The sequence below is a fragment of the Cavia porcellus genome, unplaced genomic scaffold (assembly GCF_034190915.1).
Source record: "Cavia porcellus strain 051 isolate PalLab524CR breed Dunkin Hartley unplaced genomic scaffold, mCavPor4.1 scaffold_22, whole genome shotgun sequence".
Classification (NCBI taxonomy): Eukaryota; Metazoa; Chordata; class Mammalia; order Rodentia; family Caviidae; genus Cavia; species Cavia porcellus.
In genome coordinates this window covers 38,211,812-38,283,900 of record NW_026947505.1, presented here as the reverse complement: position 1 = coordinate 38,283,900, position 72,089 = coordinate 38,211,812, and the positions used below count along the sequence as shown (strand labels likewise).

The 72,089-nt window shown below is 33.4% G+C and overlaps 1 non-coding gene and 1 pseudogene across 1 annotated transcript; one reads left to right on the top strand and one right to left on the bottom strand.

Annotated features, from left to right (window-relative positions):
- The first annotated feature begins 15,540 nt into the window (after positions 1–15,540).
- LOC111755804 (small nucleolar RNA U13) lies at positions 15,541–15,640 on the top strand. Its single transcript, XR_002790357.1, has one exon. It is a non-coding gene; the product is annotated as a small nucleolar RNA U13 (small nucleolar RNA).
- Positions 15,641–57,893: 42,253 nt separating this feature from the next.
- LOC100723159 (large ribosomal subunit protein uL30-like) lies at positions 57,894–58,615 on the bottom strand (annotated as a pseudogene).
- Positions 58,616–72,089: the final 13,474 nt, after the last annotated feature.

Sequence of the window (72,089 nt, the reverse complement as noted above, 5' to 3'; positions counted from 1 at the left end):
GCAAACTCATGGGGCCTGGGGACACAGACATAAACCATGACACAGTGGTAGCTATTCTGTTTGCAGACAATGTGAACTTCAAACCCAGAGTCATCAGAAGAGATAAAGAAGGTCATTGCATACTGGTTAGGGGGAAACTTCATGAGGAAGAGATAACAATTTTAAATATATATGCACCCAATTCCAGAGCACTCAGTTATACAAAGCAAGTATTAACAGAAATGAAAAATCAAATTAGCAATAACACAGTTAAAACAGAAGACCTTAACACTTCATTGACACCAAGGGACAGATCAATGAGAAAGAAAATCAGCAAAGAAATAAAAGAACTGAATCACACTTTTGAACAACTGGAGTTGATAGACATATACAGAGTGTTTCATCCAACAACATCAGAATACACATTTCTCAGCAGTACATGGAAAATTCTCTAAAATAGACCATATACTAGCTTACAGAACATATTTAAATAAATGCAAAAGAGGTGAAATTATCCCATGCATGTTATCGGATCATAGTGCCATGAAACTAGATATTAATAATACAAGAAACTGCAAAAATGCCACAAACACATGGAAATTGAATAACATACTCTTGAGCAATCAGTGGATCACAGGGAAAATTAATGAAGAAATTAAACAATATCTATAAGCAAACAAAAATATAAATTCAACTTATGGAAATCTGTGGGATGCAATGAAAGTCTTCAGAGAAAAAATTATTGCACTGCATTCACACATCAGGAAAACAGAACAAATACAAATAAATAACCTGGTACTTCACTTCAAATATCTAGAAAAAGAAGAGCAAGTCAAGCTCAAAGTCAAAAGAAGTGAGGAAATTATAAAAATCAGAGCAGAAATCAATGTAATAGAGACTAAAAAAAATCCAAAGAATCAATGAATCAAAGAGTTGATTCTTTGAAAGAATAAATAAAATTAATAAGGTCCTAGCCAATCTTATTTTTAAAAGGGAATAAAAAGCTCAAATTCATGCAATAAGTATTGAAAAGTTGAAATAACTACAGACTGTAGAAATACAGAAGATCATCAACACCTATTTAGAAAACCTTTACTTTCCTAGGTTTGATAACACAGAAGAAATAGACAGATTCCTAGAAAAATACAAAGCATAAAGCTAGGTCAAGAAGATGTAAAACTATTGAATAACCCAATTTCTATTGATGAAATTGAACATTTACTTCAGTCCTTACCTACAAAGAAGAGCCCAGGCACAGACAGATTCACTATGGAATTCTACAAGAAATACAAAGAAGACTTTATCCATACACTACTCAAACTTTTCAATGAAATTGAAAGGGAAGCAATCCCTTCTAAGTCATTTTAGAAGCAAGTATTAATCTAGTACCAAAACCTGAGAAAGACCCAACTAAAAACAGAACTACAGGCCAATCTCCCTAATGAACACAGATGCAAAAATCATCGATAAAATATTGGCCAATAGGATGCAGGAAATCATCAAGAATATTATACACCGTGAGCAAGTAAGATTCATCACAGGCGTGCAGAGATAGTTCAACATACATCATTCAATAATTGTAATCAACCATATTAATAAAGTCAAAAATAAGAACCACATGATCTTTTCTATAGATGCAGAAAAAGCCTTTGATAAACTCCAACATTCATTCATGATAAGAACCTTACACAAAATTGGAATAAATGGTCTTTACCTCAATATGATAAAGGCTATCTATGAGAAATCAACAACTAGCATCATATAAATGGCCAAAAACTGAAGGCCTTTACCTTAATATAATGTACAAGACAAGGATGTCCCTTATTACTGCTCCTATTCAATATAGTACTGGAAATACTAGCCATAGCAATTAGACTAGAGAGAGAAATAAAAGAAATAAAGATAGGAAAAGAGAAGTTAAATGATCATTATTGCAGATGACATTATACTCTACATAGAAGATCTCCAAAACTTCATTGTAAGACTCCCAGATACAATAAATAAACTCAGCAATGTAGCTGGATACAAAATCAATACTCAAAAATCAATAGCATTCCTATGCACTAACAACAAAATCACAGAATGAGAAATAAGAGAGCCACACCCTTCACACTAATAACCCCCCAAAAAATGAAATATTTAGGAATTATTCTGACGAAAGAAGTGAAAGATCTATATAGAGAAAATTATAGCACACTGAAAAACGTAATTGAAAAGGATCTCAAAGAATGGAAAGACATCCCTTGGTCATGGATAGGAAGAATAAATATTATGAACGTGGTCATTCTCCGAAAACTGTTATACAGATTCAATGCCATCCCGATAAAAATGCCATCAACATATCTCACAGATCTAGAGAAATCACTCCTAAATTCATCTGGAACCAAAAGAGACCTAGACTAGCAAAGACAGTTCTAAGCAGCTAAAGGCAAGGCAGAAGGCATCACAATCACTAACTTGAAGTTATAGTACAAAGCAACTATACTAAAATCAACATGGTACTGGAATAAAAACAGAGCCAAAGGTCAATGGAATATATTAGAAGATAAAACCATAACTACAAACACACTCAACCTCCTTATCTTTGATAAAGAGGCCAAACATGTGCACTGGAAGAACGACAGTCTCTTTAATAAATGGTGTTGGAAAAACTGGCTCTCCACATGATGAAAACTTAAACCAGACCCATGCCCATCACCGTGTACTAAATTAAAATCTAACGGATCAAAGATTTGAATCTTAAAAAAAAAACAATTTATTGAAAGACAAATTGGATAAAAATCTTGAAGGCATAAGTGTAGGTAGAGAATTCATGAACAGGAATCAAACAGCATGGGAAATACTTCCCAGAATCAATAACTGGGACCACACCTTATTAAAAAGTTTATGAGCACCAAAAGAAATCTGCAACATAGTGAAAAGAAAACCCACAAACTAGGAAAAAAATCTTAGTAATTTTTGGGTCATTGAGAAGTCCTCAGACAAAGGACTTCTGTCTAAAACATATAAAGAATTAAAAAAAAAAAAACCCAGACCCTGAAAATTCAAAGATCCAATCCAAAATTTGGCATCTGAGATGAATACGCGGTTATCAGATGAAGAAATACAAATGGCAATAAATACATGAAAAAATCTTCATCATCATTACTTGTTAGAGAAATGCAAATTAAAACCACACTGGGATTCCATCTCACTCCTGGAAGAATGGCCAGGATCTAGAAAACCATCAACAACAAATGCTAGAGAGGCTGTGGGGAAAAAGGAACTCTCCTGCACTGTTGGTGGGAGTGTAGACTAGTGCAGCCATTGTGGAGGTCAGTCTGGAGATTTCTCAAAAAGCTGGAATTAGAAGTCCCAATGTTCCAGCTATTCCACTTCTAGGCATATTCCCAGAAAAACTGAAAACATCATACCACAGGGATATATGCACAAGCATGTTTGTAGCAGCACAATTTGTAATAGCTAGATCTTGGAAACAATCTAAGTGTCCATCAACTGAGGAATGGATAAAATATTGTGGTATTTTTATATAATGGGGTACTACTCAGCTATAAAGAATGATCACATTGAGATATATAAATGAATAGATGCAGCTTGAGACCATACTCAGAAGTGAAATAAATCAAACCCGTATGCATAAATACTGAATAGTTTCCCTAGTGTAACAAATGGTAAGACTACATAAAAGTATGTGGTGACCATAATACCCATTATATGGCTTTGAAGCCTTATAATGTTTTCATTCATTAGTTGTAATGGTTTTATTCTGGGTGGTTTGATTTTATTGTCTTTGATGGTATGAACATCTATGTTGAAGAAAACAAGACATTATAGTAGCTATTGGTGATTTAACACCATCATGTTTTGAAGTCCTTATCAAGCTTTTGTTCTTCTGTATCCATCGGTTTTACCATGTTGTGTCTTATTGGATTTTATTATATGTGATAGTATAAACAAAATTTTTAAGGACAAGGTGATAGTATAGTAACCGTTGTTCATTTTCTGTTAGATGGTTTTTGATACCCTGCAATACTTTCATTCTCTTGAATGTTTTTATACTATCTTGTTATGTTTGATACTATAGTGTATGAAGGTATACTGAAATATTTAAAGGAAAGGGACACTATGGTCGCTACTGCTATGTCAGGTTGTCTTGTGGTGAAACACTATGTTGATTACATTGTTCTGTTCTGATCTGTTTGTTTTGTCTTCTTTTATCTTAATGTTTTTAAAATTGAAAAAGATCAGTAGAATGGGGATTATGAAAAAGAAGAACATTAATTAAAGTTTTCCCTAGAATATTCTAGTGTACTTTAATGTTATAATAGCTTTGTTTATTAACAGTGTCCTAGACTATCTGTTTGTGGATATATGAAACTATAAATTTTATTTTTTAAAGTCTTCTGCATTATATCCTAATGCTCTTCTTTTTTTTACTGGTTAGTTTTTGGGATTTTCTATTTTCAGGGAGGAATTTCTTTTCATCAAGTGTTTATTGATTTATTGTTGATGTTGTTCCCCACCTGTCTTTGAGGCCAGGATTCTCTTCACTTCAGGGTGAACACAGACTTTAACTATAGATATATCAGCAAATTGCATCATATCTATCATATCAGCAAATAAGATCAGATAGGATAGGCTTTGTTGATTTTTTGTCAGTCTATGCACTTGAACTCTTGTATTATAGGAATGTTTCAGTGATTCCCCATTGAACTACCTTCCTAGGGATGCAGGAGGAAATACATTAATTCAGTGACTTAAAGCAAGATATATAGTTGCTCAAAGTTCTGGAGACCAACAGGGTCATGTTTCCTCTATCTGGAAGCTGCCTCTTCCAGGTTTTGTTGGCTACTGGCTTTCCTTGCCTTGTGGGAGCATCATCCCATCTCTGCCTCCATCTTTGAATATCCTTTGCTTTTGGTTAACTGCCTAAACTATCTGCACCTGGACCTTAGAAGGATCTTTGTGATTATTTTTTGAGGCCCACCTGGGTTTTTCAGGATAATGTCCTTGTCTTAAATCCCTCAATTTAAGCACATTTGTAAAATCTCAACCATGTAATACAGTATTCACAAATTATAAAGATTAGGACTGTTATGATTTATATCTAGATGCTCCCTCAATACTTTATGCACTCACCAGTGTCATTTTGGGGGAGTGGATCATGGGGTGTAATACTTAACAGTGGATTAGTCTTTCTGCTTTCTGCTGCTATGCTATGTGCTCTTACTCTTCTGCCCTGCACCCTGCCCTGCACTCAATCACCATGTACTAAAACCTCTATAAACTGTGACCCAAAATGAACTTCTCATTCAATTTCTAGGCATTGAGTACAGTGTCTCAGCAACAAGGAAAGTAACTAAGACAAGGACAATATCTTCGGGAGGCATTATTATTTTTTCATTTTCTGATGGGTTAGGATATTCCCCTTTCCTCCTTGTTTTGTATATTATAAAGATTAAAGAAAGAAAACATACATATTATATATTTATATATTAAATACATTTGATTAAATATCATAAAATTGCACACATATGCCCACTATGTAGGAACATTCAACAGAGAAATGTATACAAACTTTAGAAAAAGAAAAACTTATAAAAGTATTTAATGATAAATTTACTGAGACATTATGAAATTAATGCAAGTTACTATTGGTCTCTGCAATTACAAGATGTGCCCAAAGTGGTGGCAGTTAGCTTCCAGGCATTTATTAGTGTGGCAAAGTGCTGCTTGGATAACCCTGAGATCGTTACATATGCATTTTCAATGTCTTCTCAAAGGGCAGCAGGGCTCTAGGGTCTCCCATACAAGGTTAATACCACCCACTGAAAAAGAAACTGTCATCCTGTTTTTCAATTCCTGGAGTTTGTGTACATTTATTTAGTAGACTTTGTATATTCTAACTACTACCTCTCACAATCATGTTACATAAAATACCATAATTAAACTAGTATTACTGATACTGGCCAGATAGATTCATTTGTCTGAGCAGCAAAACAGAAACACACTCAAGTGTACATAAAGGAATCATGATGTATGAAATGGAAAAAAAATTCAAGTGAGGCTAAAGTTTGTAAATAGTATGTGATTAGCAATGTTGTAGAAATTGGCAAGCCATTTGGAGGCAACATAAAGATAAAACTAACTAAACTTTTTCTTTCTTCTTTTTATCTGCTATGCCTTTCTTTTACCAAACTAAATTTATGATAAATTAAAGATGTAAATGTAAAAATGAAGGATCATAAAGAAATACATGAGTGAATGAAAGCAATATTTTGAGGGCACGTTGAAATTAAAATATTTAAATATCATTTAAATAAATTTGAATATATTTTAACATTTGATTAATTGAATGCAGTAAAACCTTGATATGCTAGCATTATTTCTCCTGAAAACACACTGTAGTCCAAAGCACTTGTATATCAAAGTGAATTTTCCTATTAAAAATGGAGAATAATGATTCATCCATAACCCCAAAATATTCATATAAAAATGATTGTAGTATAGTAATGTAATATATAATAATGAACAAAATACCATGAAAAATAAACTAAAAGTAAATTAACCTGCATTAACTTCTGAAAATCTTCATGGCTGTAATTGAGAGAGACAATAGAGATAAGGGTTATTTCATAGGTCGAGCACCACTAAGGGAATCACTGCTATCTATTTGAACAATGCAATCTTTTTCCTTTCCAGCAAATTTAAGAAGAAGCCTATACAATAGCAATTGCTTTTGGATTCTGTTGAGGATTTTTTTGGAAATGTGATATTGCATTGTTGTTAAACAGATTCATCACTCACACTGCTACAGCCTTTTTCAGATGGTGCTTTTCTGCAAAATTTTGCACTGTTTCCCATATTTTACACAACTCCCTAATCATATATGATGAGTGGAATTCCTCGACCAATTTTTCTTCTTTTACTGCAAAGGATATCTACTCCATAACCTTGTTTTCTTTTGGTATGGTGATTGAACTCATGATCTTGTGTATGCCAGGCAGGCATTTATGCCACTGAGCTATCTCCAGTCCCATAACCTCTTAATGTTGGGAGATGATCACCCACAAGTCTCCACCTACACAGAGACAGACAGACAGACAGACAGACAGACAGACAGACAGAACCACTGTGTCACTTGTGATTTGTGACATTTGGTATCACATGTAATTCATACTGCAAGACTCTATTTATCAAGATAAAATTTATTAGCAATTTTTGCTCCACTTGTGGAATACTCACAGAACAAGTTATAATCCAAGACTTCACTATAATTATCTTTTGGTGATGTCTGACTTTATGAGCTCACATCTAAAGGCTGACATGTACATGTCTTATAAAAGAATATTCTCAACTAATATACATATTCAAAAACAGTTCAAATGATAAAACATTATTTCAAACAATATTAAGCTCTGTAATCAACCATTTAAAGTTGTCTCAAAGCCTCAGTAATGGATTTAAGGACTCAGACTTTTGTGTATCGCTGTGCTAAGATGTTCTTAGAGTAGTAGACTCATTATCCTTCTTGTTCTTTGAGTTTCAGACATGCATGTGAACAAAATTGCCATCCAAGGACATTTATGTCTGATTACCATGTAAATAAGTTCCATCCCTGTGAGTAAATCCAGTAAGGATGGAAAATGCTGGGGAAAATATGGTATCCATATCACACACATGCTGAAGTTCTTTCCTCTTCTTTATTCCCCACCCAATGCTGTTTACATCACATTTACATTGAATTAGAGATCTTAAATTATCTAAAGGTGTTTTAAAGCATACAAAAAGATATATACAAGTTTTGACCAAAACATTATGCCATTGTGTATTAGGGATGTTGTTATGGGTTAGAAACTGGTAGTCAACTTAACACCAGCTGAATTAGGTCACCATGGTGCTGAGTGTAGATGGTCCACCTGAGGAAAGTTACCAGCATAAACAGAGAAGTGGAAAAGAAGAGTGAGGTGTTGTGGGTTTCTCTAAGTGTTGCTGTTTTGAGTGGTTGGTTCTCCTGGATGCATTCATCATGACTAGCTTCCCCAATATGAGTTCGACCATTGTCATCAGTGGAGGTTGGGATGATGTTTGTGAGAGTGGATGTGGTTCACATTGGGGGAGCTTTGGTCGTTACATCCACCATCGCTTCCTGGCTCTGGAGGGGAAGATGTGTGCTGTTTAATCCCCATGAAAAGCTTGTCATGCTGGCTTTGTGGCATGTACTCAACCATTCTTATCATTGGAGGAGCTTGGGACCACTGAAGATGGCTGTGGTGTTTTTGTGGACAGACCTGGTCTTTAAGTGTGACTTCTCTGCTCCAATGTAAAACACTCAAGCCACCAGCACAGCTCCTTCACTCCACTGGCATAGACTCTACAGCTTCCACCACTGACCTTTGGGCCTTCCCAGTGCAGATGCGTAAAAGAGACTGGCATGAGTCCTTCTCATGGGTTCTAGACCTCCAATTGGACTCGTGGGAGGCATTGTCATGGGCCCTGGGTCTTCATCTGGACTAATGCAGGATGTTGCTGTGGGAGTGTGGGAATATTCAGGCCCTTGGCTGAATAATCTGGGTCTTAGTGTTGTAGACAGATTTGTAGACATATTTTCTACAGTTTCTTGTGTTTAACTCTGAGTGACCATCATAAAATAATATTATAGATTCTGTGTCCTACACCCAGTCCCAGGTGGATAACGAGGGACAACTATACTTTTGTTACAAAATGGTTTTTCCAAGAGGGCCCCTCAAGTCCACCTCTGCATGGTCAAAATGGTAAGAATTGTCATATTTCAATGTATTGGCTTTAGAACAGTCTGGAGAACTGGCTTCATGAGTATTCAGCCACTGTACCAGGAGTCAGACTCTCAAAAAGACTAGCAGTGCAACCATCCATCCTAACCAGCTTCCCTCCAACTTGTGTGGACCACAGGAACACCAATAATAATCTTTTGCTATCAATACTTAGGCATAATTTGTTTCTGAGGAACAATTTCCAGGATTTGGAGGTCTAAAATGGGAAATTTTGATGGGAAATAATGTCTAAGTATATATGGTCTAGTAAATATATGAAACATGACATATTGGAAAATTACATTTTTGAAAAAACATGTTTCAAAACATTTTTCTATAATAATACATTATTCAGTTGAAAAATTGGTTAACTTATGCAATAGTTACTATAAATACATGTATAGATCTAAAAATGAGAAAAAACAGTAAAGATTACATAATGGTATAAATACAGTGAAAATATTTATTTAACTTTTCTATCCTCATGTTTAATATATTCTATAAGCCCAAATTTAGGAATTTATGTTTTTTCCCAATCTAAGCACGTACAATTTATGTATTTACTTAAACCAGAAAAAAGTATTATGCAATAATAAATACATATTTATGTACAAGTAAATCTTTATTGACCCAAAGGTAATGATGTGGCAAAAACTAGTTTCCAGCTAGACTTCCCTCAGTAGCATCTGCAGACAAATACTAAGACTTGTGAAAAGACCTCTTGGTATCATCTGCTTGATATGGTGTCATTAGCTTGGTGTCATCAACTATGATAATACTTGTGATCAATTTTGTTTCATACAATACTTTTGGAACATCTTCCCATCAACAGTAATTGATCTTTGTTCAGTATAATTTATAATATTTTCCTAACAAGAAACAACCTCATGGTGAGTCAGTTTCCACCCAGCCATTAGCTCCTCTGTGTTGACTAACTATCCAATCAGAGCAGATCTAGCCTGTAAAATTGCATTGCTTCCACACATTAACTGCTAAAAAATAAATAAATATAAAATTGCCTTCATATTCAAATCAGGGATTTGAAGACATTAATTTTTAACCAGTGATAAATGTAATCATTGTGCACAAACATGTGCTACTGAAAAATAAAAATTCCTTGTATATAAGACATTTTAATGTTGATGATTAAACATAAATGACCTTCTACTGTGCTGACTTTTAAAGAGAATAGTTAATAATGTATCAAAATATAAAATGAATTTATTCTCTGGTCCAGAATTTCAAGTAAAGTATTTATTCTAAAGAGATATTTAACCTAGTGCATAACAGAGAAATCAATGTTTTAACTCACTTAAATGGACTATGCTGTGGTAACAGGCAGAAAAACAACTTAGAATCTTAAAAATCACAAAGCTTTATCCTTGCTTATGCTGCATGAGCATGGTGGGAACCTGACTTCATACTTTTCATTCCAAGACCCGATTCTTAAATGCTTTTGTCTCTGCAGAGGAAGAAAAGGCAACTCTTGAGGCGGGTAAACTGGCAATTAGTGCTGTAGCCTTGAAGCAATAGTTGACATTTTTACCAACATCTCACCCATCCACCTGACCCAAGGGAACAGGCAATTAAATTGTATCCTGGACTTGGAATGTGAGAAATAAAATTTCTGGTAAATAATCCCACTGACTTCTATAATTGCATTCCTGAGTGTTCTCATTTTATATAAAGAATTGACAGTTATCAATGAGGGATAATTAAATAAGTTATTATAATCATACATTGGAGCCCTATGCTGATCATATATATGTATACACACACACACACACACACACACACACACACAGACACATAGGTGGCTTTGGTCAAAATGTATAAAAGATGTCTCATGAAGGAAACAATTTGTTTATGATATCTGGAATCATTTACTTATGTTCACTAGAGGGAATACACACAGGTAGGGGAACAGCCATAGAAAGAAGTTCTGGTTGGTAGCTGTTTCTTGTTAGGGTGTGCTTGGATGAGAATATTGATGTTTTCTTAACATTTTCTAAAATATAACCTTATTGTTCTCTAAAAAGTGTATATTAGTTGGTAAACAAATACTGTGCAGTGACCTATATCTAGGTTTAAATTTAGATTTCTGGTTGTAGTTTTAAATAGTTTTTCAATAACATTGTTATATTTCTACATGTCATTTGCCTAAATATGAGAAATCTATTAATGTTATATAACAATGTTAACATTCAAAATTCATGATATTCATATTAAATACTTTAATAGTCACTCCTTTGACTTTGCCTTGCCATTTTATTGGGATAATTTGAATCTAAAGAATATGTTAAATAATATTAGAGAAGGATCAGACACTGGTACTTGACTGGCATCACCAAAAGTAACAAAATAGCTCCACAAAATAGTTGAATCAATGATTGCCACAGATGGACATAAGTAGTGCAAGTCAAAGATCTCTGAAAACACAAAGAGGCTCCTCGTAGTGAGACAATTGTCCTTGTGCTCCAGCGAGGACCTTTTCCAAACAGAGTGTCAGGAACAGGAGTCTAGGCCACACCCAGTGTTCTGCAGGGTGAAAAAGTTCTGGTTCTGTGTAGGGGTGAAATAGAGAGGAGACGTTACCTCCCCAAAATCTCTTACGTGGGATCTGAGTAGTATATGTATGAAGCAAAATACTAGAGTCTGATCAGAGTTGGCTGCCAGGGTTTGAGAATGTAACATCAAATGCTAGTGTTTGAATAGTACCTTTCCAGCTTCCATAGGGATCACTACCTTCTCATTAAGACCTGCTCCATCCAGCTGAGACTCCAGAGAGAAGTCATTTGATAGCAATGACTACATTCAGGAATAAGGGCTACTGTGAACCCATCCTCAGAAAGCTTACTGACCTCCACAGAGAGGAGAGAGCCAAGAGCTGCAGAGCTGTTCATCTAAAGGGTTTTGGGAACACTGGTACTTCACAGGTCCTTGATAATGTGCAAAATGATCAGGTATTCAACTGTCCACCTAATGACAAAATTAAAAATAAAATACCATGCTCTTTAGGGGAGTATAGAAAATTCCTACGTCTCTGTAACATCATCTGTAATGTACAACAAGCAATAAATACTGCTAGATATTTTACGTACGCATACATATTCTAAATGAAAAATAAAAATAGAGAACAAAATCAGAACAAGTCATGAGATTACCTGAATGTTAGCATTATTAGGCAAAGACTAAAAAACAACTATTAAACCTATGATATAATTAAAGAAAGGTGTGATTAAAGGAAAAAAAATGGACTTATTGAAGAAATGGAAATTTTGAAAAGAATAAAATGCCAAACTGAGAACCTACGAGTTCAATAACTATAATGACAATCACTGGATGAGTTTAACTGGGTGAGGTGACTGAAAAAGTATTTATTGATTTTTAAAAAGATCAATAGGCATTTTTAAAACTAGAGAGCAAAAATTTTGAAGAAAAGTGACTAGAGCCTCAGAGATCTGTGGAACAGTAACGGATAGTACAACTCTTGTGTAACTTAAGTTCAAAAGCAGATGAGAATTGGACAGAATTTGTTTAAAATATAAGTGATGAATATTTCCAAAAATGGAATAAAAGCTTCCAATCTAGAGTTGGAAAAATTCAGTGACCTACATCAGGACAGAAATAAGGCAAATAATCTATGTAGCTCATTACAAATTGAACCAGCAAGAGACAAAAGGGCATAGCATCTAACAAAACAGTGATAGAGTAATATGGTTTGTGTCTAGATGTTCCTACAAAGACTCATACAATACGCGGGAGCAGGCTCTTAAGAGATGACTGAATCTAGAATTTGTGATTGATTCATGGTCCAGTGCTAGAACTAAAGGTGTGAGTGTTACGTCTGTTCTAGGATGGGTATATTATACTATGGCATATAATATAAGGAATAAAAACAGACTAGCCCCTCCTTTCTCTTCCTTGTTATTTTTCTACAGTCTGCCTGGCAGTTCTTTGTGATGGCTCTCTGCCAAGTCATCTTGCCTTGGAGCCAGCCGATTGTGGGTTGAAACCTTTACAAACTGTGAGCTGAATAAACATTCTCTCATTTAGTTTTGGGTGTCAGCTACTTTGCCTCACCAACAAGAAAAGTACTAAGATATAGAGGAAGGCTAGTATTTTTTTTTTTTAGTACATTATTGCGGTACATAACGATTATAATTGTGGTGTGTTGGTACATACACATAACGTGTCTTAAGTATTTTCTTTTTATTTTCCTCTTTTCCCTTCCTCTCCCTCCAGACATGCTGTCTTTGTTTCCATTCAGTTTCCCTAATAATCTCTTTCCCTCCTTCATCCGGCTCTTGTTCCCTTATCCATCTGATAGAGATCTCCCTATTTCCTATTCATCTGTCCTCTCATTTGTTCTCTATTTATATAGTCATCTGAAAAAGTAATCACAATCCCACCAGAATCCTCTGTCAGCATTGATATTCATTGAAAACAAGCATAAAGACAAGCCACTTTCAGATAAACAGGAACCCATAAGTTTCCTTTCTAACAGAAGTGAATGGAAAGACCCTCACAAGGCTGTGCTTCCTTCTGGATTGCACTGACAGCAATGTAGGAGGAACAGAATGCTGCCCCGCTGGGTCCCGGGGCCAGAATGAAGCCTGGATTTGACTCCTACTGGTGTGCTTTCCTTCTAAAGTATTTTGTGCTCTTTACATTTCTCATATCCATAAACAAGTGTTCCCACAAATTGTGAGCTCCTGACATCTTTGAGTCATAGTTACAGCCTTTCAACATTTACTCTTTCAAAATAAGAACAAAACAGCTTAAACAGATTTTCTACCATATCCAGCCACAATTTCTTTACTATAGTTTCTCATAAATTCTTCAATTAGCTACCACTAGGAATCTGAATATTTTTGAAAACAAATGGAGGATTAGGCAGGATTACCTAGCAATCCAGAATCCATGACCTTCAAATGTGGAGAATACTTTAAAACACACTAGTTAGGGAAATTGTGCTTGTATTTAAGTAAGTAAAGGAATATAGCAAAACCAATAATGGTAATAATGATAAATAACTTACCTTGCTTCTTTAGTGGCAAAACTACCATTAGGTATGGTGAGGGCTGCTGATTTCAGGTAGATATCTTTAGTAAGTTTGGAATATGTGATATTTTCTGCACATTATCAAGCACTTTACAGAGGCTTCTACCATTATGGTGACCTAGAATAATGTCCCACCTACAAACTATGCCAGTGTAAACTCATAAAATTGCAGAAGATAGTGTATAAATAATACATAAATATTTTATGTGTAATAAATAACCATACTGAGTAGCACATATGTGTAACATACATATGTGTGTACATAGATTTTTTATATCTGGAATATACAAAGTTTGTTCTTGTGCCTAAGGAGAAAAAAGGAGAAGTTACATAATAATTAATACTGAAATCATGGTTTTCTAGGTTGAGGATAAAACATTTAAATTAGATTCCTACCATATAATGTACAAAATATTTCTAAATATACTAAAATTTAATGTAGAAAGTAAACAATTTTGTTAAAAATAATAATAATCTCATTTACATATATATATATAGATCTTTTGAATAATATACAGTGAAGAAATCAAAGTAAAAGATAACATAACTCTTAAAATTAAGAACTTCTCTCTGTTAAAAGACACTAAATGGGAAAAAATAAACTATATGAAATTAACAAACAATGGTGCCTGAAATGTATAAATAATTCCACATATTTTAAAGTTAATAAAAAATATGTAAAACAGTGAAAAGTCATTTCACAAGACTGTGTCACAAGTCATGTCACAAGACATGAATTCATGTGTGAAAATACACTCAAATTTATTAGTTATCAAATTACTCAAATTGTAGTATAAAGACACAATATTTTCTACCCATGTGATATTTGAATTTTTAAAGCTTGGCCCTCACAAATTTTAGTGAGATTGCAGACCTAGAAGCACACTTACAAACTGCTCCTGGAAGTTAGCATGGCAGCACACATCTGTGATCCCACAGGCAGAAGAATAGCAAATTTGAAGGCAGCCTGGGAACTGTAGCAAAAATTTATCTCAAAATTAAATAATGTTCACAGAAGTTGGAGAATGTTGCCTAGTGATAGAGTACTTGCCCAGCATACAGAGACTGGCTTCAATCCTCAGTAGTATTACACACCCATGCGTGCACGCACACACACACAAACACACACACACACACACACACACACACACACGTATACACACTCTTGGAGTGATAAAAACTCTTTGGAAAATAATTTGGCATTACACAGATATGTTAAAAACTCACAAGCTCTATTATAATTTTTAAGAAATATTTTTACTTGTAAGTTTGTTAGTAAGATATGTACATAAATATGACCCAAAATTGAATGGTTTAAAACCCAGAAAGTGATTGAAGCAAAAAGAATCCATACAGCAGTGTTAGAATCGCAAAAATATTTAGGCCAAAAACAATGTCAGTTTTAATCTTCACTTAATGAAAGGAACAACTCTCAAGGAAGTTATTAGAATTCTATCTCAGTCAAAAAGGACAAATCTTAAAACTAAAAATTGTAATTGAAATTTACAAACTCAATTACCATATTGGAGACATTGATATTAAAATGATAAATCAACTTTGCAAATATATAGCAATAAGTTTAAAGCATTCAACAAAACAAAAATAAGTGTGGTATAATGGTTATCTTCTAACCCTCAATTAGAGTATGTACATTTTTTCCTAATAATAGACTGTTGATAGGTTATGAATAAAGAATGGACTTCAGTTCCTCAGGTTCATAAGCGTGTTGATTGGGTGTTCATCTTCATGAATGACATTGCCTCCTTTGAACCTTGTTACGGCATTGGAACATTACCCATCTGATGTGGAAAAAAAAAAAAAAGAATGGACTTCAAATGAGTTGATGATACAGAATCACTACTCTAATCATAAAGTGTAAGATAGAATTCAATACCAAAATAATAACTGTGGAATTCTATGTATTTGGGAAATGAGACTTGTACTGGAACATATTTTGAGTGTTCAATTTGACATTTATGAAGTAATCTTAATTTTGGTAGTAATATAATTGGTTCTAGCACATTTTGGCATCACTAAATTCAGAAGACAAACTGCTTCATCGCAATGTATTTGTCTTTGACTTTAGAGATTCATTTTGCTGCTATCTTTATGCAGAATTCATTTCTATCATCTTGACATACGTTTTAAAAAACAACAAAAAATATTTTTGGGTATTTTAGTATTATCGTTAAGTAAATTCCAAGTGACAAGTTTAAGTTCTGTGCCTTAAAACCTTTTGCATAGTGTGCATGCACATCACTTTTCTGTTTTTAAAACATTTTTATTGGTACATATTTGTAATATGTGATAAATAAATTCTGGGAAATTTGCAAATACATTTGCATATATAATCTTGATTCTTTTCCCTTTCCTTGTTTCTTGGGCTCCTGACAAGCTGGCATTTTGGTCCTCTCACCATGTCTACCCACTGCCCACTGATCCCTCACTCTCCTAGTTCTCTATTTCACACCTTGTCCTTCTCCCCACTCCCTCAGCACTGCCCTCATTTTCCTCTTGGCTTTTACTCCTTTGCTAATTCATGGAGAAATTAGGACTGATCAGAGGAAACTTTTCATGATTCTCAGGACTCTGTCTTCAAACTTCCGGAATCACTGGTTCTTTGTTTTCTTTTTTCCCACTTATACAGAATCCTCAGCTATGACCTTGCTTCCTGCTCTTTCATATGCAATCTTTCAGCATCAGTTTCCAGGAAATAAAAACCAGTTATTTTCTAGGCCCCTTTTTCTTTCCACCAATTGCTTCATGTTTACTTTTTCCCCCAGAAGTATTACCTTCCCTCTTTCTCATTCTTAATTAGACTTTTCCCTATCATTCTACTGACCTAGGTCTTGTGGGACAACCTGGGGTCTCCACAAGGCTAAAGTGGAGTAAGACTGTCCCTAATGACTCCTCGATTCCCCTTTGCACCCTCACACCCCGCTCCCATTTTGTGGTTACCAAGAGCATCTCACAGCCCCCAAATTCATACCTTCTTTCTCACTGTCTCCCTGGAACTTCAGATCTGTATCGCCATCATCGATCTACCATTGCCACTTGGATATACCAAGTGTGATCATAAAGTACGGAGCATGTTAAAAATTTTATTTCCATAAAAAACACATCACCATTAGTCCCCTTCAAAATACTTTCGTTTAATTCAAACATTTATTCTATCATCCTTGTCACTTTCTGAAACAGTTCATGACTATCATTGCAGGCCTAATTAAACACAAAGTGACTGCTGCTGCTGAGTGCCATTCAACAGAAAGGAAGACTTATAAAAATATTAGAATATGTCTCATCCACTTTATTCACTGAACCTGAAGCCATGAAACATCTAGACCTTCCCTAAAGAACCACGAGAAGCGAATGTTTTTAACTGATTTAGAACATTGAAGCAGACACCACAGCACAACTAAAAACATTTTAAAAAGAAGACTTCAAAACTGCTTAAAGTAGCAAAAATAATGACACAAGTGTGTTTCTGAAAGTGTTTGGTAGTGTCTTTTACTGTAAGAAAAATCATAACATGTTCCATATTATATGATCACACCATTTTGTTTTTCAGGTGACACTAACTTATAATGACAGGATCTGATTTTCCTGAATTTCTTTTCCTTAAACGAATCTTCATATCATTAATTGGAATTTTCATTCTTCCCAATGTTTAGGTCTCAGACCTCGAGTTTTCCTTGACTCTTTCTTCCATTTCATCAAACATATCAATGAATTTTCTCATAGGCTCACGCTGACCAACCTGTGCCAATCTACCTTATCCTTACTCTTCTGTATTACAGTAGCTTTTGTGATATTTCAGCTTCCTTCTCTTCACATGCTGTTTATTTTGCACACAACAAAGCCTCATTGGTCCAGAGAGTATGTTTTACATTGTTTCTCCTTGTTTTACTCATCCCTGATTTTCAGACCCTTAAGACTAACAGTGAGACCACAATCTCCATTCTCTGTCCCATCTTCCCTAACCTGCATGCTCAGGCCCCACTAGATATCTGACCTACTTCTCTCTCTTTATTTTAAAGATATTAAGACAAAAGAGGACAGAACAAAGCAGATCAGAACAGAACAATGTAAGCAACACAGTACTTCACCACAAGACAACTGAATATTAACAGTAGCTCCCATAATGTCTCTTTCTTTGAAACAATTGAGCATACCTTCACATACAATAGTATCAAGCATAACAAAATAGTATAAAAACATTCAAGAGAATGAAAGTATTATGGGGCATTCAGAACCAAATAGCAGAAAATGAACAGTAGCTACTATATTATCTTATTTTCCATGAAAAATTATACAATCAAGCATATTAAAAGCCAATAAGATACAACATGATAGAACCAGTGGAAACAGAAAAACAAAAGCATGGTAGGACTTCAAAGCAAGATGATATTAAATCAGTCATGGCTGCCATACTGATTTGTTTTCTTTAAAATATCCGTTCATACCTAATTCTCACTATAATCTTCTTCCTAACTCCAAATACTCACCTTGAGGCTTCACAGTTCTGGGTATGCCCAGTCCATCTTATTTCTACTGGCAGATTTCCATTCTGGCAAAACACACATTCAACTTTCCATGCTGTGGGTAAGTACCTGACAAAGCATCTGTCCTACTTCAGTATATTTTAAAGAAATGGACTTTCCATGATTCTTTTTCCAACTTTGTCACAAGTGAGGGAGCGTAAGAAGCTATCATGCTGCGGTTATCTCGTCACCTTTGCAGTGATGACCCTGAATCACACTATCTTCGCATCCCTTCTGAGAAAATAGAGATGACTGCCTCATATTTGAGCCGAATCAAGGGCTGGCAGTTATTTTTCACTTTTACAGGTTGTTTAGGGAGACAACCTGTTTGTCTGTTTAATAGACTTATCTCTAGGGAATGCAATTTCCAAATTTGAAAAACAGAGAAAGCTGAGGGTTACAAAAGAATGTAAAAAGCTGTCTGCCTTAATTGTGACAGGGATTTGGTGGCAAGTACTGAAAAGAGAGATGTCAAGGAATCTAATGGAGCCTAGGAAGTATGTCAGCACAAAAAGGACTAAAAGAGTTTCAGAGACCAAGGTATTTCCCATTGTGAGTTGACTGAACTGTTATCTAAAATCTCTGCTCTCCTCTTTCATAAATATTTGGAAGCCTCTGCCCTCTTCATTTAGATAAGATTTTCTGTTTGTTTTTGTGTATTTTTATGAGCCTGAAGGAAAGTAAGAATCCAAGATGGCTGCACATAGCAGCAGAATTAAAGCCCAAAGGACTTGAAAAAACCAGGCCCTTCAGTTTAAACACTCAGGCTGGACCAGGTGACAGGGAGAGGCCAAACAGCTGGAGATGCCCACAGTGATGGGGAAGCAGTGACTTGTACAGGGTATGGGAGTAGAGCAGAAGTGTGTTCCATTTCTAACTAGGGCCAGGATTTGCCTTTAAATTGTAATGTAAATAGGCAAAGTAGACACGTTTTAATTAAAGAGAAAAACATATGGCAGAGATCAAGTCTTTGACTTCAATTTCATAAAAATATGAAATGCATTATATCTTAATTGTATAATGTAGGAAACATCCACAAGCTCTCTTACTACAAGCACTGCGAATGTAAAATACACACATAGATATTCACTACAAAAACCATCTGTCTAATGGTGAGTAAAAGTAGCTCACTTTGATATCTTAAATTATATACAAAAATCATATTTGGGGATTTTGGACAGTTTCTGTCATGACTTTTTTTTCCTAAACGGTGAAGATAAAATTACTTGAATTGTAAATGAAATCCACAGCCACTTTTTCTAATTATTTGAATGTTAATGTTATTACTGTTATAACTATTTTAAAGAACATAAAAATTCAAATATATGAAAACCAAAGTGATACAGCACATTTTCATTATTCATAAACTTCATTTATTTATATTGCTAGGCTTTGCATATTTCCTTCTACAAATCTGTTATTTTAAATGTCTTTTTGTTATATCAATATTTTCAGTTAAAATTAAGAAACATATTTTTTCAAAAAATGTGAGATGGTCTTGTCCAAAAATATTACCCACATCTGCCTCTCTCAATCACTTCATGTATTTTAATCTCTTATCTGTTGTAAAGGAAGGAAGACAAGCCAACAGAATATGCATTCTGACTTCTCTGTGGAGATATCTCTCCTTTTTATGTAAACAGTGGAGATGAGGGAAGGATGTGGCTATTCTTACTTATCCTTCACCTCTAGATTTGTTGTAAGACACTTGACACCATCTACTGAAATCCATTTTTTTGTTTCCTTTTATACTAACACATGCTGATATATAAGAATGTTTTGAGCTCAATGGGGGAGGGAGGATTTAGGGATATAACATTGTAGTTGTTCATTTTAAGAATAAAATGGCCTTCCAAAACTTGTGTTTAATAATAGAAAAAGTAATAATTACTTCTTAGTTTTGAAAACCTTTGTAAACTATTTTTATATATTATTGTCTCAACTTTAAAATAAGATTGACTGAAGTAGATTCATGAAAGAAATAAAGACACAGAAATTTTAAGGTCATAATATTTGAAGAGTTAGAATTGTAAAGGAAAATTGACTAAGGGATGATGTTGAGGGTGATGATCATGCCGATAGTAATAATGACAACGTTAATGACAGGCACCATATGGCAGTGATATCTGGCATTGTCTTAGGAGGTAAAATGTTAGTTTCCTATTGTAGGATGGAGGCAACTGCATATCCAGAGCTTAGACTATTTGTCAACTATAGAAGTTATAGATGAAATCTGAGACTTTCATGAATGTTATTAAACATGAGAGAAACGTGGAGTAGGTGAAGGTGCAAAATGTGGATGCAGATGACTGTCCTAGTAGAAACTGGTGACAAAGCGAGAAAGAATTCCACAAACACAGAGGTTTCTAATGATGGCCACAGAATACATACATTTATGATTCGTGCTGAATCCCTCTTGTCCAGGAAAGACAAGAACAGTCAAGGAAGTAGATGATAGAAAAAGAAGCAGGGATTTCTTGAGTTTATGGTTGAATAAATGGTTAGAAAATCTTACTTTACTGCCATGTATTTGTAAACTTTTAAAAATGCTGTAGTATTAAATTTCTATCATTTCCTGAATCTCTCTCTTAAGTGTTCTGTAACGAAGAGCAAAATGGATTATTCAAATCTATTCCTCTACAACACTGGAGAATATCATAAAGCAGGATGATAACAATGGATAATTAGGAGAGACTTTTTTTTTCTCATTTCTGTGCCAAATCAAGAATGAACTCTAGCAGTATGCTGGAGGAAGCCAAACTCCTTCCAAACCAATCTGGGAAACAACATTGTAGGTAAAGTTCTCATTTATTACCCAGTATTTTAGCTAATTAGACTCTGAGATTTATTTTGGAGCCTGGACTGTGTCCATCACTATGATATCATCTTCCTTGGAGGGGGAGGAGAAACACTAATCACTAGTATATTTTGCATTCTGGGAGAAGTTCCTATAAGTAAGCAAGTGGTGAGAAGGCTATTCTGGGCTGAAGTAATATCCTACTTAATCCTTGCTAGCTCTGAGCTCATTTTGAGTGTAGAATCACATGCCAGAAGAGGGTAGAGGATGCTGGGACTGAAGTCCCCCCAGCCTCATGTGTGTGCACCTGTAGCTATTCTAGTTATTGTTAACCACATAGCAGCAGAAACAGAAGACATCTAAACCTACTATTCACTGCATGATGGAAAAAATGCAGGACCGAGGCCTTTTCCAATGGAGGGAACAGCAGCAGAGTCCAAAGGTTTTGGTTTGTGCTTCTCTAATGCCACCTGCAGAAGATTCTTTTTGGACTAACTGGAGTAGCTTTCAAATAGGAGGAAAGAGATTAGAAGCTTGGGCTCTCTGCAGAAGTTACTGACTGCAGTCCGGAGCTTATTTCCTGAATTCCACACAAAAGTGGATTTGCAGAGAGGGCAAAAGCTTGAGGTTGACTTGCAGGCAGCAGGTTTCTCTAAAGAGATCATTGCTCTGCTTCCTGACATTGCAATGCTCACACTCTTGGTAATGACTCCAACCTTCCTTTCCCTGAGGACCTCAAATACAATGCCACATTTTGGGAGTACAGAGAAGTTTTCTTCTCATCCAGACTTCTAGAATTTTCAAATCATAGAGTCTGAGATGCAGTTTCTGTTATGGAAATGTAATATACAACATTGATCATATTAATCAAATGTATCTCAGTATCCTATTATTATGAGTAAAGGGACTCCTTGCAGTATTTCTATGCCTTCAAAAAAAAAGGAGAATTCTGATTTAAGCCATTCACATGTTGGGTATCTTAAGAATGTCTCTACTATCTTTTACAAAAAGAAATTTCATGATTAATCCCATTTGGCTCTCTATATAGCTTCTAGGATAAAGAAGTTTATGATGGTTATTTGAATTTTATCTCTTGATCAGTAAATCAACCTGCTCATTAAACCAAGCAGAAAGCTGCCATTTACTGTCTCTATAATTGAGATCATCTTCATTGTCACTCAGCATTTTATCCCTTGGTATTTCTTTTCAGTATCTGTTATTCCCAGTCCACCCTCTGTCAACCAGTCTCAAAGACTCTGCAGCTATTTTGACTCTCCATGTCCCTGAGGGTGGAGATTCAGATGCTGCACGTTGTCTCCTCTGTCTGAGCCAGTCCCTCATTTTCCCTCCGAAGACTATCTCCTGTCATTTCTTACCCTAGTTGTCAACCTGTTTTACAAGGTATCAGCCTTCACACTGTAACTTTTCTGAAGATAACACTGATCAGTAAGTTTTCTAAAGTACAACTTTATGGATCTTTAATAAATCTTCCCTTGACTCTGATGATAATGCAGTGAGACACCTTATTCATAGAGAATGGTCTCCTAGATCTCAAAAAAGAGCTTGAAACCACAGATAGTGACTCCATTAAGCAGCACCATGGCACTGAAAGTTCATCTGATAACTCAGCTACTAAGTGACTAGGAAAAGAGTAACCTATACAGCATGGACACAGTGCACAAAATAATGACTTACATCTCAGGTAAGATGAAAGAAAGACAACTCGAGATTTTATCACACTATTCAGAAAGGGATGCAACCTAAAACTTATGATTCATGTATTTCTATAACTTTCCCTGTGATAGTTTGGCACCACAGTTGATGGTAACTGGAAACACAGAAAGTAAAGGAGCACTAATGTGTATGTTCTCACATAACATGTAAGCCTTTCAATGAGATGATCAAATCTTACACTCCTAAACTTCTATTATCCAACTTCAAATTATCCAACTCTAGTGATCTTACTCAATATTAGGTAACATTTTATAGCACTTACTATGTTTTCAGCCTTAAAGATATTTATTTTAAGAATCAGAATAATATTTTCTGTCAGGCTATAAAAACAAAGAACCATAGATTGGGGAACTTAAATAACAGAATTTATTTTCACATTTCTTCAGCTAAAAGTATAAGATCAAGGAACAGGTCATATTGATGTCTCCTGAGTCCTTTCCCCTGTGGTCCATGTAACTGTAATTAACTTTAGAAAGTCTTTCCCATAAATATTGTTACATTAGGTTTCAGAACTTCCATTTGTGAATGGGTGGGTGTGCACAGTTCAGTCCTTAACAGAGTGATTGCTTCAGCCATTTTAATTAATAAAATAAAAGACTTAGAAAGTCAAATGAGTATTTGGAGATTAGTCAGAGTCCCCTTATAGAACCATAATTTTAACACAGATCTTCTTGATCTCACCTAATATATACTCCATATGTATTAAATTTCAAATATTTGATTTTTCATTCTGCACACATTTTTTAATAAGTCTCTGATGATGCTGATCTCTTGACTTCATAACTCAACTCTTGTCTTTCATCACTATTGGTCCACATTTGTAACATCTTTAAGCCTATTGCACAGGCCTGTAGACAGTCTGACTTTTCTCTGTAGGCCTGGGAGCACCAGGTCTTTGAACTCTGAGACACGTACAATTTATCTAGGAAAACATAGGAGACTCACTCCTTGAAACCTCAGTTTTGTTGAGGTAAATTTTGTATATAAGTTTGTACTTTGTAGTATTTGAAAAAATATACACTTGCAAAACCATTATTACAATCAGAATGCAGAATTTTTCCATCCCTAAAAAGTTCTATCATGCCCCTGGGAATCAACACCTCTTCCATCCAACTCCCTTACAACCATTAATTTTTTTCTGAGATGTCAGTTTGGGTAGTGCTGCCTTCTCCAAATTTTCACATAATTAGAATCATATAATTAGAAACATTTTGAGCCCCACTTCACACAGCATTACACATCTGACATTCAGCATATTGTACATATCGAAGGTTTGCTTTTTATTAGTATTCAGTTGTGTTTTATAATCTGGGTGATTATTCATTGATTAAAAGACATTTGTGTTCTAATTTTTCTGATTAAGAGAGCCACTACGTGTAAGCATTCATATAAATGTTTTTGTGTGAATACTCATTTTTCCTGTGTAACTACTTAGGTTTGCGATTGCTCAGTGGAAGTTAATCTGTATGAGAAACCACCATTCTCTTGTCAACAGTAGCTATGACACTTTATAGCAACAATGTATGAAAATAGCTCCATATCATTGCCAATACTTGGCATTACCTTTGTTTTTGTTCTTTGTACTAATTTGTACAGTACTATCTTATGTTTTCATATTAAAGAATACCTTCTTAATTTCACTTTATTTGCATGTCAATATTCTACCAAATTCTATTCTACATAATATCTAATTTATTTTTATTGGAAATTTTTAAATATGACATCTTGAATATTTGACTGTACAAACACTGAAAAAATAATATATCCTTCTAGTTTCCTTTATTAATTACATCTAACATAATCAGAAAATAATTATCATAACCAGAAAATTAGCATTCATACCATACTTTAATGAAAGACTTTAATTTCACCAATTTCTCTATCAATACACTTTTCATTTTCTATGATCCTGTCTGGGATTCCAGAATACATTTATTACCTGAATCTCCTCCAGACATTTATGATAGTGACTCAAATTTCTTTGTTCTTCATGACATTGACGTTTTGAAGAGTATTGATCAGTTACTGTACTTTTCTCTAAGATCCTTCATTTGGGATGCGTCTGCTTTTTTCTTTGTTATTGGTTATAAATTATGCATTTCTGTCAGCAGAAAGAATCTTTTCTTCACATTATACCCTATTACCTGGCTCATGATTTTGACAGTGCTAAAAATAGTGACCCTGATAATTGTCCTTCTTTTTATAGTCTAATGATAATCTTGGGGCTCATTGAGGTTTTTAATCTGTTTTACCTGCTCACATATTGATGATATTTTTGGTTTTATTTCTAAAAATTTCTTTGAGTCAAAGCATTAAAACAGCTTTTTTATATTTTTTCTAGAAGTTTTATGATTTTAGATGTTTACATTCACATCTATGAAAAATTTCAAGTTAATTTTTGTACACAGTACAAGTTATAAGCAGAGGATAATTTTGTTTTTGGATATTCAATTGTCTGATCACCATGTGTAGAAAGACGGTAGTTCCTCCACTGAATTTATATTTTATCTTCATTGAAATCAGTTAGTCATATTATTGTAGGTCTAGATTTATTCTCTTTATTATATTTCATTGATAGGTTTGCTTATTTTCCCCTATACTTTTTTATTCAAAATTAATCATAATTTTTTTGCTTTGTTCTTCTGAAAAATTATTGTGTCCTTTTATTTCTTTACTCATTTCCGCATTCATATTAGAAATGTCTCATTCATTTATAAAAATGTTACAATTTTGACTTGAATTTTTTAGGTAAACTTCAAGGATTCTATATATTAGCTTAACAATGTTAATTGTGGCAATCCATGAATGTATATCTGTACTAATTTAAATCTTTACTTAAGCAATTTCCAATTGCTTATTGTTAACATATAGGAAGACAATTGATTCTGCACGTTGACCTTGTATTCCATGATCACACTAAGGTAAGTTATAAGTTCTAGTATCTTTTTTCATTATTCTTTGTGACTTATTTCACACAGACATTCTCATTTTCTGCAAAGTAAGACAATCTAACTTTTTATATCTGAACTGTATTCGTGCCCCCCCATCACCGCCACTGCTCTGTGATATTGGCTACAATCTCTAATAAAATGCCAAATAGAACTTCTGTGAAAAAAGTCTCAACTTATTCCTGATATTATGTATAAAAACCGGTATTTCCCCATGAAAAATATAATACTATTTGTAGATTTTAATTGATTGATTAAATCAATTGATTGATTTAATTGATACATATCCTTTGTCAAATTGAGAAATTAACTTTGAATTTCTAGTTAGAGTTTGATCATGTATTGAAGTTGACTTTTATCAGTCACTTTCTTTGAAGGATCATCATGTGATCTTTTGTTGTATAAGATACTGACATAATTACATTGATTGCTTGGCAAATGTGAAACATATTCACTGGCAGCATCTACTTGATCATGATTTATGTATTACGTTTTTAGTGTATCACTGGACTTTATGACTATTGTTGAATTTTTTTGTCTATGTTTATGAGAGATGCTTGAGTGCAGGGCTTTTCTGTTTCTTGCAATCCTTTCTTGCAAGTCTGCATATGGCACTAGAATAATTCAGGGTTCATAGGTTGGAAAATATTTACTTCTATTTTGTGTAAGACCTTTTCTTTAAAAGGAACTATCTCTTTCTTAAATATTAGACAGACTAATCAGTGAAGTGGTCTTGCTGAGAAATGTTTGTTTGCCCTTTTACTTCAGTGTTTGCTTTTCATTATACATTTATGCAGCTCAGTAGTGCTAGGTACTTCTTTGCCACTAGCACTGAGCTTCTTTTGCCTGTTAGTACTTGTTAGGGAAGAGAGCAAGGGGATTTTCTGCTTTTCCTGTTCCTCCTCAATACTAGGTAGAGCCACTCTACCTGGTTTTAGAGAATACACTATGTTTCCTCCTCATGCCAACAGCTCTGCTGAAACAGGAATAAGGGGTTATAAGGTTTGCTGTCCTGCATTCAGCAGTTCATGATTTTTTCCCCCCTCAGGACAGAGGTGCTCCATTTGGTCTCTGTGCTCCAAGTTTGCCAATGACCACCAGTTAGAGATTGATGACCTAAAGGTGGATCACCCTCTATCTGTAACTGTTAGATTTTTCATATCCTCATGTTGGTTTACTTTTGGCATTTAGCAACTTTAAAAATATCAGCTGAATTCTTTTGTTACTAACTTCTATGCCCCTGATATCAAGTTCTGCCATGGGTAAATAGAGGCCTTCACCCTATCACCTACAGTGACCACTCTTGTCTTGCATTTCCTGGATATTCCAGCAAGTACAGCTTCCATTACTACTGAAGAAAACTTACAATTTTGTAATGTTTTTTGTAGTCCTTTTTGTTGTTGTTAGGTAACACCCACTCCTTCCCACTCAGTCAATTTCTTTAAGGGTACCTAGGATAAAAAAAGAAACTATGCTAACTTTTATTTATGTATTAATTATATTTAAATTTCTATATCTATATTTGAGAAATATTTTTAACTTTTAGAGTCTACCAATATCCTAATATATTTTTTACATTACCTAGCAACATGCATATAAGACTAGTGAGAAATAAAAAAAAATAAATTTTTGATACTAACAGAACTCAAATTTTCAAATTTGAGATTGCTATAATTTTAATTGTATAAAATATAAATATCTCCTTTCCATGCTTCATGGCTACAAAAACAAAACAGTCAGAAATATATGTTTGCATTAAATAAGCGCTCCTGAGATTGTTCAGAAAATGATGTGTCAGCAATGAGGTTACAGCAACTCCAATTCTGTCCCACATGTCTAACATTTTTAGCCTGTTTTGATAGTTTCTTTCATTTTAATTCATCTTTTATCTCTGATAAACTCTTTCCCATGTCTAACTTAATTTCAGAAATCTGTGTTTCTCCTTAATAGTGATTTTGTTGTTATTTAAATTAGAAAGACCGGGCAGTAATTCTTCTTTGGTCAGCATTTTCCTTGCCACAATAAAGAGGTGGGGAGGATGGGGAGAGGAGGGAGCTTGGTTATAAAAGAGTATTCATCCACTCCATTGTTGGAGTCTAAAATTTTCTTGCACTTGAAACACCCCATTGACACTCACACTCTGGAAATAGACATAGGCAGTGCCCAGCAACAGAGGGATTAATTCTAATTGCTAACTTCTATTGAGCACATTTAACCAAGTAGCAGAAGCACATTGCCTCCTTCCATGAATGCAGGCACTGTTATGTTACTCCTGGGTGGGATGAATTCATGTGGGAGCTGCAAGAACAGCTCATGGAGAAAAATTACCATTTTATATTTATTACTTTGGCTAGCTTAAGTGCCATAGGAATAGACTCTCTAATGCATTAAGGAGTGATTCCCTAACAATTTGACTTTGTTGCTTGGTAAACTATTTTTAGGGACCAGCTCTGTCAGCTTTTAAAGACACATGCCATTCCATTTTTGAAGATTATTTTAATGCTTTGTCAAAATGATATAAATAATATACTCCTTCTTCAGATGAGAGAAACATGAGACATTCTGTACTAAAATTTGTATTCTTGAAAGAAACAGCCAGGTTTTCCTCTTGCTTGATATTTTTTATTGCTAAGCTCTGTAACAAGTCTATTTCATATCTTTGCTATGATGCTAATCTTGTCACTTAGCTTTGCTTAGTTGCATAATCAGATAATAGGATTTTCTTAAAGCCACAACCTAGAAGATAGCATGCACTTATCTTTGCAGAGTTCTAGTTATCAGCCCAATTTTGTCCCAGAGATGTGCTGCCAGGTCAGCTCACTGAATAACAGCACAGCTGCTATTAAATGTGAAATGCTCCCAGGAATTTCATCTTCATATACTTCAGGATTTACTTAATATGAATGAGATGTATAACCTACATTTGGATATTTACTTATTCAACTGACCGAAATATTGATAAGGAGACATTTTAGGGTGCTTTCATCCCAATGACACATCCATAAAGAAATTAACTGACATTCTCAAGCAGTCTACATTTTGTGTCCTCAAAAGTCATTTCAAGGTTGCACAGCTTCCTTCACTGGCTGCCTGAGAGCTTGCTGTACCCAAGAACACTCACCATGGCAGTGATTATTGCTATCAATTGAACTCTGCTTCCCTCCAATGAGCTAATTATGTTAAGTTCAACATGAATGGAGAAATCAAGCAAAGCAGGGAGTTTTCTTACAATTTTTTTCTTACCCTTGGAAGATGTGTGGCCTTTTAAGAATATATTCAAATAAATATATTCACTGGAGCACAGAATTAATGTGCTTTGGGAGAATTGCCTCAGAGATTAATTCTTAGCTCTTTCTTAGAATAAATGGTTTGAATTTTTAATATTGTTCATTAATCTGTAACTATTATATAATGCTACTGTAGTGTTGTATATTATTATCTTTGGTTTACTATGACTAAAATGTGATTTCTATACAATGTAGTAGATAAAGAGAGCCAGCTATTAATTCAAGTAACAGGCAAGTAGCACTTGTATTGCATTTGCTGGGCTGTAGGTCTTCATGTGATTAAGTTTATAGTAAGCATGGCTTTGTTTGTTAATTAGAAAATGAAATATATTAAACTATTAGAGTTGTAAATATCTTGAAAGCAGAATTTTCATTTATCTTTGAATTTTAAATGCTTAACATCACACCTATTTCCTAAGCAGTGTTTGAAAATGTTTACTAAATTAATGGATGAATGATGAATGCTTGAGGCAAAGATCTTTAATTTGATTACATGAGGGTCTGATGAGGTCTAAATGGGAATGTTTTCTTTAATTATCAAAATCACTGTGGTCATTAGCTAGAACTACAAATATTTTCTAAGAAAACATTTCATTAACTTTTCCTGAATAGGCTTGGACAATTCTTTAAAAGTTTGTATTGCTCTGTAGTGCTCTACTTTGTTAAAAATATGCATTAAATATATATGAAATTAAGTTTCTTTATCACAAGATCTTAATTTACATAATTTCAAAACCAGCACTGGGTTTTTAGTAACTGCAATATTTTACCTGGGGTGATGTCCAGCTCTCCGTATGCTATCTGAACATATGGGGCATCATTAGACACAATGCACATGCTGTGTAGATTATCAATTTTACTCTGAATGTCAGAAAGCGAAACTCACATTATTTTCTGAATTAATTATAAAAACCGCTGCCTAAAGTAGTAACGTGTATGTGTAAAACATTGTTTCATTTAAAGATAAGATTTGTGGAAAATACTGGAATCAGGGAAACCAATTTTGGCCAGAACTGGGAGGCATCTGGGCATACTTCCACCTACTACTCTGCATCTGGTACTTTGCCATGTCACAAAAACACTGACATGGAGCAACCACAGAAGTTAAAAGATGGGTTCAAGTTCAACTTCTTCCTCTTGAGACATCTGAACATAGTCATGTCTTCAGTATGGCTACGGCAAACCTGGCTCGCATATAAAATTGAAACAAGAATATCTGAGCCAAATGTTACTTGTTGGTATGGAAAACCAGTGAAATTTACATACACTGCATTTGGTAAAAGTAGATGAATGTAAAGTGTATTTTCAAGTTACTTTCCCCTTATTATCCTGGTGCTAAAATTAGAAAGTGACAATCATATTATACTTTTGTTGGACAGACTATTATGAAGAGTCTGTCTACTTGTTTTTGTCCTGTGGTACATACAACCAAAGTCCTTACATTTTCCTAATGAACATCATTTATATAAATACAGTATTATGTCAGTTAGCATAGGTTCACTTTATTTGGACATACTGTAATGTGTTTTGAGCTGTGAAAGAACTGTTGAAGTCTTGGATAAGAATCAGTGATATTTAATGAGGCCTAACATTTAATCTCAGATGTTCACAAACATGCACCAAAAGCATGTTAAATTGTGCATTTCCAATGCAATTGATGAATTTTTAAACTCTAGTTTTATGATAATAAAAGAAATTTAATCTAAGTTGACTTGAAATTCAATTGAGAATCCAATCAGCTATCCTCATGGTCTCAAACAGCACATCTGCTTTCAAAAGGCAACAGTGACCTTTGCCTTCCCAATTCCTACGTTCAACTTAAGAGTTAAACCCTTTAGCTCACTGGAAGATAAAATAGTTAATCTGCCATTTTTTGCATTTATTTTCATGACAACTGCCTTTCAGATATTATGAGTAACAGAACACATTTAGACAAATCTTTTGAATAAAATATTATTCATTGAGCCTTCAATTAGGCTGTATACAAAGCAATACAAACTCAAAGCAGCAAGTTTTCTTGATCCACTGTCATACTCTTTTTTTTGGGTTTGATTGCTTTTTTCCTCCCTTTGTTCTATTTTATGCTCAGAAGAACCATTTGGTTTCAGAATATATCCCTCTTCTTTTGAACCACCCATGAAGCTGATACTGGCATGGAATTTCTACATCCCTACCATGAACAAGAGATACAGGCTTTCATCCAGCCCAACTCTCCCGTCTATCCGAGCTCCCAGTTTTCTTTACTCCGCTTACTTACACAGCTTTGTCTTACTACATCACACTGTATACAGGCCTATAGCATTCCTGCAAAGTCTATGATCATTCATATCATCAAGTAGACTACATAGACAGAAAGAAACAGAACACACTTCATTTGATCAGTCCCTCCTCTTACACATCATTATTCAACTGTTCTTCACACAACCATTTCATTTCCAATTGTGTGTAAGAAACTGCCTACTCTGACATCTATTAGGATTTTATGATTTTACAGAGATACACAATGGGAGAGCAGAATTTATCCACATCTAAGCGCATGAAATACTTCCTTCTCTGCCTCTAGCATTTCTTATCTCTCTCCAGATGCTGGACTCTTCCCCTTAGATAACTAAACCTCAGACACTTACTCCTAGCTCCTTCTCAGAACATTCACTTTAGGAATTTGCCACTACTAATTCTTTCTTAATCCCTTTGAGATGTAAATCAACCAGCATCTGGCTAGCAGGTGTCCCTCTGTGCCTGCAGTCATCCATTTGGACTGTAAATAAAGGTGTGATCAACAATAAGGTAGTTATTTCATTTTTTAAAATTATTACATTAAAAATTTTGCCACTATTACCTCTAAAAATACTGCCCACCCTTGTCTGGAACACACTTCTATCATTCTTGCCAATTTGTGAAGCATTTCTGATGTCCTTTTGAGTCTTTAGTCTAATTGCTGTGGCTGATTCCATGTTCTGAGTGAATAAAAACCACTTACCTTCTGTTATAATTTATATCTAAAAAGACCTTCAAAATTCCATTTGCTTGGAAGATGATTAGATTATGAGGATACTACAGCTGACTTCCTGCTAGATGGAGTCTGATCTGAAGAGGAAGGTTCACTGAGGGCATGGTCTGGAAAGGCAAACCTCTCTCCCCAGCTTTTCTCTTTACTCTCTCTTCTTACCAGGCACTATCACATGAACAGCTTTGCCTCTGCCATGCCTTTCTTGCCCTATGCCTTGCTTTAGAGCCAGAAAAGTGAGCCAAAATAAACCTCTCCTCCATTAAGAGCCAGAAGTTGCACGGCACCAGATTCAGTAAATAAGGTAGATGAGAACCCATCTAATGTTTTTAGAAGATTGTCTTTCCATTGAATAGAATAAGGCAGTAGCATCCAGTGATGTTTGTCATATTCTTTAAAGGCAGAAAAGAGGACTTCCAGAATTGCTTCAAAGTGGCAGGGATGATAGGGTCAGTGCATTGGAAGATGGGGAATATTTTGAAGGGGATTATGATGATGTGTTGTTTACTGTAACACAATTTGAAAAATTGAACATTCACTGTATAGTTTCATTACCTTGCATGTGTTTATGTAGAAGGAAGAGATTAGGTTGTGCTAAAGTGACTGGGCAAGTGGGCATGACTTGCCAATTATAGAAATCCAAGGCACATGCGCAGAACAGCTGCCAAGACCTGAACCTGGTAACAATCAGAGAATGCTGTCATCAGTTCTTCTGGCACAGGATCAAGCAGGTCTTTGGTAGGATAGCCTAGATCTGATGAAAAAATGGAAGATACAAAAGATGGAGGTCATTAACCTCCTGGTCACTTCTTTCTTCCTTTCTTGGTGGTCCATTACACTCTCTGCAAAGGTAATTTTTTCCTATTTTAAGTAGTCCACACTCATTCTGCATACTGCTTTTTCTACTTTTAATATCTTTAGTAAATGTAAAATCTTATTAGATTGTTTCCTGTCCAATATTTTGTTCAGGACAATAAAAGCCAGGAAAGGATACCCGAGGAGACCACAGCACCCCAAAATTCTGGCAACACTATTATTTTATAAAGTTTTACATACCAAAATAAAAATGAAAATATATAAGAGCAAAATTTCATCAAAGTTGGTTGAACTATCTAGATATAGTGCTGGCAAAATATAACTTGTGAATTTTCCTTCATAAATTTCTTTTTGAAGAAAACTGTTGCCCTCATATAGCCTACCCAGCAATCATCTCCAGTGCCTGTGCCTTTTTGAAAATGCAATCATCCACACAGCTCAGGGCACCAGCAACATAAAGACATTGCCACAACTTTTAATTAACACCCAGGATTTTTCTTTTAGAGAGTGCATTTTTCGAGGAGTAGCAATTATGAGATATTTTAGCACCCTCATTTGCTCCTTGTTTCTGGTTGTCTCTTGAATTTGGGAGCAAAAAACACACATGGAAAAGGGTAATAACATGGCTCTTGCCTGACATAGCTAACCCAGCCAGCCCCTGCTTGAGTCACCCAGTTCTGAGAAACCAAGGGACGGGCCTTGAGATCAAGATTTCTACTGTGCTGTTGCTACTGCAATTTCAAGACATTTATCTTTGACCCATTCTTGCCCCTTTCTAAGTCCAAAATATCATCTAAAAAGCACAGCTATGCTTTCTTCTCTTTTGCTGAGGTTGTGATAAAAAGAATCTGAAAACTCTTTAGAGAAGGTGACAGCACAGTGGCCCTTTCTGTTGAGTGTTAAGATGAAACCCTACAAGATTCTGGGCAAGCTTTTCTGATGTTTTCTCAGAAATTTTATTTTCTTACCTGGTTTCTTCTTACCCAGTTAAACTGCTATCTTCACTTATGTATCGTGTCTTCACAATATTTCTCTCTGTTTAGCCAAGTTATTAATATTCAGAAATCTCAGTCTACTTTCTGAAATGTATTTAAGGTGGTTTCTCTATTGTTCTTTCCATGGTCTTATAGAAATATTTTTGATAGCTGTGGATTTAGCTCAGTGCATAGGCACCTGCCTGGCAAGCACAAGGTTGTGAGTTCAAACCCTGGTACCAAAAAAAAAAAAAAAATAAATAAATAAATAAATAAATAAATAAAAAGAAATATTTGTGATCATTATTCTTGTCTTCATTGTAAATAATCATTAGAAGGTTTTATATCTTTGTTCACTAATTTTAAGAAAAAATATGTTCAAAAGCATATCTTAAAAGCACAATAATGTGATGTGGAAATTACTAACAAAACACTTAATTTTATGGATGTTGGAAAATACCATGATTTAAAACTTCATAGCATTAAACTGGTTTTTAAATACCATGTTTGTTCATATATAGTTTCAATCTATCTTTTAACACTCAAGTTTGGCTGCATGTATGTAATCTTTTTTTCACTAATTTCACCCTTCTAGCATCATCTTAAGGATTTTTTTTAAATATGAGCATGTAGGTAAAATTTAAACAGTTTACAAGTATTCTGCAATACATAACTCTTGAACGTATATTGTTGACATTTATTTTGCAATGAGTATTATGACCTGTTGCTATTTTTGTATGTGGAAACCTTTATTTGTATTGTAGGTAACTTTTTCACTAATTAACAAAATACTACATACTGAAAATCAAATGCTTTGCTAAAATCTAAAGTGAAAACACCTGTGGTATTATTTTTCTTACTACATTTATTGTATCATAATTTATAAAACCATGTAAAGTACCTATTTGATGTGTACAAATCAAATCTTTAGCATATTCACATTTATACAGCTATCATATTTACAAACTATAGTTTCATCATCCAGAGAAAGAAACATCTAATTATTCCTAGTGTCATTTCTTCCTCACCCTGCCAGCCCTTGTGGTCACTGATGTCCTCTGTAGTTTTGGTTATTCTGAAACCTCATGTTGTATAGGTTAGGAGATGGAGTGTAGCAAAGCTGGCTGAAAAAAAAAATGAGCAGGACCTGTCAACTGCAAGCTACCAGGACAAAGCAGGCACCCTATATGTGGGACCTCGAGGGCTCCCACAAGGAGTGGATAGCGTAGGAGACTAGTCACCATGGAAAGCCATACCCTGAGTTCCCATGGTAGGCCACATCACATTTCTCAGACCCAGTGTAAATTGTACTTCTGTTCTTGCTCTCTTTTTCTCTTTTTACACTTTGCAGAGCTGCTTTCTTCCATACCCAGTCACCTACAATTGTCAAATAAACTTTGACACCATTTTTAGCTTGGTTAGTCCAATGTTTGTTTGAAGAAAGGTGTTTGTAGAATACTTTCAATTGATGAGCCATTCCTGAGGAAAGCACCCTACAACAGGATACTGTGCAGAACTTTATTCCTGACTTCTTTCACTTGGCATTACGATTTCAAAGATTATTCATGTAATATTATATACCAGTAAAATATTCCTTATTTCCCAATAGTATTCTACTATATAGAAAACTGAATTTTATTTATCAGATTATCAGTTGATGAACATTTGGGCTGATTATACTTTTCAGCCATTATGAGTACTGCTTCTGTAGATGTGAACATTTGAGCATCTCTATATGTCCTTCATGTCATCTACTTAGATATCCATGACACACTGCACAGCATCAGGTCAGTAGGGTTGTTTTGCACAAGGACAGCATTATTTAACACCCCACCCCTATGTACAGAGATTCCAGTTTCCCTGCATTCTCGCCTACATAGCTCATGAAAATTGTTTTTGAATGTACCTTAGTGGAATTTTGTTTTAATTTTTATTTGTATTCCTCTGATGGTGAATGACGTTGAACAGCTTGTACTTATTGTTTATTTTTACATCTTTGATGCATGCTTTTAAACAACGGATTTTGTAATTCTTTCAATTACTAGTTTTGAATTTTTTTTTCTAATTTGTAATCCCAGATAACTTATGATTTTTTGTTAGATTTCTATTAAAATATTGTTCACTGCATTTCCAAGTAAGAAACATTCGTTGTTGATATATAATATCATATCTTCAAGTTATTTCAAGTTGAATTCACTGCAGTTCTTACTGGTTCTGTGCACTAAGTTCCTTCCCATGTGTCCCAGTATTTTTGTTAGAATTTTTAATTGTTAGCATTACATTTAAATATAAGCCCACTCATGACTAGTAGCCACTTATTATTTTTATGAACCATTCCACTCTGTCCCTGAGCAATCCACTTTATCATCAAAAATGTAGCAAGGAATCCTACCCTGAAAAAAATCTAACACAAAGTAATGTCATAATCTTCAGTATATTTCACAAATACTTTTCATTGTGCTAATGTTTGAAAGTAAATATGTAAAACCATTGCCTTTAATCTCCAATGGCAATGGATCAGTACTTTGGAATTTGAAAACTAGTCCAACATGATCTGTAATCATTGTCAGAAACCAGCACTGACAGAAGCTTGATCCACCTCAAGGCTCTGCTAAACGTTTGCCCAAATCCTTTTTTTTGTTGTTGTTTGTTTGTTTGTTTTTTTTAATATTGACTACACTGTGAGTCTAACAGATTTGTTTGTTTTACTTCACAGATTAGACAAGATTCAGGAGTGTTATAAGTCAAGGGCTACACCACTAGCATAGTTTAATTAAGTAAGATATGTTTCTTGTTAGCCACTATTATGTAATTCCTCTTCTATACTTTACTGTCTCCTTAAATAGCTCCACTGAGAATTAACCACGGTGCTAAATTAACTGAGACAGAGGGTCTCTGAAGACTAAAAATACAACTTCAATATTCAGCTCAGATATTACATTCCTTGTGGTAACCTCCTTCTTCAGAAGACACCACTTTTGTGTGTTCTGAATGTCTTGTTTCTCTTTTATACCTCCCCTCACTTTTACACTATGAATAAGGAACAGCAAAATGGTTCCTTAAAGGAGAGATTGCCTTGTTGATTTGATGGTGTGATTCTGCTTCTTGACTCGAATATAGAAAGTGGCAAATTCACGGTTCCTTAGCTAAATTAAGCTGCAGGTATATGGGTATTGGTTCTCTAAATAAAGATTCCTTGTCTGGAAGTATGAGTACTGATACATTGCCATTGGAGATACAATACAACTCAGGCCTCCAAAGAATCATTATGGCATTTAAACAGTACTTATTCACCTCTGGTTCTTTTTGTTTCAATGTGAAAACTTGCTTGCAAATGCTTAAAAGAACAGATATTATGTTTCAGTTCAAACTAGATTCAAATTCTAATCTTTATGCTAAGGAACTAAGAGGCTTTTTGGAAAATTTTTGACCTCTTTAAATCGCAAGTATCTCTAAAATGAGAGTATAAATACTAATCTCCAAAAATTAATAAATTTGAGAAATAGTTAAATATTAAAGTGTCAAATTCCTCAGGAGTTTCTGCCATTGAGTAGATGCTATTAATAATAACAATAATCCTTATTTCTCTGTTGGTCCTATAAAAGCAAAGACTGACAATTTTTAAATATATTGAATATAAGATAAATGCAAATGTATCTAGGCTCTGTAGTATTCAATTCTCAGTGTCACACCATCCAAAATAAAGAAGGTAAAATATCTTAAAAACTTGAAAGTATCATCCATTGCTTTTTTCTGACAGAAAGGAGCAGCATCTTTGTCTGGACATAATATCTGTACTTCAGAATTCTCAGAATCCAAAGGCTACTTAGAATGAGTCTATGTCTCCAAAGAAGTAAAGATAAGATTAGGGAAGATCATCTATAATTTACTGTTATAACCAGGACAAAAGGAGAATAGATAGGGTGGAAGATGTCACAGTGGTAAATTGCAGTTAAAATCACAGAATGCACCTAAATGCCAGAAAATACCTAAGACTAAGACGGAGATCATGTAGTGCCTGAGCTCCTATTAACTTTTGTTTCTGATCTGATGATATATCAGATTTAATATCATGTTTCCTTGGAAATTAGAGGGGTTTAGATTTTTTTTTTTCTATTTTACCTTTTCTTTTTATCCATTACCTAATGGAAGAATCCTCCAACCGTAGAAGTATGTGCTGAGACTGTAGCTACGTGAGTGACTACTTCTCCACAATTCATGGTCTGCGTGCGTGCAAGTGCAAAAGAGACTCCCAGAGGATGACAGGGACTGATGTCAATGACCACGTACTGTCTATATCACTGCTTACTCTGATAGTGTAATAAGGCCAATGAATACCTTGAATCTTTAAATAGTTTATGTGCAGTAATTTTTAATATTTACTACACATATTACACACTTAAAATCTCAATGTCTCCCATTTTCTTCTCTAAAGGAAGAAAATATGATGCCTAAAACCAAGTTTGGAAGTTATGACATAAAACACTTTCTCTTGTCTTTCTTTTTGTAAGCTATACCATAGTTTGAGTCACGCCAAACTAGAAGGACATGGGGTGGAGGTGTTCCAATCTGAACACCTCATTTTTCAGGTAAGGAAGCAACAGTTTAGCAAAACTAGTGGAGAACAAAAACTATCCGAAAAACAGAGCTCCATCCTCACAGTTTAATTGTGCTTCTGGAGAGGGGTGGTCAGCCTAAAAGGATCTCCAGAAACTGGAGAGCTCCTGTGGAAGTCCCATTGCAGCATACCAGATTCAAATGCAAAGGAAGTACTCCCTGTGGGAAGCACATTTCAAACTGTGAAGTAATAATTCAGTCGGTTTATTGCAGAAATCACATAAGTTCAGCACAAACACACTTTTGATATTTTCTGCAGTTTGTTATTTGACATTTGAAATCTCAACACTAAAAGAGACCATTACCTTGCACACAAAAAAGGAAAATTTATTTCTGAACTAAGTGGCAGAAATATTGTCAGTGTACCTATGTTGAAAGAGACTCTTTGACATAGTTTTATATAAGGAATCCTACTGAATTTCACAAGGATAAATGGAACCATTTGGTGGTTTCCTTACCAGGCTTGCCAAAGTACCCAGATGTTGAGACTTGAACCATGTGTATGCTGGCAACAGGTCATGTGTCTCATTTCAGATTCTTCTTCCTGGTTGTTTCTGTTCTCAACAATCTATTTACAAGCATTCTGTGGCCCTAACAGTAGTAATTTATTAATTCAAATACCTAAATACTACACCCAACTGCAAAGGTTTTGGATTAAGGAATATTCTTTCAGTGAGTCTGATACCACCTACATCACAAACTTTCAAAATAAATTCAACCTCATGTGAGTATTTTCTTTCTGATCTCCTCTCTTTTTCTTCTAAATATAAAAAAATAAAATATTTGATATTATCATAGTTTGTCTCCAGATATGCAATATTGCTGTATTAGCTTTTCATTCCTCACAGTAAACAGTCATTTTTCTCTTTTTTTTTCATCATATGTTAGAAAACCTTCCAGTAGACCCTATTTTTTTTCTAGATATTACTCTGTAGCTCCTTCTCTTTAATACTTTATAAGTAATGTTTGTTATGACATTCAATGTTTGCATTTCCTATTTTCTTACAGTTCCTCTGAAGATATTGTAGTGTACTATCAGCTCTCAGTCTTCAGTGACACCACATTCTGTGACACTTTTATTCCTCCTCCATTTATGAATTAATTATGGTGAATGTTTGAGATTCTGCCCTTGGCTTTTTCAGAGGATATTGACCACATAGGGGTAGGCAAGCACATGAACTGTCTTCTCATATTGCTGGAATTCTTCACTACACAAATATAGTTATTAGACAGAGACTGCCTTTTTGTGTAGAATCTTAAACTTTCAGAAATTTACCTTTCAAGTCATCTTTGAAAATAGCATGTGCATGAGATCAGCTTTTTATCCAGAAGGTAGTGAGTCAAAAAAGCTGGAGTAGTGAAGATCATTGTTGCAGGGCTGACAGAGCAGTATAATCATCTGCAGTGGCTACTAGCAGTGGAAAAGGAAGCATCAGTTTTGATGCTAAATATATCAATGAGTTATACCATAAAGTCCAAACTTTAGGGATAGAAGTAGCAGAGTTTTCAGCAGTGGCCAAGAAACAGTGTTATCATCATCATAAAAATGAGATGGTAAAAGACTAAACAAATAAATATATAATACATTTAGGTAGCGTAAATACTAGGAAACACAAAAATTTTCATGTGATAAATAGTAGCAAGTATATACACGGAAATAGTTTAACGAGTGATCAGACGCCAAGCTGAGGGATTCCAATGGTTCATAATAGTAAAAGAATAAAGCAAAGATGATGGGAATATGTTGCAAAGAGTCCTCTAGGCAGGAGGAACCATCAGTTCTAAAACTTTAATTCAGGACCATATTTGGAGAAGCAAACTACAGATTGATTTTATATATGATAGAATCATTTGGAGCATTTTAAACAGGGAGTAAACATGATCCACATTAACGCTCAAAACTATTATTTTGCATCCTGCATAGGAATCATTTGATTCTTAGAATAATTGAAAGTGAAGAGCAGTAGTTGATTTGCAAGTTTTGAAATCTTTAGGTGGTTTCAAATGTAAATGGTAATAAATATTATTACTTTTGATGGGTTCTGCTCATACAAAGCTCTCAGGCCCAGATGGCACCTGCCCAACATGGTGCTGGACTTTGGAACTACAGTATGTCCCTTCAATAATGCTTATCTTGGTGTTTTTCTTCCAAGCTCCAGCTGAACTTCCTGCTTTTCGCTCGTGAGCCAGTATCTCTCCAATCGGTTGTCAATAAGTTATTCTACCCACCCCTTCCAACTCCACTCCCATCAAGCCTAATAAAAACCCCACAGCTCCTTTGTCTCAGAAGTATCTTGCACTCTAATGTAGCCCTCCTGTGCCTCCTCTTCTCTTTTCTTTGTTTCCCTACCGCGCTTAAAAAAAAAAAAAAAAAAAACCTAACATTTTAAAGTTTAAAAGTTTACTACTTTTAAAATTGTGCTAACTAGGACAGAAAATGAGAGCAGACTGAAGACATTATTAAGGAATATCTAATAACATCTGATGTTTGATAGCTTACAATATATGGCTCCTGGTTTTAGATCTTAAAAATAGATAAAATATTGTTTATATTTATGAAAAGGGAAGGTGCAACGGTGTTACCAAGGGGCTGGTAACATGCGTGCAATGACAAATTATCTTGCAACCCTCTTAATTTTGATGTTACAAAGAAGGCAACATGTCAGTACCTGCTAGGCAAGGGTGAGGTTGTGAGTTCAATCCTGACTTGATACAAAAAAAAAAAAAAAAAAAAAAAAAAGCAACAGGATGAATTTGGGATGCAGTACAGATTAATCTAGGTTTAATGAATACATACGACGTATAAGTGTTAAGATGTTTTTCCATTAATAGACCAGAAACAGGAGATAGAGAATGGGTAGAGAAAAGGATGAAAAATCAAGGTTGTGGTGTTCTGGGAGTCGTGAGAATAAACTACTTAAAGACAGAGTGAGTCATTGAGAAATGTGACAAAAATAACCACTGTCTGTGAAAGGACACAAGTTATTGATGCCCTTGCAACAAAGATATTTCCAGAACAGAAGAACTCAAACTTGAAGTGTAGGCAACAGAGGTGAGAAAGTGGAGGCTGACACAAGAGGCAACTCTTCTAAGGAGCAACGTTGTAAAGAACAGGTGTGAGGTTACCCCAGACTGTGAGATCAGAGTGTTCTATGTTTGTTTCTTTAATAAGAGCATGTTTGTCTGCTAAAACGGATCTCATGGAGGGACAAAATAATGATGCAAAGAGGAGAAAAGATCATTACAATAAAGCCCCGGGGAAAGCAAGAAGAGAGAGAATCCAGAGCTAAGATAGAATGGTTTGGAATACCCATGGGCTCTTCATCCATTTTAATGAGGGAAGAAGAGCAGCTCAGGTCCCAGGAAGACAAGCTGTTTCCTCTCTTGTGGCACCTGTTTTCTAAGTAAAATAAGATGAGGTGTTATGAACTAATAGTGAGAAGCAGGAATGTTGGCATTGGAGGGGAGCAGCGAAGATATAAAATAGACACACCACACAGTAAGAAGGTAATTTAACCATAGAAATTTATAGGACTGCCAGCCAGTAAGAGGGACTTGCTTGGGAACTGTGGTGATAAATTTAAACAGAGACCTCTTAACACTGCTGTGAGACGTCACCTCTCCAGATTAGGGACTATGTTTTATTTTCCTTTTATCTCTAAAACCTACTGCAGTAGATACTCAAGTGGAAAGGCAAAGGAATAACTGCAGTGGACAGTGATCCTGATTAGAAAATGCCTCTTTATACATAAAGCTATGCCAAATCTGTAGTATATAAAAGTACTTAACCCACTCAAGAGTCTCTTTGGCAAGCTGTCTCTATCTCCATGATCATCATCATTCTTTATAGCCCTAAAATACTCTTCACTTTAAAATTCCACTGTGAAATTGTATTCTCCTTGAAAGATGAACTTTGCGTGTAAATCCACTTGAGTGACAACTTCACTTTATTATATCATAGAGATTAAAAATAAAGCCTGCTTCAGAGTTTCACTACCATGCAATTTCATACCAGCTCAAATATTTATTGGCTATATAAACTAAGCTAAGTTACCCACACTGTATATGCTGTCATTTTTATCAATAGAGTAAAAATGTTAATGAGTATTTCATATGTAGAGTATGAGTGAAGTCTGTTGTATAATCATTAATTACAATTTCAAAACAACATAATAGAAAAAAATAATCAAAAGGTCATGACAGAGTGACTGATATTTGTATTGCCAATCACAACTATAAAACTGTTGAGAAAAAACAAAAATAAAAATCTACATACAGGCAAGGAATAAAACACTGAGGAAAGAAGACAAGAAATGTCACTGCTACCATTATTTGAAACTTTCAGGATGTGGTAAACGAGAGGAGAAATATGCCTTCTAATCTTATTGATTAAATTTTGAACATTTCTTAATCTGTTGGTGTCATTCACATTAAATAAGTACTTAATAACTTTATATTACATTTATTCCATGGTCCTTTATTTTTTAACTTAGCACTAGTCATCAAAATTAAGTTTTAAAAATTCTCTTTAACAATATGTTACTAGAACATGTTTTTCTTGATTCAACTGTATTTGATCACTTATACTACCAACAAAACCACCTGTTCTTTGGAACTTCATAATTACTTTTTCTCTTTCCCACTAACAGGTACATTAAGTTGAGCTGCCCTTGGGAAAAAGTTTGGCTTATAAGTTACACAAGGTAAATGTTATTTTTAATGTGGCATTTTTTTGTTTTTAGGTGTGTGTGTGTGTGTGTGTGTGTGTGTGTGTGTGTGTGTGTGGTTTATATAAACTAGTGTCAAAGTTTTAATGTCAGTTCAGTAAAGCTATATATTTCCTACTGTGAAATATATATTTCACAGTAGGAAATATATTTCTTATTTTTGATGCTATGATTATCTACCTAAAAAATTCCAAGAAATCTGCAATAAATAACAAGTCCTAGAACTTAATAAGGATGAAGATTGCAAGATAAATATTCAAAAATCCACTTATATATTTATATCCTAGCAATTAACGTATGTACATTGAAATTAGAAATAGAATACTATTTCTTCAAATTTTGAGGTTTAAATCTGACAAAAATGTATATAACTTATATGCTGAGAATTAAATGATGACAAGAAAAGAAATAATAATTACATAATTTGAAAAAGTATACATGAAGATGCGCTATCATATTTATAGACTGGAGGACAACAGAAATGTAAACTCTACTAAATTTTATGTACAGATTGAACTCAGTTATTATCAAAATATCAGCAATTTGTTCTATTTTTCAGCACTGTTATTCTAAAACTAATATGGGAAATAAACATAAGTCAAATTTCTAAAATAATTTTGAAAAGTAAAGGAAAAAGTAGAAGAATCAGTCTACCAAATTTACTTTATTGTCTTGTTACATTAACTAAGACCTTGTGGAAGGAGAGGAGATAGAAAAATCCAAGGTATTAATGACACATCCATAGACCAACACAATACTGTAGAAAATGCAGAAGTGGACTCACATGATATCCTCAATTGATTTTGAAAAAATAACAGCAACTCAACAGACAAAAAAATAAATCCTTTAAGAAATGGTATTAGAGCAATTATGTATATACAAACCAAAAACATGAAAGTTCACATAAAAATGAATTCTCATATAACAAACTAACACAATATGGATCATAGACATTTACACAGAAAATAAAAATTTTAGAAAATGTAATCATGGGAGTAAATCTTCAGGATCTAATAATACAACAAATACTTCATAAACTTTTCACTGAAAATATAACTTAAAAGAAAAAAAAATCAGGAATTTAAGTTCAAAAATTTAATATTTTTTGTCTTGTGAAACACCCTTGAGGATAAAAAAAAAATTAGTAAGAGAAAATATTTGCAAGTCATACATGTCACAAAGCACTCATATACAAGCTTAAAAAATGAACCTAATGGAGAGGAACTGAAGCATTCATACATTCCTTCTGGAAATATATCTTTGAAAAACTTATTGACCATTTTTTTTAAAAAAAAACTAATGTGCCATCACCATAAAACCCAGAAATTGAATTTCAAGGCAACGAGTAAGGAACAAAAGAAAGGAAATTAGTATAACAGCAAATGGTAACAAGAGGGATTCTTCTAATGATAGGATAGTCTGTATTTTACAGTATCAATGTCTATATCCCAGTTATGAGGTTGTTACATAATTGCTTAAAGTGTTAATATTGGAGGAAATGGAATAAAGCATACTCAGTATTTTCTGTATTATTTCTTGTAATTTATGTGTATCTATAGTTATCTCAAAATAAAAATTTCAATTAAAATATAAATTACCAAGTGGCTGTGGGCAGACTTTCAAAAGAAACTAGGTAAAAGGAAACAAGTAAATATAAATTGAGAATATTTTCTAAATTTTGAAGAAATATTTTACTATGATAACAACATAAGCTTTACAGACAGAATGTAAGTTTGAATCTTGTATTTACTGATGATTAGCTATGACAACTTTCATTAGAACTCATTATTGTACTTTGTTATTTTTAATCACATCACTGTGTTCTTAAATTACACGGCTTCCTTCCATCAACTGACAGTAAATATTGAAGCATGGATTATCTTTCTATGATTTAATGCTATTCTATGAGAAATCTAAGAATATTGTTAGATGTAAGTATGATACAATTAACACTCATACAAGATTTAAAATTAATATTATATTACAGCATAGATGATGAAGCAATTGGTGACGAAAGTCAGATTTCTGTCATTATTTTTTCCGTGAAGTGTATTCTATGATAATATCTAATTAATTTAAATTGCTGAAAATTTAGCACCATTACTTAGAATCAAGGGGAATAATAATAAGAATCTAATAAAATTTGGCATAAGGTTTAACTGTTTAGAAATAATAATCTGAAAACATAATGTTTCTTACTGATCCAAGTAAGCAATTGGTACATTCTTGTTTAACATACCCATTTTGGCAATATGTCAGTGGTGATACTATAGCTCCTCCTGACAGGTACCTTGAGTAACGGTTCAATATGAATTTCAGGAAGAATTGTATCTATTAACCCACAATGGCATTAAGGTTGCCAGAATAAACTGATGGAAGTTAACAGGTAAAAATCAGTGAGAACTTCCAACAGATAAATGTCTATTTTTTCAAATTTTCTTGCTGTAAAATTATCAGATGTGATCTGACATTGCTCATTATGCTATAGTATATTGCCACAGATTTTCCAAATGATATCTACTCAAAAAAGTGATTAAAAGATTAACTTATAATGTTATTTATATATTGAAAATGTTATTATGGTTCTCTAAAGTAACCATTCTTCTTACATTAGCAATTTTGCTATTATATAAGTGATTTCTAATTTACCCTCAGGGGCTTGTTTGGCTGTTTTTATCTATCAATGAGATTGACATTGAGATTGTTAAGTTAAATATTAGCTTTATTATGCCTTTTAGCAAATTATAAGCCATAAAATTTTCACTTATTTTTAAATATTCTCCCAATTTTTACAAAATTGTTGACTCTTTTAAAAGGTAATTTTAGTCTATTAATAATATCTTACTTATCTCTGGAAAAATATTATTTTATCTTTTTTGCATAGATTTAATTAGTTTTATTATCTGATAACTGGTTCTAATCACTGTCATATCCTACATTATTATTCCTTATTATGAATATTTACATTCAAATTTAACTTCAAAATTTAATATTTAAAATCAATATTGTAATTAGACAGCAAAAAATAAAATGTATATCATTCATTAATATTTACTAAACATTTACATTGTTTCAAAAATATATACATGGATGTGTTCACCTGGTTTTTTCCCAAAATAATTAAATATACAATAATATACATCAACATAGTTACATAGATATAAAATTATCTGTCATTATTGTTAAAAACAACTGTATAACATTTTATAGCTTGGTTGTAACAAAAATCCTGTTTCTTGTGAATGGGATACCTTTATCTTTTCAACGATGTCTTTCCAGTGGTATAGATGGAACCTCAGGCCTCATGTATGCTAGGTAAGTGCTCTGTCACTGAGCGACATTTCCAACTCATCTTCCTTGTTTAAAACAAACACTGAGTTAATAAATATCTTTTAAACTTAGATATGTACAGCATATCTATGTCTCATGTATATCTATATCTCAATGGCTTATCAATTATTGCAAGAGCTGGAATTATTGCCCTGTCACCTTTTTCATTTGTCATTTACCAATCTTTTGCTTCTATGAAACTTTTTACTGCATATTTTAGCTAAAAGTCAAATTGTCTTATAGAACAGTCAAATATCTAATTGAATAGTTGTAAGAGTTCATCTATTTGCATACCAAATTCATGGAGATGATTTTTCAACATAGAATTTTTTCATTTTTTATACTTATTGTTTTGCCTTGTAAAAAATGTTTTTTTATAAAGTTTTGGTTTTTTGTTTAATAATATTTTACATGTTCTTGTTTAATTTTATTTTTCCTGATTTGACAGAAAATAATTTATTCAATCTCTATTTGCATTTAATTGAGAAAAGCATAGTATATTTTTCTCATATTTTATTAGAATTTATGAATGGATTTTCATTCATTCATTATATTCTGCTGTTATTTTTATCCTTTTAGGCAGATACACTACTTTCTTATTGAGATAGATGTGTGTGCTTTATATGTAAACACTTTTAATTATTGTTACCTTTTCTAATAGCTATGGCTCCACTTTAAAATCTCTTATTAGTTTAATATTATTGTGTATTATTGTTGGACAGAGACAATAAGCTGGATTTTGTTAGAAATATTTACACTTACTGGCCTTTGGATATTTCTTTGTGGTTATGCTGTCTGTTTTATTTGCCCCCCCCCCCTTTTTTTGCATTCCTTGCTTTTCTAAAACTTTATTTTTTTAAAAATATTTTATTTAAAAGGAAAAAGAAAAAAAGCAGAACAAAACAAAACAGTGTAAGGGTACAAGTCAAACATATCAATACTGTATAACATATTTGCTCTTTTCTTGTATGTAGAAGATACTTTGTGCTCTGATTTTTGTCTTCTTTTTGTTCTTTTTGAGACAAGCCTTTGTTATGTACTGCAGGCTGGCTTTCAGCTCACTTTGAAGCCCAGTCTGGTTTCAACTCAGAGCAATTTTCTTGCCTCAGCTTCCTTAGTGCTGGCGTTATAGGAATGTGCAACCATATCCAGCTATATTCTGAATATTAATTTTGATACTGAGGTGTATTAAAATCTTAATTTGTTTTTTATTCTCTAAAATATATATGGGGAATCGTGTGTGGTGATGCATTCTCGTAATTCCAGCACTCAGGAGACTGAAGCACGAGAATCAGTGTAAGTTTGAGGCCAGCCTGATTTCTAGGAAATGTGATTTCTAGGAAAGTCTGAACTATATAGGAAAGCCTTTTCTCAAAAGGACAATAAATAAATAAATAAATAAATAAATAAATAAAAATGTGTCTTGAATAACTAGAGGTTCTTGGTATTTATATAGCCAAGTATGTATACATTATGCATAGTTACATTCTTTATGCATTTAGTACATATTTTGTATTAATAAAATGTGTAGAGAAAATTTGCAAAGACATACTACTGTATTCTGAAGAAACCGAAGGAGGAGAGGGGAGTGTCGATGGGTACCATAGCAAGATATTGCTACATAAAGTTCTGAAGGGGTTGGGAAAGAACGTTCACAAAATACAGTTAGAACTGCAGTAGATTCAAGAGAGAGTTATAAAGAAGAAACTATAAGAAAATACCACTCTCAACTGTGACATGCCAATAAGTGAGCTTGAGAAATAAACACCCAAATCTCTGCTTCCCTTCATCTTGACTTTAATAGCCAGTCTGTGCTTCCCATTGGCAAGAGTAGGAGGAAACACAGAGGTAAGCCTGGCTGACATGAAAGGCACCATAACCACTAACAGAGCAACTGGGAGAAGAGTGGTGGTTACCTCACATCTGCTGATTGGAGCACATGTCAGATATCCAAAGCTACTATATGGTTATGAGATTTTTTTTTTATTTCTCCTATTGTTACCCTTGAAAACAAAGAAAAAATGAAAAGAATATAAAATAACTTAATGTTCAATTTAATTAGAATTCAGGTACAACCCTAAGTCCTGATATATCAGGAAGAAAGCAGGTATTACACCTTTTCACCTCTATCTTGGATATGACCATTCTTCAAAATAAGTGTGCTCTAAAGGATCTATCAAGCAGTTGATTCTTCGCAGTGATATGCCCAGGTCTTTGGAGAAAAAGCTGGGTTTCCAGTAAGAGGAAAGGTCCTACAGACCTGAATGTTCAGTACACCATCTTTACTGTTATGACAGTTCTGGGGAGGAAAAACTGAGCAACATCAGTTTAACAGTCAGCACTACTCACAACCTGAGATAAATTTACAATGCAGTCTCTTCTAATAAGCAGCGTGTAGAGCTTCAAAGTATGAGGAAATTTCTTATGATCTGAATGGAGACATGACCCTGGGCAGACATCTGCTGGGAAAACATTTAGGATAACCTTATCATAATCAAGTCAGTTTGCTAAATGGTCTACCCAATATATATTTATATTTGACTTTCTTGCCTTCATCAGGCATGCTAGTCTTTGAATTATTGCTCATAATATACTATCATGTGCAAAAAAGATTAAGGATACTTTGAAATGAACCCTCTAATGCTAATATAACCAACAAAGTCAAATGGAGAAATGGAGGAAAAATAGTTGATTATCATTTCCTCTATTTTCAAAGTAGTAAAATAATACATATTATTCCAAAAGGGTAAAGTGATTTTATATAACATGTGAAGATGAACATAAAACAAAAATTTAACTATTGATACAATGATATTTCATAGGAGAAACACAACAGAAAATATGTGATCACATACAAAAGAAGAAAATACAAAGAAAGTACAAATAACAGGAGAGATAGCAAAGTTACCATGACAAAATCTAAATAAATGCTATACAAACCCATCTGTGCAACAATTAATGATGTAATATGTTCTGAGAAGTAGAAATAAATATCACCCTTGTGTGACACAGCACACTCATGGGTGACAATGCCACATATCCAGGCAATGTGGTAGAGCCATGGTGCCTAGGCTGTATAGAGAATGTTACTGTATTGAATGTCTGAATAGCACAGAAATTTGTAGCACAGTAGTATTTGCCTGTCTACACCTAGAACAGTTACATTAAGTACATAGTGTTAAGGATTTTAAATGGTGCACTTGTATTTATCATATACCGTTTGTATCAATGGAGCTTGTGAGACAGGACTTTCCTCGGTAGGGGGTGAGTACATAGGAGTGAATGTGGAAGTCTAGGACATTACACTGTGCTAATGCAGTAGATAAATACTGTACAGTGGAACTGCATTATATTATTAAAATTGTGTCCAATAATAAATTGCCCTTATACTACTGTGACAGTTAATCACTGGATTGTCAATTTGATTGGCTTCAGAGCCATCTGACGGATTAATAAAAAACATTTAAGGGTGAATTTGTGTGAGTCATAGAGATGTGACCTTGATGATTATATTTGCTCTCAGGCCATGCCTTGGCTTCCCAGCCACTGTGAGTAGAGCCTCGTTGCTCTACATACCCCTTTACCATGATGACTCTGCCCTGAAACCAAACATGGGCTGCTGAACCTGGACTAAAACCTATGAAACTGTAATCCAAATATCTCTCCTCTATTCTGAGGACTAGAAAAACTGACCTATATAATTAGTGTAAAATTTTTGCTTGATAACTCTTACTTTGAAAAAAATTGAACTGTTTTATAGTAGCAAAAATTCATTTTACAATCATACAAATATGTTTCTTTTGTATCCTTATTCAATATTTTTGTTTCCACATTTAATTTCTTTTTTAAAATAATTTTCTAACAATTAAGACACAAACACTTCAGCATGTGCCTAACCAGGTTCAGGATCCCAGTGTCACTTTCTTCCATCTGCACATCTGGTGTCAGTGACGGGTCCTCAGGGACAGTAGCACACATGGAACTGGCATCTTCACTGATATCAGTGACTCCTTTTGAACACTTTCTGAAGGTCCTGCCTGAAGCAGGTAGAAGAAGCCCATTGTAAAATAATGACAAAAATGTACAAGACAGCATAAACCAGCAACATGATCATTCATTATCACGACTGAATACTATTTACTGTATGTAATTTTATGTGCTCCACTTTTTGTAACTGGCGGTGCAATAAGCCTATTTATATCCTCCTCACTACAAACATGGGAGTAAGACATTGTGCGATTATGTTATGATGCTACAAAGTGACAGGAAGTTTTCAGACTTGCCATAAATTTAGGGGATAATCACTGTATATGCACTCCATGACTAACTGAAACGTCCTTCTGCAGCTTGTGACTGTATGCATAAAACATGAAGACACATTAAAAATTAAAAGAAAATACTCCAAATAGAAAAGAGCAAAATTGACTTACATAGTAAGAAAATAACCCAAAATAAAACTAATTTTATATGATGCTAGAAGTAGAGTTCAGGGGTAGGGCACTTGCCTACCATGCATGAGGATATGGGTTCCTTCTTTGGCACCTCGAAAGATAAAAATAATAGAAGTACGTTAGCTTCATTTTATAAAAGTAAAAGAAACCACATATATCAAGTGAATCAAATGGGATATAATTATAGTATGACCTATCAATTTAATTAACTTAATTTCAGAGCAATTTTAGAGAAATACAGATTCAAGCATAATAAATGATCTGTCAGAATATCATGCACAAAACTCGATAGATAGTGTAAATTCACAAGTACAAGTGAAATTATAACAAAACAATGAAATTCAAGAAGAAATAAATAAAAAAAAAACCCTTCTAAGTAACAGAAACTCTAAGTCTCTGTTGAACCAGGTCAAGAAGAGGAGTATACAGGAAGTTACAAAATAAGGCATATATGCCATCATATAAGATCTGAATCACAGATTACATATATAACTTATAATGAAAGAATATATATTTTATGCTAGTGATCAATATTTTAAAAGTAGTTATATTTAAGTAAAATAACTAGCAATAAATTTTAAAATATAAAATAAGCACAAAATTTGTAATAAAAAATAGAACTAGTCATTCTATGTCTTAAAAAAATTGATCATGAATCCTGAAATCTTAATTCAATTTTAATGTCCCAAAGTACTTTTAATAAATAATTTAAAGCTTAAAATTTCATGACATGAATATTTAAAATAACTGAAAAAAACTTGAAAATAATCAGATATTTAGTTAAGAAAAATAAAACAGAAGAAATATGCCAACGTGAGGTAACAGAATAATGATGCAGGATGCAATATGTGCTTCTCAGTGGGAAAGTGATAAATAGAAAAAGTACTACCTTAGTCACATAAAGGTGTATTACTTCAAAAATTGTGACTGTGAACAAAGAAGCAGAACCAATTCATACATAGATACAAAATATGTTGATCAATTTTCCTCTACTGTATTTGAAATGATGAGTGAAGTGAACATTTTCTAAAAAAATTATAGCTCAGCAAAATGACTGCCTATAGAGTGGGAAATCTAAAGAGATCGGTTACTATGTAAGAAATTTAGAAGATGTCAAAGAACAACCAGTTCTACTCAGTTTTATGAGTGAATTCTACCAAAACTTCAAGGAACATTTAACCACTAAGTTCCTTTTATGTAGCAAACATAACAGTCACATAAAATCCTGGAAGAGATAAGAGAAAGGGAAGCTGCAGACCATTAAAGGCATAAATCACTAAGACTAGTTTCCCCCAGGAGTTCAAGGATGATTCAGTCTGTTTGAAAATCGTCCAGTAAAAACTGGACTCTTAATAGATAGAATGATGGAGAAATCTTGTTATTTCTGCACTATATTTTTAAAAACATCATAAAAATCACTTTCTTAGTGTACTTTTCAAAATAGAACTCAACCTTAAACTGCATTGTGAAATATTTATGAATCACTACAGTAAATCATCACATTAAAGTAGGAAACAGTTCTAAGACACTTACAAATACTGATTTGACTTATTACACTTCTAGAAGATATACTCAGTGAAATTATATAAGCCAAAATAATGAGATGAAAAGAGCAAAATCCAAAATTATTGTTGCAAGTGATAACAAACCTGAACAATAAAAGCTGAAATACTCTACCATTAATGTATGATAGACTAAAGAAAAATAAATGTATATTGCAGTATGTGGTAGTGCATACCCGAGATCACAGCACTCTAGCATTTTGAAGCAAAAGTGTCAGAAATGTGAGTCTAGGCAATTTAGCAATTCAAGGAGACCCTGTGTCTTGAAAAAAATAAGATTAAATAAAATAAGATAAGATAAAATTCTGGAAATAAAGCTCCATAGCCCTCAGTTCAAACTCTCAATACTTAAAAACACAAAAACATGAAGTTTCATAACATATAAAAGTTGAAATATATTTAAGGAAAATCTGAATTGCAATACAACCAAAAACAAGATACTCAGAAACAAAAATAGTCCCTTGAGGTATATAATATAAAATCTGAGTAAATATAAATGTATACTTGTGGTAGATCATGAAGGGTCTATACTGTAAAATTGATAAAAATTCATCTTAATTTTTTTCAGATTTGCCATTATTCTTCTGCTTCCTTTTTTAGTACTAGGAATCAAACTCAAGGGTTTGTGCTTACCAGGAAGACATTCATGCTGCTGAGCTGTATCTTTGGCTCATCTTCTAATTGGCAATATTTTCTTGAATTTTACAGCCTGATTTTAAAGTAATATTACTTTAATAATCACTTAATAATTGCTAAGAAACTTCTGGAACATGATGTTGGTAAACAATAACATATTTACAGGATTAGATATATGGGTTTGACATACAGTATTTCCACAGACTAGCATTAGTTTGTGGGTATGCAGATAGATTAATGTAAGATACTAGATATTTCATTAATAAACCTACATACATACAAGAATCTTAGTGTATGGTGAAGAAGTCAGCATTTCAAAGCAGTGGGACAAGATGGATATTAAATAGTAGTAAAATAAACTAATATGACTACGTGTTTGCAGAGCCTTGTGTAAAATTAAAGGAGAGCATCAATATTAGGACACTAATATGAGTTTTAAGAAGGGAACATCAGAGTGTTGAAACAAGCATGTGCCTCTGTAAGCAAGGAGCTCAGAACTGATGCTGCGTTTCATCATGGTGAGTCAGATCTGGTAACTCCAAGCCATGTCAGGTAAACTAGTATTCTAGGAAGTAAAAAATCAAACTGTGTAAATTCTGGAAGTTGAACATGTATATGCTACACATATAATCTTTTTAAAGAAATCAAACAATAAGAAATCAAAGAAATCTGAAATGGATTCTATATATGAAAAGCACACCATTTTTTAAAATTATGAACTGGGAGAAAAACTTAAAACTTCTAATATAGACCAGATTTAATAAGTTCATTATAAAAAATTGTCACTCAATAGAAAGAAAATAAATCCAAGCAAAATAAGCTAAAGATATGAACAAATTGTGTCCTAATCAAGAAAACCACCCAATCAATTTAGAATCATTCGAAATATCATTCATAATTAGATAAGCATAACTTAAAGCAACCTGTGAGAGGCTTCAAAATCATGAGGTTGCTTGAGATCAAGCTGTTAATCATTGCTCATTTCTATCTTGATTAGGTGTAAAGAAAGTCGCTTAGTAGTCTAGAATGAAACACTAACTGCAGAAACTCCTGGAAAGGCTTTGAAAAGTTATCAAAATCTAAAATGCACATACTGCTTGACTCTGCATTCCTACACCTGAATGATTAACTAAATTACATGTATGCTTCCGTAGCCAAAGATGCACCAGCTGGTGCCTACTGTCACAAAGTATAATGCTGGAAACCACTTACAAAGCTGTCCGCGATGTATACCTCAAATGCACTCAGGTTTATTTGCAAGGTAATCTTGCACAAATGTTAGAAAGAATGAAATAAACATATGCTTGGCTCCCCTAATTATAGAGTATACTTTTCAAGTCCAGTGGTTAACTTGAATCACAGACAATATTATACATTAAGTGTAATTTTTAAATGAGCAAGTTTAAAAGATTACCAATAACTAATAATACAAGAGAAAAGTTTCATAGTTTTAACAGTATACTAGGGCTTGGGAATTTTTAGCTCAGTGGCATAAGCACCTACCTAGCCAGCACGAGGTCATGAGTTTGATACCTGGCACCAAATATACAAACAAACAAGCAAAAAAGTATATTAGTGTAAAAATTATGTGTACATGGTTTTTACTTCCCAATTTCACTCCTCCCAACATGTATTTTTGTCTTTTACTCTAGTTTTACGCAATGGGTTGAGACTGAAATGGTGAGAATAGAAACTTCGGGTAAAGGAGAGCTTTTCAATATATCTGGAGTAGAAAACTTGCTAACAAAGGGGTATATAGCATAAGCTCTTGCAAAAATAAAAACTATAAATGAGACTATGAGTATACAGCATGGAAATTTATATTTATATTTTATGAATGAATTATATTTTATGAATACGAGAATCTTAAAATAGGTTGCCAATCATTATAGGATAATGCTTTTTAATATATGAAACAAACAAAATTCTGTCATGTGTATTTATTGCTCTTTGAAAATTTGTACAAATATATGGTTATTTGTTAATGCTAAAATTAATTAGAGTATTTATGAAAAACATTTGCTACCCATAGTATTTGGGAAATGATCCAGACTGATATAGTTAAAGTCAGCAAGAACACCTCAGATTGGGGGACTGTAAGAACAATTTCAAATGTCTGCCTATGGCCAGGAATGTAGCTGACTGCTTACGCGGCTGCCTGGCAAGTGCAAAGTCCTGAGTTTGATCACCAGTTTAAAAAAAAAAAAAAAAAAAACTTGTCAAATGTCTGAGCAGATAAAAAGCTAATTAAATAAGCTCAGATGTTTCTGGCTGTATATATATGAACAACAACAGGTATGATTAAATCTAGAGCCATAGGTGAGAAACTGGCAACAGTGACTGCTCACCTCTCCTTCCTGCTCGTACAGCACCTTTGCATCTTTTAGGACAAACACTCATTAACTTAGGAAACTATTATCTGATTGGCCAAAAAGAAAATTATAACTAAGCAACCAGATTATGTATGATTACATTGTGAACATATAAAATTCAGTTCAGTTCTGGTTAAGTTCACATATAATAAAAATAATTTAGATAATGTTAGGAAACCGTGTTTGGGTGATTAACTGTGTTACACTGAAAGACCAACTCCGCCCGTGCTGTAGTATATGTGTTATTTACAGTACATAAGCATCATTAGAAGACACTGGGAAAAATTTGTCATAAAATATTAAAAGTAATTCACTTCTATATTGTTAATAAGACACAACTAAAATACAATGCTGCCAAAATGTTGAATGTTAAAACAATGATGAGAAAATTTTGTGCTGTAAAACATAATTAATTGAAACAAAGCTGATACTTCACTTTAATAGTGGATAAAAATATATTAGGAGAAAGTAATATCAAATCATACGTGTGAAATATGTGAATATTTCAACATGATGTTTTTAATATGGCTAGCAGATGAAATTATAAAATAATTATAATACAGGATATAATTAATAAATGATTATAATTATAATATGTACTTGGTAAATCATTCTACAAATATACAAGACAAAATTTGACAGAACTCTTAGGAGTAGACACTTGGAGAGTTCATAATTACACTAGGAGAGTTTAATTGATCTCTTTCAGCCATCAAAAGATTAAGGGGACAGAGAACTTAGTTAATAGGTACAGGGATACAGTTGGATAAAAGAAATAACTTTTGATGTTCTATAGCATAGTAGGAAACTATGTTTGATAAAATTAAATATATATTTCAAGATAGATAGTAGAGAGATTGTGAATGTTACCAAAAAAAGAAATGATGAGTGTTTGAGATGATTGAGATACAAATTACACTCTTTGATCACTACAGTTATTGAAATGTCACATTATATCCCATAAATATGTATGATTATGTGTAAATTAAATATAAATACATAAAACAGTAATTGTGTGAAACATTTATATATTGTTGCAAGGAACAAATGTATTTACAATGGAACCCCAAACTGCTTAATAAAAATTATCACTAGCTGTAACTAGTACATTTATCTAAAATTATTCATGTTTTAAATTATTGTCTCAAGTAATTTCAAAAGGCAAGTACTATGTACATCACATCTTTCCTTTATATATCTAGAAAATTTACATTTTGAATAAAAACATTTAAGTAATTCATGAATTAAAGTAGAATCATAAAACAAATCAGAAATAGTAAGAACAGCATATTTGTGAAAATAGGGAATGTAATTAAAATGACACAAGCAAAATCATATCTTTGAGTGCTTAAATAATATTTTGAGTGTTTAATAAAATATGGTAAAATGTGTAAAGCTAAGCCTCAAACATAGAGCTAGTTGCAGAAAGACAAATGTCAATTCAAACGTTGAATGAAATTATAAAGATCAGAGGAAATGAAAATAATCTACACAGGGGGCTGGGATTTAGCTCAGCAGCATAAGCACCTGCCTTGCAAGCAGGCGGTCGTGAGTTCGATCCCTGGTACCGATAAAAATGAAAAAGACAAAAAAAAATTAAAAAATAATCTACACAAAAAGGAAGCACAATTATCAATGTTCTCTTTCATCATAGAAGAGACAAACTCCTATAACAATTGTAATAAAGAATACAAATAAACAAAATTAAGAATCAAAGAATTATAAACACAAAAATAGAATAAAGAGGAAAACACTAATTTAATACAACATTGTGTATTATATAATAAAAATATATAAGTATGTATAATTATATATAGCATTAAAATGTTATGCAGCTAACCTACATTATAACAAAATTTGAAAGATATTTTCCTTCAAACTGCAACAATTAACACAACAATAAAATGACTCCAATTTTCATTTATCTTTATGTACTAGAATGCAAAGTAATTTAGCTGAGTGGGAAATGTATATGAAATGGAAAGTAAATAAATATTGCTATTTTTTTAAAGAAAAATATGATTCTTTAAAGAAAAATGTGGTTTTTGTATTGATAATGTGTGGTCTTTAGTTAATAATAGAATGAATATGGGAATTTAGCAAAAGTTCTAGATATAAGATCAATATTCAAGGGAATGTAATTCTGTATATTAGCAACAAATAAAATACTTAAGGAAATCTTTTAGTCGCATTTTTTCAATTTGTAATCATAAACTTCATATTAACTGATTAAGTCATAAAAACATCATGGTAGATACTTCAGTTCATCCTTCTAATAAGCCTGTTGATCTGCGCTTCCCTATTTCCAGCAACTCCACCTTTCACAAAATGGGTGGTCCTTTTCTTCATCCTACCTCATGGAGATGATACTTGAAGGTCTACAGGAAGTCACTTGTCTCTTTGAAGCATTTTCCAACTATGTAGCTCTCAACAATCAGATCCTCCATTCAGATGATGCCATATTGATCAAGAGATAGAGCAATCAATGAGTTATCTGTTAGGCAATTTGATTTTGCTGAGGCCATGTTTGTGCATTGCTTCACTTACTGAGCTTGGGTTTGGGTACTCCCATGCAATATATGGTTCCACAATTCTCAGCATGTTCACTAAAGCCTTATTGAGCTTAACAGGTACCATTGAAGATTTGGCAAAGGAGAAGCAGCTGCAACCTGTCACAGACGTTTGGGCTCACACCATTAATACCTCTGGTCTGGATGACAAATTCTAATTTGGGCTCTTCAAGTACATAAAAGTTTCCAGCTTTTCTTGCTGTCCTAGTCATTTGAAGCTCAGTTTCGTGCATCTGTCTACAGAGTTTATTCTTTATGATAGTGACTGGCATTTTCCTAGATGAACTTCCTCCTTGCCTTTCAAAGCATCTTTTGGGAAAACTTGTTTCTTAGATACTTTACTTTCAACTCTGTGAAATGTTTTCACTTTTTGTTAAGAGTTTCTGGCACAGCAAGAACCATCTTTTTCTTCTTTTGACATGTTTTATGGTTCCAGACTGAAAAGAGCTAATAACCTTTTTACTGATAATATGGATTGCTTGAAAATAAATCTATATGGATGAGAATACTCAATGGTTAATTAATTTTGAAAGATCAGTAGTAATTCATAAGTGAAAAAACAGTAAATCAACAACAGTGTTATGGTTTTTGTTTGGATACCCCTCAACCTCATGCAATCACAGATGTGGCTGAATCCAGTGTTCGTGATTGGTTCATTGTCTAGCATTGGGATTGACGGTGTGAATTCTGTACTCACCCAGAGGTAAAGCCAGCATACAATGTTAGGGCAGGAAGAAGGTGTGGTGCACTGTGGCCCTGCCATGCCATCCAGCCTTGGAGCCAGCTGAGTATGGACTGAAACCCCCAAAACTGTAAAAAATAAACTTTCCCTTGCTTGACTTTGGGCCTCATGTATTTTCTCTCAACAATTAGAGAAAAGAAACTAAGAAAAACAAGATAATGAATTTCAATTTCACTTCCTTAGATTAGCAAAATATAACACAAATCAATCAACATGCCAAAAATATATGAAGGAAAAATATGTGCAATGTATTGCAATCAGAAGCCATAAAATATCCCATACATTGCATATCAGCATGTCAATGGTACAAAGTAGAAGATAACTATGTAACAGTTCATTATACAGAGGGAATTGCTATTCTGATTTCATTTTGTCAGTCTTAATCTATTAATAAATTTGTATGCACATGTGTGTATTTGAAGTTAAATGACAAATTATTTAGCTCTAAAATTTGCTATACAAGATGAAATTATATGAATTTTTTATGACTTTGTAATTCAACATCAAATGTTTAAAATTAGTACTTGTTGTATAAGCTACTGTTAATTTCATTGAGGACAGAATTTAACTTAAAGATAATTTCATAGTCTTTTAGGTTCAACATTGGTATTGTGATCATTATTATTCTTCTTCTCTGGGTCTTTGTGAAAATCTTTCTCTTTTTTACTGCTGAATGAAATGTCCATTCAAGTCTTTTCCTCATTTTAATTGCATTATAATATATTTTCCTTATTATTAATATTCTTTATATATCTTGGATACAAGTTACTGATCAGATAAATGATTCAAAAGTATTTTGTCCTTGCCTATTATTTTTTAAATATCATATTTTGAAGTGGAAACCTTTTAAATTTTACTAATACTCCAATTTGTCTTCTCTTTTTTTCCCCTTTGTAGACCATGCTTTTTAGTGTCATATTTAATTTTCAATCAATGCACAATCATGAAAATTTCCTCAGACAAGTACTTTCTCTGGAATTTACTTCTCTATAAATGCTACAAATATCTTCATTGTACAAATCAGTCTTACAATTGTAAGTGACTACTCCCGGTGACATAGTGTGTGAGCAATAGAGTCAGGATATGGATTTTGGCATTCTGGCACCAGCTCCTATACTGTGAAGCAGTGTGCCACACTGTTTTTATCATATTACATATTTTCTTCATGTATGCATGTGACATCTATGAAATTTTACACATCAGTGATCATGCATCTGTGCAGATTTGATACCAAACGGAAAGCCAATACCTGTCCTTTCCATCTATTCTCCACAAGCACAGGTTTAAAGTTTTTCACTTGATTAATCCTGACATTGCACTGAAAAGTTACTGTTGCTTTTTCAAACTGTCTTTCTCTTCATGTTGTCTGTTTCTGTGCCACCCTCCTTGTGTGGCCACAAATGTCTGCCTCCACTATTCATAGTTTCTTTCCACCCTGGAGTCATGAACTGCTGGTCACAAAACCACTATTCTCTTTCCTTAATCTGATCTGCTTTTCTTATTCATATTGTGAAATGTGAAGTGAAGATTACAAAGATAACTGAGAGAAAAAGGTTTAAGAGAAGATGAATGTCCTTCTAACACAATTTGTGGCTTGGTTACCACTCTTTGAAAGCTTTCTCAGATGGAGCATTCTATGATTATAGCTGTGACATATAATAAAGATACAACATATAGGAAGGAGACAGTGATTTTATGTAGGAAGATCCAGAAACCTTTGTACAGGTGATATTTGCTGGGCAACAATATTTGAAGCCCCTGTATTTCTTTCAAGGTCCATTTTCTTCTAAAGCCATTGGGAAATGTTTAAAGTTCATTGCTGTGAGATGATATGAAGCATCACCCTGGTCTGTCTTCTTGAATTTACAAATCCATAATGAGATTAATGGCTTGATGGATCACTGTGCTTTGATGATAAATAATAATAAAGTCCAGGGATGTGACAATCGCTGTGTTATTCTTGACTCACATAAGCATCTTATTTTATTCTTCCTTTTCCCTCCCACTCAAGGTAAAGGTCAAATCAGTAAAAGGTCAAGATGACTGCTATGGATTATTATAATATTGTTCTCAACCTACCCAGAGATCAATAGTGAGTGTCATCATCCATTTTCCTTAAGAAGAGAAGCTAACTTCATTATCCTAATACCTGAGAGAAAGCAGAGTCAGGAGCTATAGCAGCTACATACTTCTTCTCTACTATCATTTAATTTTTGAAAATCTGTATCTTATACTGTTTTTAATAAGTTATCGTTAAAGTTGCTTGAGGAGATTCTGAGCCAAAACTTCCCTGTTCACTTTGGTTAATATGTGAATTTCACATTTATTTCTTAAAGGCCAAGTGACTACCAACTCTTTAAAATTCCAGAGAAAGATAGGTACCCAGAACTAATGCCTTTCCTAAACTTCTTGCTTTGAAATACAGGAACTGATCCCTGTGATCATTGGAATGAGAAGCAACTAGAAATAGCTGGTTCTCTGGCCACTTGTCTTACAGCTCCTCAGATTTTTGACCATATAAGCCACTTATAAGCATGAGAATGACAATATTACTTCAAATGTGTAAGAAATTTAATCCATGGTTGTCCACAGTCCTATCAGAAATTTATTACTTCTATGACAAATTCAATGATTGAATGCATTTAAAATTTTACTACTTTCCTTTTTTGTGTTGGGCCTAGTAATATCTGCTTTTCAGCCTTTCAGAAAAAAATAAATATAAATTTCTACATATTTAATTTCCTGGTTAACACATGAAATTTCCTTAATACCATTTTAAAAAATTTTTAGTATAGATCATCAAATTCAAAGCTTTTAAAGCCAGTCTACATATCAGCATCAATAACTATTCAACTATGGAGTAAAAATATTATAAAAATCATAATAATATATTTCATGTCCTAAAATATTATGTATTTAGGAGACTGTTGATTTAGCATATGGTAAAATACAGTATGCTATAATACACTCTAGAACATTTTCCCTTTTCAAAAAAGTTCCTAGTTTTAATAATTTACCATCAATAAAAGAGACATTATTCAGTAAACAGAAATATGAAATGATCTAAACATTAAACTGTATAGAAATGTAAACACAAGAAAATACAGTCAACTTCCACCTAAAATTAATCCTCAGAAGTATCAACATTTAATCTTAAATAATTAATTTCATACTATGTTAAAAAAATAATTTTTCCATCTTTCTTAATGAATGTGTTCTTTTATTACCAGGATTGATGGCTGAGTCTTCTTTCTATATCTTATAAACCTAGCATATAATCTTACACTTTAAATAAATGAATGAATTTAGTATCAAATGAACAAATTTCAAAAGTATTGTAAACATTATAAGAAAGTGATGTTATTTTTTCTTTTTAATTTTTTTCTAGAGGGAAATTCATTTTAGGAAATGAACCCCAACCATTACATTTTTGAACATATTTAAGTTGGAATTGGTAAAATCTTTTTAAGAGTCTGACATCCCCAGTGATTATTATTCAGAATGTACTTTAATATAGACATACAATAATTGAACATATTTTAGCTGGGTATGGTGGCTCACACCTTTAATCCCAGCACTCAGGAGCCTCAAACAAGAGGATTATTATGACTTGGAGACCAGCCTGGACTACAAAGTGAGCTCAAGTCCAGCCTGAACTGCATAGTGAGAACCTGTCTCAAAAAAGTCCCCCCCCCCCGCCCCGCAGACTGAACAAATTTTAAATGCCAAGAAAAGTATATGAACCTGTTAGAAGACATAGGATGGTTTCACTTATAAAAACAATGATTTTTAAAGAACATGAGCTATGAAAAAATGCTATACACAACGTGCTAGCTTTTGCATGTTCCTATCAGGCAGGCTCTTTTCTTGTAGATTTATGGGAGAGTTACTGACAGAATTTCAGGACCTTCTTATATACATATCTGAACATTGAAGGAACAGGTTGTACCAAGTACTCCTGGTTCTAAAGGTAGGCAAAGCCCAGTGAAAAAAAAGATAATAAATATTTAGGTTGCCTTGTTTAGTTTTAGAACTTTTTTCCTAAACTGTTAATCTGTGAATCAATGGTTATAATAGGATTAATCCTTATAGGATTATCTTATCCTCTAAGATCTAGTGCAACTCCATGAAATTTAGTGCTAGCTTAGTTCATTTTTAAAGAGTAAAAATAAGGAAAAAAAAAAGTAGGTAAGCAAATGAAGCAGTAAGACTTCCCCAGGAGATCAATTCTCTAACTTCTTGAAATGCACTTCTACCGTCCCTGACCAGTGGAAGATTCTCTGGTTTCATTAATGTGTGTGCCTGATATTTTCATTCAGTTTTGTTTTTGAAGACAAAGCTATTGTGGGAGAGACTTTTTAAAATTATTTTTTGGAAGTGGTAAAAAAACTCCAAATCAGATATGCTCACTTGATTGGCAAAAAAACTGAGGAACTAAGGTAACTTATGTAACTTAATCTGGTAGCTTTTATAATCCGTATTTTCTAAAGTGCTGATTTTCTAAAATAGTACTCATTAAAAATGTTGCAAAGGCAGTAGTACCATCTCTGTGACACTAGGTCCTGTTAGGGTTTTCTTCAGAGGTCTGTATTCTTAACACTAACCAACACCATGCTTTACTGATGAGCTTAGAACAGTGTGTTGCTTCCTCCTTAGTAGCAGGAATTCTGATCCCATTAATATTGGCTGGCTCAGCACTGGCAGTAGAAGTATATTATAGAACCCTATTGCATTTGTGCATTGCAAAGTAATATCATTTGAATATTGTCTGGGTCTTTAAGTGACCATTTAAAATGTAATATTAGGTCAAAATTTTAGAAGAATTTTAAATTTTTTAAAAGATTGTCAGTGATTCACATGAATAAATAAATATAAACAAAACCCACTGAAAATTGTAAGAAAATATGTATTAGGCTGAAAAGTCAATACACCATTCTTTTCCCATAATAGATACTATATTTGCTTATCTACTGTTTAATAAGAATTAAGTGCAATCCAAATTTTCCACAAAAACACAGTTCATGAAATATCCATTGGGTCTTTCAAGACTGGAATCAATTGAGCCTATATGAGCTATAAAGATACAATTTGAGAACAATAATATTTTCCCACATAATATTGTAAATAAGTAGATTGATTTCAGTTTTAAAGAAATTACTCAAAAAGCTCTGGCCTGAATGGTAAAATCTGATATAGTCTATCTTGCTGGTAAAGGTTATCATCGTTTTGACCCTCATTCCCTTCACAATGGATATGAGATTATAGTTTCCAGCTTCTCGTGTTATACTGTAGGAAGACTATTTTTTGGAATGGATATTGAGGAGATACAAAAAAAAAAAAAAAAAAAACAACTCTAGGACTAAGTTTCAGTACAAACAGAAATGATAAAGGCATTTTAATGTCTAATAGAAGATCTATCCAGACAGGAGGAAATTATTTAGGTAAAAGTTGTTGATATGCATTTCTCACTTTCATCTTCACTATAAAAAAAGAACAGTAAAGCAGTATCTATGAACATATCTTATTCATAAAGTGTTGCAACCTAGAAAATAAAATATTTAAGATGTGGTGTATTTACAACTATCCACAAAGGAAGGAAAATCTTTTTAATATTGTGCAAACACTTTCACTGCACCTTACCATCATTTAACAAATTGAATAAAAATAACATTATAGCAGAAATTACTCTAAATCATTTATACAATGGTGGTCTATTACATTAATTTGAAAAGCTCTCATTGGGCAATCATCCAAATCAAGAGAAATGAGAAATGAATATGATTTGATACTGTAAAAGTTTTCTCATCTTAATGAATAAAAATAAATATCTTTCTTACTAGTTTCCTATAGCTTAATTTATAAAGAAGCACTGCTACGAAAACTTTCTTCAGCGACTTAATGTAGAACAAGGGTGGGGAGGTAATCATGGTCCTGCTAAGCAACTTAGCACGCCAATCCAAACTCAATTCTCACTAAAACAGAGCACAGCTTCCAGAAGTTCAGGTAAGTAATTTCTACATCCATTATATTTTGTAATGAAAGAGGATTTGGCAACACTTTTTCACAAGTTTTTTATGAATGAAAGCTTTGAATTCCATATACTGTGGACATTAATAAAAGCTTATAATATAAATCAACATTAACTAACAAATTCTATTCACCTTTATCTGGCTGTAGTCAAGGAGTCTCTCACAATGAGGTGTGATCTAAGCAGAGCCTCCAGAAAAGATTTTCAAACTCCCTGGCCCCCAATATCAAGAATTTTTCTACATTATGGTCTGCAACTTATTAATTGCTTTCAACTCCATAGATATAGTCTGATCAGATTTGTAACAAGGGTGTAACAAAATATTTCATTATATAGAACGATCCTGACATTATCTTTATGGTAACACCTGAGGCTGGTTAGACACATGCCAAGTGTCAGGGTACACAGCAGCCTGGGTGCTTCCAAATCTTCATTTAAAAAAAAAAAAGGTCCCTAGTAATATGCTTGCAAACATGAAGAACAATGTTTTAATGTTTAGATATTAAAATCACCACACAGAACACATATGTAATAGCCTTATTAAAGGAAATATAACTTACAAAATTTACTCTATTTAGGTAAGCAGTTCTCAAAACCACTGCTGCATTTTGGATTGGCATCAAAGTGACCTCTTGGTTAAATTTAGGACAGTATATATTTGGTATGGCTTTAGTGTGAGTCTCTTCTAAAATTCACGTTGAAAGCTAATCTTTGCCGTCATAGTGGTGAGGTGGGGTCCTTGTGAAAGCGACCTATGGATTAGTGTCAAAGTAAGGTGAGAGGGACGCAGCACAGGTCCCTTCTTCCCCTGTTCACCTTCCATCTCTCCTACCATGTGGGAACACTTGGAATCTGCCATCCATAAGGAATGGGCTGTCCGCAGACACCAACTGGACAGTGTCTTTATTTTTCACTTTTCAGGCTCCATAACTATAAGAAATGAATGTCACTTTTTTTATAAATTACAAAGTCGAATTCATTTTGTTAAAGTAACTCATATTGACGGGGAACATATTCTAACAATACTGAGCATCAGATACTTAATGTAGTTTATTTCTCTCAATTTATGTATCTTCATTTTTTTTTCAATATTAAATGTGTTATTCTTTCATAAAAATATTTTACCTCTGTTTTATATTTATCTCTAAGTCACTTTCTAATGCTGCTAAATAGTTTGAAATATTAAATTTTCTATAATTTTTATATAGACAATCTTTAAAAATATGAACCTGTGTTGTGTGTATATAATTTTAATAAACTCACAATTTTTTAAAAAAGATTTTTAGTGGTATTTGCAGGATTTTTATTCATTCAGTATTTTCCTGCTCTATATTTTTCCTCTCACACATCAGTCTTTGCCTCTTTCATTATTGTATTGCTAATACTCTGGTAAAATGACCAAAAGCAATCAGAAACAACAATATGATAAGCATAAAATAAGAAATCTGTGAAATTGAAAACAATAAAACAATGAAAAATAATCAGTGAATGAGCATATGTATATTTATGCTAAATGAAAATTGGTAATGAAATGAACAAGCCTTTTGAAAGTCACAAAGTGCACACAAAAAAGAAATACATAGCTACAACATTTCTGTAGATGTTCCTGTGACTTGAATGTTTTTTCCCCAAAAATCCATATAGAAATTTAAATACCTAATACAGCCATTAGGAAATGATTCAAAAATGAAGGTTGAGTCGTCATGAATGGGGTCAGCTACACTTTATGAGTGTGACAGGAGTTCACTCTTAAAAAAAAAACCCTCTTATTCTTTCTGCTATATGCAAACACAGTGTTTCCTTTCTCTAGAAAACAAATTGAAAATGAGTAGAAACAAAGACCAGGTAGGTCTCAAAGACACAGGGCCTGCTGATCCTTTGACCCTGGACACCCAGACTCTAGAATTGTGAGATATAAATTTATATTCTTTCTAGACTTTGCGTCCTGTGCTATTTTATTACAGCAGCACAAATAGACTAAGACACATCCCATGTGGTGTTTCCTGTTTACTGCATGATTTCATAGTTCAACATCAGGAATAATAGCTGCACTCAAACACTGAACAATGTTGTAGTTAGAAATAGTGGCTCAAGAGCATCTGCTGATATAGTGAGCTGTAGTACCTTCCATAACTTTTCTTTTAGGTAGTGAAATAGACAAACTATTTCTTAATTATTTCATTCTCTATTTTTTACCCAGCTTACCTCTCTTGCTCCTATTTCCCTTTTTATCTCTATATACCCAAGGAAACCATATTTTTCTAAATGATTTCTCCCCAGAGTGATATATTCCCAAATTTGTTGTCTTACATTCCATATATTTCTCAGTCCCTTTCTCTCAATTTTCCTCAGTCCCTTTTTCTCAATAAAACAATTGCAATTGTTTTATCTATTTGACTTTATACTATTATTTATTATGATTTTCATCTCATGATAGATCCCTTTTCCATAAATTATTATTTCTTTTTTCTTTTCTGAGGCACTCATATGCTCTTCTCTTTGCCCATTGAAATTCCAAGGTCTCTGCATGTTCTGATGTGTGTAACTATCTTTAGATCTTTGTATTCATCATAAATGTTTATTTCTCTCCTTGAAGATATTGGAAATCCATACTATTCTATTTTTATATATCTGGCAAGATCTTTGTAGGTGATTTGTTTGCTATTTTCATTAGTCTATGCTGTTACTTTTGTATGATGTATGTTCATCTTTTTTTGCAACCAAGAAGTGTATAGAGGATCGAAACTGAGTTTGAACATGAATTGGGTATATACCTCCCATTTCATGATTAACAAGTTTCATTTTTGCCACTGACCTGTCTGGTAAGATCATAGCATTTGTTAGTCAACTACTATGCCATTGGTCTTGAAAATTATTGAGTAAGTATTCCTCTCTTGATGTTCAATCACTAAATTTCCATACCTATTTTTGACCATTTAGTTGGCATTATTTAACAGAAAATAGTAAAATCAAGAAAGACATTTTACATTTTGTTCCCTTTCCCCAATTTAGAATGGACAACTATCCCTGCAATCTAAGGCTTGGGTTTTAATATATTGTTTCTAACCCTGTCCTTCACTTATTCAAGAACATCAATTCTACCTTATGCAATGATAGTTTTAATTTTTAAATTTCTGTTAGATTAGAACTGCTTTAGTATTACAAACCATCAACAAACTCTTTGTTGAATTCACGTGACTTTCAGTTATAATCTGATGTTTCTGTCCCTTGTTAATGTAAGTACCATCCATAATGACCATCTTCACCTATTCTACCATATGCTCGCGCCATTCAGATATTATTTATTTGAATATGCTCTTGTCTTTATGTCTTTAACTTTTCCATCACAAAATTCAATCCTTAAGTTTCACCCATTAATTAAAAAGCAGCATGTGATCACTTAATAGTTTTGAAAATAATTCTTCCTTTGAACCCTGAAATTCAAATTTATTTATTCTTATTTTAAATTTTCCTTCATTTTAACCAGATGTTTTATATATATTATACCCTCCTATATTTTTCCAGCATCTATACTTGAATTACACCACAACTTTTTTCTAAAATCTTATTTTTCTACACATTCTTCTTCTGTGTCTAATTTATTAAATGCTGTTGATTAAATACGAGCAATATCTTGACCACTAATGTATCTGCAGCTGAGATCTTTTCATGAATTGCAGAAATATCCTGGATGCTCCTTGTGCAGCTCTTGTCATCCTCGTTATCTTCCAGCTAGGTCATTTCTTAGAATTTATCAGTGTAAAGCAAAATTAATACAAGTTGTGAAACTAGAAACTTTAAATCGTGTGGATTATTTAATTGATTTCTAAAAACTCTCATTTTTCAAAATTATATTTAATTAAATATCCAGAATTTATAATAGCATCATTAAGCCCATATTTACTGTATGTGTTTGTTTTTCCTCAAATATATTTATATAAGTAATATATTTTGTATAATCCTGTTCAAAATTTAAAACACAAACTTGTATATGTCATGTTGTTGCCTTAAAATCAACTCAGTGTGAACCCTCCCTCAATGTGCAAACTACACGTTTTCTAAAATTCTACCTGAAGTATTAATATTTCTTCTTGATTGACTTGTACTTTAAATGTAATCAATGGACAGAAAAAAACATGCCCAGATACCACAGAATGTATTTCTTCCCTTCGAATTCACTTTGTGTTAACTTAGAGAGATGTGCTGACTTCAGGGAATCACTGAGCAACTTGTAAATGATGCATGAAAATGAAATGAAAGACCCCTGCTCAGGGCACAAGGCAATAAAAACTGTGCTCTGCTGTGCAATTTGTGTGTAGTCCCTGCACTGAGTGCAAACATGGTGTCTAAATGTTTCCCATCAAGTTAAGAAAATCCACTACTATAAGTTGAAAAGGTAGCCATCAGATTTTTCATTTTCTCATCAGTAGTGCTTTAGAAACAAAAACTTCCTGATCAGTAATCACATGAGAGACCAGAAACAAGTCATCCAATACAATGTTTATTCACCTTTTAAACCATTCTCTAATCTGGAAGAAAAGAGTATTAAAAACAACTTATTGTCATGATAATTAGAAATTCAAAAATTTCTCTTTAAAAGAAGCTCTAAATATACTTTATATTTAAGGTAATTATTTGTAATCTACCTTGTCAGGAATACAGGTTACATAACTGTTATTTTTAAAAAATATTCACAATCAATGCAGATAAGAAGACAAACTAGTGTTTGTTTGTTTGTTTGTTTGTTTGTTTTCCCAAAATACAGAAAATTTAAAAACTAGATTTCGTATAGAAACTTGACAGGAAAAATATTAAGATGAATTTTTCATTTTATACAATAAAATTTTTGTTTTGTCAAATAATATGTCAGCACTTAAGATTTACTTATTTTGGGGGGAAGGAGGACTTTTTGGGGGGAGTTTTGGATTTTGGATTCAGTCTTACTATGTACTTCAAGTTGGCCTTGAGTTCATGATGTGTTTCAGCCTAGCCTTGAGATCATGGTGATCCTCCTACCTCAGAGTCCGGAGTTCTGGAGCTGCAAGTGTGGAGCACCATGTCTACTTCTATCGCATAAAATTTGGAAGTACAAAGTTAAATAATCAAAAGTGTTGAACAAATGTAATCCTTTAAATATGATTTAACTTTCTCAAAAATTACAGTAAAATTAAAAGGCAGTATTTTACAGATGGAAACACTTAAGCTGTTTCAATTCTTGTAATTCTCTTTCATTTAGGGGAAATGATTCTGACTTTTTTTCTATAGAAAACTGAACATCTCACTGCACAGAGATGGGTCTGTTTCTGGGACAACATCCTTTTAGTAGGGATATTGGTATCTTGAGTTAGGTGTGCTTTCCTTCTCCACTAAGCTGTCAGGATATTCAATTGATTATCAGTTAAACTATGGAAAGTATGAGGAAGTATGAGAATGTCACAAGGTGCCATCTTGCAAGCACATCCTTCCACGTATTCTACATCTGCACTTTTTAATCTGTCAACTTCTATCTAAATATCCAGTTGCAAAATCTAGAAAGATTTTGATGATTTTTAATTGTCTTTAATTCTAAGGAAAACCACTGAGTATATGATTACACCATGACTAATGCAGACATCAGCTTTCTACTTCACATTAAGAGGTACTGAAGGGATGGAGATCATGATCATTTGATCATGATTATTTTACCATTGTGGACAGAAGAAAGGAAGAAACTCTTCTTTATACCTCCTCCAAAGCCTTAAAGCCTGGTGTGGAATGTGCACTTAAACCTCTTGGGGTCCTGTTCTGAGCCATCATTGGATTTTCATAGCTTTTTGCTAGATGCTAGTATAAGTAAAGTAAGGCATGGGAGAGTCAGGATGACTGACCGAAGTGGGGACAGGGAACTACACATTGTCCCTGAAAATGTTAGAAAATAATTTGTATATTTATGATTCTGGATTAGCTCATATTTACCATGGGCAATATTTTATAGCTTTAAATCCTTAACAGTTTTAAAGCTTTGAACTTTTCTGTATTCTTCCTCGAAATAATTCTCAGAAAAACCTATCTTGTTGTAAAAGTAAATTTTCAAATTATCCAGGCCATCCTATACCTTGTTTATTAATAGGAACTCCTCAAGTACAATGAGCTTTTTTATAAATCTACTTTTAATAATCATGTTTTAATTTGACATTATATATATATATATATATATATATATATATGTGTGTGTGTGTGTGTGTGTGTGTGTGTGTGTGCGTGCGTGTGTGTTTGTGTGTGTGTGGGTGTGTGATATATCAAGATCTTGAAAATGGTTTGATCCAGTATTACAAGAGAGAGTGATTCTAGTTTTTACTCAAGACTTTTGTTCATCCTTATATCACATATCCAGGTCTCCTTGTAATTTTTACTTCAGAGGTAGTGGTAATTCTACCTCAGAGGTAATCTCTACTTCAGATATTAAAGATTACAAAAAAAAAAAAAAAACTTACTTCAATACTATAGTGCAGATTTTACATTTAGCTATAGTTTTTACAGAATCTTCTTTTAAAAATTTTAGCTATAGAATATTGGACTGTGTTAGGAAATCAGCTTCAGGACTCTGTGTTACTTCCTTAAGAAATACTTTTCTACAGAAAGATCTTGCATAATTAGAAAGTTTCTCTCCAGTGAGGTATTAAGTCTTTCACTCTTGTACCAATCTTCACCACCAGAATTTAATGGGTTTCCAAGACCAGTTGTCATGTAGTTTTAATTCTTTTTACTCTAATTTCTTGGAAATTTATAAACCATGACTCTTAGGCAACACTGTAGATAACAGCTCAATGTTTCAGTCTTTACTAAATATTGTGTTTCATGATTAATTTGTTAGACATGACTTAATCACTACACTGATCATTACTTAATACATTGTTAACATCTCTATAAAGCCAACTAGAATTTGGTATACTTTTAGCTCTTTTTTGAACTTCTCTTTAAAAACACACTCTGTAATTTTTTCCTTTTCCCTTCCTTCCTTACAACTACTAACTTCTCTTAATTCTTTGAAAAATTTGTGCTAAAATCATTTGGAGAAACTTTTATGGCCATGTCTTGTACTCTGAGTGACTACTTTGAAAATAACAATATGCATT